The 72,089-nt window shown below is 45.6% G+C and overlaps 1 protein-coding gene across 1 annotated transcript; it reads right to left on the bottom strand.

The window, feature by feature from the left end:
- Nucleotides 1-950: 950 nt before the first annotated feature.
- Nucleotides 951-58,942, bottom strand: LOC146829830 (nicotinamide N-methyltransferase-like). The gene is made up of 3 exons (XM_085608511.1): nucleotides 58,771-58,942; nucleotides 52,317-52,524; nucleotides 951-1,931 (listed from the first exon to the last, which is right to left on the bottom strand). The coding sequence occupies exons 1-3, from the start codon at nucleotides 58,916-58,918 to the stop codon at nucleotides 1,478-1,480; spliced, it is 810 nt and encodes a 269-aa protein (XP_085464637.1). The 5' UTR covers nucleotides 58,919-58,942; the 3' UTR covers nucleotides 951-1,477.
- Nucleotides 58,943-72,089: the final 13,147 nt, after the last annotated feature.

Consider the following 72,089-nt stretch of genomic DNA (forward strand, 5'->3'; position numbering starts at 1 on the left):
TGAGAGAAGAACCCTCCGTCTGCTGGGGCTCTAGGTGGGATTCCGAGGCCAGGGAGTGCACGCTCCCTTGCAGATCATTCCAATGCATCCTCCTGCGAGTGCCTGTTGTGAGATACAGCATTCACTCTTGTGACAATTCACTCTCACATTTGCCTGGGTAATAGTTGCACAAGGACACCAACAACTGTAGCTCAATCCTTATTATCTCCTCTAGCATAACAGTTCATTTTGTATCCGGAAATATGAGGTTATTTTCCCCAGACATGAGGCAAGCAAAAATATAATTTTACAAATATCAAGATTAGTTGAGGTAACTACAAAAAAACAATAACGAAGAAGGATAAGGTAAGAAATACACTCTAATTTCTGCATCTTCTAAAAGAGAAAGGTAAAATGTCATGGCCTGAAAATAGGTGTGCTTTACAAAGAGGTCTGCAGGTGTGTTCTCTTTGCACATTCATCTCAGGTGATTTTGAAGACTGTTGGATATGGCAAGGGGAAACCAGAACCGCAACATGATCAATCTCCTGCTACACTCTTGCAAGGCTGCAGATCTGAAGGACAGACAGATGTGTGCTGGGTACAGAGGAGACCTGCTGGTCAGATGATAAGGCTGATGGAGTCTTTCCTCTGCGTACATAAATTAGGCAGGAAAACCTCCACAAACAGGGTGAGCAGATTGAAACTTCCATCATAAAGGATGGATGGACATAATGCCAAGATAGAAGTCAGGCCCGCAGATTGCAAATTCTTTGACAATTGTGAGATGTCAATACATTACTGAACAGATGTGGTTCATAGGATGACGTCAGGCACTAAAAAGGTATAGGTGGCTAGGGGGGCAGTGGGTAAAAGGTTTGGCGTTCAGAGGAAGGGAAGGGTGCTGGAAAGAGTACAGTGAGATTGACTGTCCTTGTTTTATTTATTAAAAAATGATTTAACCCTAAAATGAGTGCAATTCGTTTTTTTATAGCTGTATTTAAATATAAAATGCACATTTGGAATTCATAAATAGTAGAAAGAGGGCTATATCCTGTTCTCCAGTGGAAAATATCCACTGGATAGCTGAACCATCTATGTATGGGCAGTAATGGACACACAAACAGACTTAGAACATTGCAGAACAAAATGCTCAAGATTTCAATTGTTTGAGAGAATGGACCATCATTTTATTGTAAGATTGAATCAACCTTTTTAGCTGCAATTCAAATGCAAGATCAATCTTTACTACTACATGACGTTATTGACTCCATTTCACCTAGCAGTAAAGGACAAGGGGATATTGACTGAGATAGAACCTGGCAGAGCCGAGGGAAGGCGGTCCCAGCAAAAGCAATGTCCAGTTGTCAAGCAGTGAGGAGAGGCAGAGAGCAGAGCACCACTGGTTTCAGCAGCAATAGGGTCAACAAAGGCGGTGAAAGAAGACATTTGATGCAGGACAGGTACAAGCTAATCCTTTCAATATTATGTATATAAATTAGGATTTATAAGTACATAAAACCGGTATTTCTTTTCGAGCATGAACAAGTATTAGAGCACTGTAATCTATCACGTCATACAATTGATTAACCGTCCTAGGAAACACCTGCAGCTCCTCAATGACATAGTCAGCATCCCCTAGCACTTTCCTTATAAAACTCTCATCCATACATAGATGGGGAAACATAAAGCTCCCATTCATGTAATAAGTGGTCTCAAGGCATCCTATCATTATTAAATGCCCTCCATTTTTTAACAGTGATGAGACATTTCTTAAAGCACTGCAGAACCCTTCTTCATCTGTCATGAGGACCTCCAAACAATGAGGCAAAATCAGACAGTCAGCTTGAGGCAGGATGGTGGGAGACAAGGGGTTACTTTTGCTGGCGTCAAATTTTAGAACGTGCTTGAATTTTCTTCTTAACAGATTTTGCTTCTCAGCCCCAGCATCTCTGAAAATAAAATACAAACATTTTAGTTTGATTTTATTATTGATTAAAACGTGATCTTTTCTCACAAGTTATGTCAATTTTGGAAAAAACAGTTTGTATGAACATAAACTATATGTTTGCAAAGGGGCTATATGTATATATATATATATATATATATATATATATATATTTGAAGAAAGAACTCGGTAGTATCCCCCACCAAGGTATCCACGGCACCAAGGAAGTCCACAGCACGGCAAGGTCAGTCAATATCGTTTATTCAATCTATTTCACCAAGTGCACAACAACAGGGACGGTCGACGCGTTTCGGCGAATGCCTTCAACTGGACCATAAAGTCCCAACATCTAGACAGTCTTTTTAAAGTGACAAAGTGCAGTAAAAACAAAGAATTCACCTTGTGTGTTTCAGTAGGCTAGAATGTTAACCCACACTCAACAATGGCATACATTAGGCGCCATTTTGCATTTCAATTTCATTTTTTTAATATATTTTTTTATTTTTTATGTGTTTTGTTGTGTATATAAGAGACATTTCCTATTTATAATTTGGATCTTTTAACAGACAACCAGACAGCATTGGCAGATTTGTTGAGTAAAGTACTCATCAAAATTGGAAAACATTTGTATGAAAAACATAGAACATTGTATATGCTGTGATTATCAAAATCGTGCTCATATTCACATTCTGAAAAGATCCTAAAAAAATCCTAAAAGATATACAGGGAATAATTGGATTTGAGTTTAGACTAGTTTTAAGAAATGACCTCAAAACACAAGGGAAATGTCAGTAATATATATATATTTATATATATATTCACTGAAAAAACCATAGGTTTCACACATGTTATAGTTAGCGGAAATTTTACTGATAAAAAACCAATGAAATTGCCCCGTTATAGTTAGTGCTGGCAACTATAACTCACGCGACCGCAATCCTCTGCTGATGCTAATACTGTATTTAGACACTTATTTGCCCATGTCTTCTTCCATACATTTTTAGCTATACATATATTACAAATATTTTTTTTTATAAAGACACATATGTCATCAGCAGAAGATTGCGGTCGCGTGAGTTATAGTTGCCAGCACTAACTATAACGGGGCAATTTCATTGGTTTTTTATCAGTAAAATTTCCGCAAACTATAACATGTGTGAAACCTATGGTTTTTTCAGTGAATTTGCAAGGTTTTTTAAATGCTAATTCCTAACTATAACGTGTGTGAAACCTATGGTTTTTTCAGTGAATTTGTACGGTTTTTTAAATGCTAAGTTATTTTACGCCATTCGAGGCGTGCGCGCCCACTTAACGCAGTTCGTTCCGTGCACGGTTTTTATTAACTTTAATAAGCCCTGTACATTTGCTGGCCTTCGGCCACCAAAAGCACAGGGGGTGGGGTCAATGTGGATAGTGTTTTTTTTATTTCGATTTTATAATTTCATGTTGCCAAAATTTCGTTTTTTTTCGGTAATAATAAGCCCTGCACATTTGGTGGCTTAGGGCCACCAAAAGCACAGGGGATGGGGAAGGTGTGGATAGTGTTTTGTTTTTTTATATTTTTTTACCGTACGCTTACGGTAAGCGTACGGTAAGCGTACTCGCCGAAATTGCCGAAAAAAATATAAAACCGTTTTTGCTCTTGGGGGATGTTTGGGGACTCCCTCAACATGACTATGTGGGAGGGAGTTGTCAAAACAGCCCCGTAACATGTTTTTGGCCATCAACTTTGATAAATAACACTCAGTGCGAGAGACAAAATGGCGGACGCCGCTTCCTGGTTTCGGCCGATTCGAATGTTTACTAAGATCTAAGAGCCAATCAGAATCGCGCTCGCGCACGCCACCGTACGCTTACGGTAAGCGTACGGTAAGCGTACCGTAAGCGGGCTCAGATATATATATTGATTTAAAGGCTATTTTCTCAGAATCTACTGAACAGATTTACACCAAACCTACAAAAGGCACTTCCTTGACCTAGGGACTACCTCTCTGCCAAATTTCTGGTAATTCTGTTCAGCCGTTCGGGCTGTAGCTCGTTCTAAAGGTCCTATGGAAAAATGCATGGGAAAAACGCATTTGGGGACCCCCCTTTTATCTCAGCCCCCGCTTGACGAATCCCCCCGAGACTTTCAGGGTAGGAGCGGAGCGTAGCGCCCCACCTATTTTGAGAAATTCGCGAGGATTCATAGACCGGCGCCAAAGTTATTCAAAATAGAATGTTGCGGATTTCCTATGGAAAAGGGGTCCTAACTATAACTACCTACTGGCGACCGCCAGTAGGTAATATATATATATATATATATATATATATATATATATATATATATATATATATATATATATATATATATATATATATATATATCATCTACTGGCGGTCGCCAGTAGATAGTTATAGTTAGGACCGTGTTTCCATAGGAAATCCGCAACATTCTATTTGGAATAACTTTGGCGACGGTCGACGAATCCTCGCAAAATTTTCAAAACTAATGGGGCGCTACGCTCCGCTCCTACCCTGAAAGTCTCGGGGGGATTCGTCAAGCGGGGGCTGAGAAAAAAGGGGGGTCCCAAAACGCGTTTTCCCCATGCATTTTCCCATAGGACCTTTAGTCCGAGCTACAGCCCGAACGGCTGAACAGAATTACTTGAAATTTGGCAGAGAGGTAGTCCTCAGGTCAAGGATGTGCCTTTTGTAGGTCTGGTGTAAATCTGTTCAGTAGGTCCTGAGAAAATAGCATTTAAATCAATATATATATCTGTAAGCGCGCTCCGTGCGCTTACCGTAAGCTTACCGTACTCGTACGGTGCCGTGCGCGAGCTCAATTCTGATTGGTGGTTACATGACTGTAAACATTCGAATCGGTCGAAATCAGGAAGTGTCGGCCGCCATTTTCTGTCTCTCACACTGAGAAACAAAGGTGGGGAACGTGAAAAGGGGGCAACGAAGAGAGTTGCAGACCCCCTAGTGTTTGTCAGGGGGTCCAAGAAGGACCCAAAAGTACGAAAAAAACATTTAAAAATTTTAAAAAACAAATCGCGGAGTGCGCGTACGGTAAGCTTACCGTACGCGCACGGGAAAAAAAATAAATAAAAAAAAATAAAGAAGTAACAATCACATTTATTAAATAAATTAAAGGACCCACAAGGGAGGAAAAAACAAATGTTACTGCGTAGAAAATGGCAAGGCGCGCACGGCATGGACTGCGCAACGTGAGCGCTCGGTGCGCGAAGCGCACCGAGCGCGCAGGGTGTGCGCACAGTGAAAAACCACAAAAAAAAATAAAAAATAAATACATAACTTAGCATTTAAAAAACCGTACAAATTCACTGAAAAAACCATAGGTTTCACACACGTTATAGTAAGGAATTATCATTTACAAAACCTTGCAAATTCACTTAAAAAACCATAGGTTTCACACATGTTATAGTTAGCTGTACATTTCACTCGTAAAAAAACAATGAAATTCCACGTTATAGTTATATCAGGTAACTATAACTTGCGCGACCGCAATCCACAATGTGTAATTTCAGATGTCATCATTGATGTCATGAGTGATGTCACTGACCATGTCATGAGTGATGTAATATGTGACGTCATCAGCAGTTTATTGTGGGCGCGCAAGTTATAGTTACCTGATCTAACTATAACGTGGAATTTCATTGGTTTTTTACGAGTGAAATGTACAGCTAACTATAACATGTGTGAAACCTATGGTTTTTTAAGTGAATTTGCAAGGTTTTGTAAATGATAACTCCTAAATATAACGTGTGTGAAACCTATGGTTTTTTCAGTGAATATATATATATATATATATTATCTACTGGCGGTCGCCAGTAGATAGTTATAGTTAGGACCGTGTTTCCATAGGAAATCCGCAACATTCTATTTGGAATAACTTTGGCGCCGGTTGACGAATCCTCGTGAAATTTTCCAAATAGGTGGGGCGCTCCGCTCCGCTCCTACCCTGAAAGTCTCGTGGGGATTCGTCAAGCGGGGGCTGAGAAAAAAGGGGGGTCCCAAAACGCGTTTTCCCCATGCAATTTTCCATTGGGACCTTCAGTCCAAGGTAGAGCCCGAACGGCTGAACAGAATTACTTGAAATTTGGCAGAGAGGTAGTCCTCAGGTCAGGGAAGTGCCTTTTGCAGGTCTGGTGTCAATCTGTTCAGTAGTTCCTGAGAAAATCAAAAGTAAAATCATATATATATATGGGCGGAGCCTAACCACACATCTCATCCTGAGATTTGATTGGCTGTCAGCACTTCATCCAAGAAGTGTTGGCAGCCATCTTGGGACCAATATACATGATAGCACCTCATTAAAAAGCATTGCAGTTAATAGAAGGTTTTAAGACTTTAGTTACATTATAAATCATTTGTTGATGGTACCATACTCATTTTAGGAATTGTGGTATGTTCTAAGGTGATTTCACCATGTGAAAAAGCCTTCTGCTGGGATATCATGATTGAGAGAAAAATATTTTCTCATGCTTTTCCCACAGAAGTTTGGAAGGTGATCTATAAGCTAAACTGAGAGCTTATTTTCTGTAAATTCACATTATCTTTCTCAGTCATGTGAGAATGAAGTCTGACATTCTCAGTAAAACATGTACATCCAACAAGGACAGAGACTGTCAGTTGATTCCTTTGTGTTCTACTGCAGCTTCCCAGAGTGTTCCAAAGAACAACTAGAGCGCTAACAGTCCTACTTATGATAAACATATGGCACACCTGAAGCCATCTTGCTTGGATTAAAGTGGTAACTCTTAAAACATTTAATTTAAAAAGGAACAAAATGAGGGGGTTCATTTTTCCATAAAAAGTATGATTAGTGCTGCAGAAAGAAAAATTAGGGCACATTTTGAGTGACTTCTCAAATCCTCTTCTATTTCATTAAAAAATTCTGACATGCAGACTGAAACATTCACTTTCAATACCAGCAGCAGTTTTCCCTGGTGAGCAGTAGCTTTACTACAGTGATCTAATGAGCAAAAAGAGTGCTAACATTCTGAATTTATGGCAAATGTGTGACACATCTGAATGCCTTCTTGATGGAATCAAAGTAAAAAACTGAAAGTATTTCCTACTGAGGAGACTGCAGTAAATGAGGAAATTAGGAAACTTCATAACAAATAAGTCTCCCTAGATGGCCACCAGAGACAAAAGAGCCCAAATGTAGCCCAAATATCACCCAGATGTAGCCCAAGTATTGCCCAATGACAGAATGTCCCAGAGTGTTCTTAAAAACAACTAGAGCGCTTACTGTCTTCATTATGACAAAAGTATGGCACACCTGAAGCCATCTTGATTGGAATAAACTGGTAACACTTAAAACATTTAATTTAAAAAGGAACACAATGAGGGGGTTCATTTTGCCATAGAAATTATGATTAATGCTGAAGAAAGAAAATGAGGGCACATTTTGAGTGACTTCTCAAATCCTCTTCTATTTCATTAAAAAAATCTGACATTTAGACTGAAACATGCACTTTTAATACCAGGAGCAGACTTCCATGGTGAACAGTAGTTTTACTACAGTGATCTAATGAGCAACTAGAGTGCTAACATTCAGAATTTATGGCAAATGTGTGACATATCTGAATACCTTCATGATGGAATCAAAGTAAAAAACTGAAAGCATTTCCTACTGAGGAGACTGCAGTACATGAGGAAATTAGGAAACTTCATAACAAATAAATCTCCCAAGATGGCCACCGGAGACAAAAGAGCCCAAATGTAGCCCAAAATCACCCAGATGTAGCCCACATATGGCCCAATGATTGAAGTGTGCAAAACACTTATTATTTTGTGTTTTTGCAGAGTTATATAGTGCAGACTTGTCAGGTATTGAAGTGCTTTACATGAGCATTGGTTAAATCACACAAGAACAAATTCATTTTATTGTAGACATGGGGAGACTAAGTGATTTGACCAGAATCACAGAATGTCGAGCTGAAGCAGAAACTCCAACCTGGTTCGCCAGTTGCAAAGTCTGCAGTTCTGGAAGTAACACCACATCCTCTCCCTTAAGTGCAACATTTATTCAAGTGGTCAACTGGATAAAAAAACATAAAGATAACAAATAATATAAAAGTGCTTTGTCGCTATTTGAAAACTCAGAAAATATGTCCTTATTTTAGTCTTTTAGAGCACTAACCATAATTTTGATGCCAATAAGACCCTCTCATATATGTAATTTCTAAAGGAAATGCTCTAGGTATTACAGTTTTGATTACATAAAGATGACGTCAGGCGTTCCACACTTTTGTAATAAATATAGAATGTTAGCAATCTAGTTGTTCATTAGGATACTGTTGAGAGGCAGAGGCCAGGGGCACGGACTCTGAAAATGGAAGGCAGGTAGGAGGGTGCAAAGGCAACAATTTAACCACACTGAGCAGGCAGGAAGGGCAGTAGCACCACAACAGACTATGGAGGGCAGTGGAAAGGGGGGCAGGGGCAACAAACCAACAATACAGGACTTGCAAGAGAGGCTGTGGCAATGTAATAGACCATTGTGGGCAGAAGGAAGAGGCAATGGTAGTACAACCATACATGCCAACAGACCCGATTCAGCCAGGAAACGCCCAATGTTTTTAAGCTCAATTGGGCTTTATTTGATCTGTCTCCTGTCTACAATCTCCTCTTTTTCAATGTAACTCAAAGGGGAAAATCAATACCCCAGTTTTTTTTCAAAATCTCCCTCTTACCAAGTTCAAAATGTTCGCAAGTATGGTACATTGGATCATGGAAGGAAATGGGGTAGGGACATGGACTTGGATACCAGAGGACAGGAGGGACATGGAGAGGTGCACCAAACTGACCCTACAGGGAAGCATCAGGGTTTGCAGCAGCACAATACACCACACAGGGCATGCGGGACGGGAGTGCAGTACAACAATCCATAGAAAGCAAGAGGGAGGGGACAGGACCATGCACATGGACAACAGAGAACATAGGGGCAAGCGGCAATGGTAGCTAGCTGACCATAATGGACAGACAGGAGAGAAAGCTGCAGCATAACAGACCATAAAGGGCAGGAGGGACGGATCAGGAGCATTACAATGGAACAGACAAGCCAGGAGGGAGGGAGTAGGGGTCTGCACATGTACACAGAGGGCTGGGGGCAAGGGGGCAGGGCAGGAGCAGCAAGATAGCCATGGAGGTCAGGCAGGATGGGCACTAGAAGCAAGACACACCATGAAGAGCAACACTGAGACTGTGATGGCATACACACAGACCATGGAGGGAAGGTGGGAGGGGGTCAGGGGCAGATAACTGACCACACAGGGAAGGTGGGAGGGGCCATGGCAGCACAGAAGACCATGCATGGCAAGTGGGAGGGTTAGTGGCAGCACAATGGCTATGATGGGCAAGAAGGAGGGTGCAGGGGCATGCACAAAGGACGATGGAGGATAGAAGGGAGGGTCAGGACCAGTGCACAGACAAGAACGTTCAGGGGAAGGGGCCTCAAAACAGACCGCATGGCATGTGGACAGGCAGGGTGGAGGTGGCAGGGACAGGTTACAGTCATCTGACAATGCTAGGCAGGTGGGAGGGGAGTGGCAGCTCAACAGAACACTCAGAGTAGATAGGAGTGGCAGGTCCATGGAACATGGTGGGCAAAAAGGATGGAGCAGGGGCATGCACAAAGACATCGGAGGGCAGGGGGAAGGAGAATAGGGGCAGCAAGCTAAGCACAGAGTTTAAGCAGGAGGTCAATGATGGGGCATAGAATTGGGCAATGGAGGGCAGGAGGAGTGGACTGGTACATCATACTAAATTGAGGGCAGTGGCAGCACATCAGACCATGCATGGCAGGAGGGAGGAGGCTAGTCCATGGATTCACACAACAGAGGATAGGGAGGAGGGGGATGGGGCAGCAAGCTAACTGTTCAGAGAAGGCGGGTATTAGGAACTTTATTGTTTTTAAAACGTGTGTCTGTGCGAACTACTTAAAATATGAACAAGTATGCAGCATAATCTCACTTTTATTCAGGAAGAAGAGGATGTTTGTGACTGTGACTCCGGGCTCACTTGGCAGAAACACCCACTGACCCTCCACCCCCTATCGCAAAATGTAAACACAGGTGAACACAGTGTTATATAGAACATAGTCCTGAGAGCACGATTGAAAATGAAAACTAGATATAGTGTATGGTATAAACTATGCACCAAAAAGTGTGATATAAGATGAAGCGGGCGTGAAATATAATAATCAATACATTGTGCGCAATTACAGATTCATTGGAGAGCGCGAGATAGCACAGGCACTAGCGCGTGCTATGCGATATGCGCCTTGGAGTGTAATATGCACAGGGCAGTGTTGTGTAACCTAACTAGTCTCTAAAGTTGTAATATAAAATATGTGCTGGGGAGTGTAACGTTGCATATGCACTGTGACAAAGATATGGATCCCAGATTGTAATATGTATGGCATAGCACTGTGCGTTATAACATAGGAATCGAGGAAGGCACGTTAGATGGGGCAATATAACCCGTGCGAAGACAAGTGTGGCATGACATATTCACGGGGTGGTGTTACAGTGCACATGGGCTAGAGAGTGTCATAGCATATGCACTAGCTAGTGGAATACAACACCGAGGTGTGTGGCACTCAGCAGGCAATGGTGGGTGTAACACAGCATTGGGCTCTGCCAGGAGCGCGCTATGACTCTCAAGTGATGTTCATCCCCTTTCCAGGGAGTAAAATAAAAAGTATTACACATCCGGCAGTGGATGTGTGTTTTATTAACCGTGAGGGGAGTTTCTTGCATAGTTTTGGTCGAATTTTTGTCAAATCCCCTTTGAATGGCTTGGTGTGCATGTGTATTAAATGTGCCCTTCAATAGCTACCCATGTTTGTATAAATAAACGACAAGGGTGTCTACCGGGATTAGGCACGGTAGGGCATGAGACATGTCAAAGCTTCACTAGTGGTGTAAATACATTCCACCTGGATTCATTGTATGCATAGTCGCCTTTTAATGAATATCACGCAAATCGTCATGGTGATAGGTACGTACGGTTTGTCCAGCATGTCCTAGGTGTGTCTATAAATATATATTTTTTTAAAATAATAAAAAACAGTGGCTGGCCCTGGGGATTGGGGTCAAAAAAATATAATTAGGAGACAGGCCCTGGGGGATGGGGTCATCAGGGCCAATAAATTAGAATAAGAAGGGGAACCACACAACCCCCCTTCTTAAAAAATTAAAATAAATAAAAGACTGGCATCGTGCCGGAGGCCACGCCCCCTCCTTGCAGCACTCTGCAAACGCGCCCCCTGGCGAATTGTAAGTTGGGGAATTAATTCTTCTTCAATACTGAAGGTCCCTGAGGGCCAACTAGCCCAACAGGCATCTCCAGTATGCGCCAGGGAGCTGCGCTGCAGACAGGTGTTCTGAGGCCAAGCCCCTTTTTACACCTCTCTGCAACGCAGCTCTGTGGCGCTTACTGGAGGTACCTAGTGGTCTAGTTTGACCCTAGAGACCCTTAGGATTCAACGGGACTTAATCTCTCAACTTAGAAGAGCCACAGGGCGTGTTTACACAGTGGTGAAGGGAGGGGACGGGGCCAGAGGTGACGTGTGCAAACACGCACTATGGCACGTTTTAAATTGGGGATATAATTTCCCTTCAATACTGAGGGCCCCTGGGGGCTAACTAGCCCACCAAGTGCTTCCAGTAAGCGCCACTGAGCTGCATTGCAGAGAGGTGGTCCAGGCCGTGCCACTTTTTACACCTCTCTGCAACGCAGCTCTGTGGCACTTACTGGAGGTACCTAGTGGGCTAGTTGGACCCTAGGGACCCTCAGGATTCAAATGAACTAAATCTCCCAACTAAAAACGGACACAGGGCCTGTTTACACAGTGGTGAAGGGAGGGGACGGGGCCTGAGTTAACGTGTGCAAAAACGCCCTGTGGCCTGTTTTAAGAGGTAGTTTTAATCCCCCTGCCCTATTATATACTAGGGGGTCATGCTAATCACAGGGGGACCCCAACGCATAATGTTCCCTAGTGTATGTAGGTGTTTTCACTGTATTCTAAGTGTCTTTTAACATAGCACTGGCTCTAGGACTGGTTAGTCAGATTCAGTTACCACCAGTATCCGTCTGAAAAAGTTGAGGGTACAGGATGATTTTGCAACAAGGCTTCTTTCTGCTCTTCTTTTTGTTCTTTCTGCATGTTATCCTTCTTCCTGCACTTTTCTTCGTCTTTGAGGACTTCTGTTGGTTCTTTCTGCACTTCTTTTTTTTCTTTCTTTGCATTTTTTCTTCTTTCTTCACATGTCCTATCTCTGTAGGCATAGTTAGAAATTAGCATTTAAAAAACCTTTGAAATTCACAGAAAAAACCATAGGTTTCAGGCACGTTATAGTTAGGAATTAGCATTTAAAAAACCTCAGAAATTCACTGAAAAAACCATAGGTTTCAGGGGTGTTATAGTTAGCTGGAGTTTTCACTTGTACAAAACCATTGAAATTCCCCCGTTATAGTTAGTTCAGCTAACTATAACTCGCGCGCCCGCAATGCACTGCTGATGACGTCACATATTACATCACTCATGACATGGTCAGTGACATCACTCATGACATCACTGATGACATCTCAAATGACATCACTGATGACATCACTGATGACATCATCCTTGTGATAGAGTGGCAGACCTCCTCTCACCCTAATATAACCTTTGATACGCACATTCAAAAATAGAGACTAAAATTTTCAAAACAATGGACATACCAATACCAGTTACAACAACCTCTTCAGTAATTCTAAGATCCACATACACATCCACTCATTCACCAACAGTCCTATACAGTCACTCATACATGTACTCACTCATCATATGTACTCATACACCTATACATCCTGTTACACAATGCCACTCATCCATAGAGTTACTCACACACATAGTCACTCATGCTAATAAAGAATCAAACAATAATTTACTTGCATATACAGTTATACACACACCACCACACTTACTTCTACGGAAACTTACACATACTTAGTCTTTTAAACAATCACTTATTGAAACACATACTTATTCATACAGGAACTCTTTCAATCTCTCACTCTCACATATACTCACTTATATACACCAATAGTCACATATACTAGTTTAAAACATATGTAGTTACTCATAAAGACACTATTGAGACAGTCATTCACTCACTAACACACCCATACACACACTCATCCACCCATACATTCCTGCACACATGTTGTCTTCAACACATACAAACAGTGAGTCACTCATTCATGCACCTATGCACTACGTAATACCCCCCCACCGAACCATGCAGACACTCAGACTGATACTCAAAAAACCAACTAATAACCTATATAGACACCCATATAGCTACTCACCAACCCATGCAGCCACTTATACACAAAGTGAGAGACTGATACAGATATTTACATATTTAAACATTACTCACTAAGCCATGTATTCACTATGATACACTTAATCAGTCAGTTACACAATCAATTTTTCAAAAACAAATCATCCATTTAGACACTTATATACCCATTTATTCTTCCATCGACCTTGAGATATACATATATAAAACATATTTAATTTTCAGAAAAACACACATTCACTGGATGATGTCATCAGTGATGTCATCAGTGATATCATTTGAGATGTCATCAGTGATGTCATGAGTGATGTCACTGACCATGTCATGAATTATGTAATATGTGACGTCATCAGCAGTGCATTGCGGGCGCGAGAGTTATAGTTAGCTGAACTAACTATAACGGGGGAATTTCAATGGTTTTGTACAAGTGAAAACTCCAGCTAACAATAACACCCCTGAAACCTATGGTTTTTTCAGTGAATTTCTGAGGTTTTTTAAATGCTAATTCCTAACTATAACGTGCCTGAAACCTATGTTTTTTTCTGTGAATATATATATATATAAATATATATATATATATATATATATATATATATATATACACACTAGCCATCAATTTGCACAAATCGCACATTTATAATAATAACTCCACATCCACTTTGAAACTGTCGTATGTTGTGCGACCCTTGACCTTCCTGGTAGGTCGCTCCCCTCCGCTGCAGATCTGCCTGCACCCCCGCTGAGGTGTACTGATCGCCGCCGTAATCAAGGCCCTCCACCACCCGCAGGCTTCCACCTACACCTCATCCCTGGTGGCCAGTGGTGGCCTTAGGTTCGTATCTGCTCTGCTGTGCCATATATCTGTCTGTCCACTCCACTTCTGTGCCCCCCTGCCCCCCGCTCGCCGTTTTGTTCTGTGCCCCCTTTTTGATTCTCTGCCCCGTTTTTCTGACTGCTGTTGCACCCTCTTTTGATTCTGTGCCCCGTTTTTCTGTCTGCTGTTGCCCCCTTTTGAATCTGTGCCCCGTTTTTCTGTCTGCTGTGCCCCCTCTTGATTCTGTGCCCCTCTTGCTGACTTCTGTGCCCTCTTGATCCTTGCCCCTTGCCTGTCTCCTTCCTGCGGTCGCTCCGCTCCGCTTCCCTGCCCCCGTCCCAGCTGCTGCTTCCCCTGCGGCCACGCCCCCTCTGCGCCCATTCGCTTCCCCTGTGTCAGGTTTGCAGACTGTCAGTCGCACACACTAGAGAGCACCACTGACCTGTTGTCTTGATCTCAGCGGGGACGAGGATTGCAGATAATGTCCCCAATTCCCCAGAGTGCAACCCCCGGCAGGGGAATGGAATCTCAACTGCCGGAGACTGGACCCCGGGGAAAGGAAGTACAAAAAGGAGGGGTTGGGAGAAGTAGAATCCCTTCGGAGCAGTGGCTGGGAGGTAGGGTGTTCCTGGGAGGATTGCAACCTGCAGGGACGAGAAAGCGAGAGCCAAGGATGTAGTGATAATCTCGAAATTAGAGAACTGAAGCTTCATGCTCCCTTGCTTATACCCACCCGTTTAGACACAGTAGGTACAGGCATCAAATAGAGAATGAGTCCACTCGTGTTAAACTCCCTGAAATGTCTTGTTGCAACCCGGGAACATACCCTCCGGCGTGGTGAAGGGGTATGCTTACAGAGTTTTGAATCCCACTATATTCAAACAGTGACCTTCTCCCACAATGAACACAAGTCACTGGTAGCGCCTCACATCGTATCACTGATAATGCCTTCCCCACAGAACCTCAGAAAATTATAGGCTTGTACTGCACTCAGTGTCTAGGTTAGTACAATAAGGGGGAGTGTTTCGTCACACTCGAAAGCGTTAGGTCCCGAGGAAGGGAAAGTATTCTGAACACCGGTCCGACTATAACCAAAGGGTTCCTTGTGCCAGTATTAAGCGTACTTGTTCTGGGTGTATCTACATTACACCGGTAAAAAGATAATACAGCCTCACGGATCAGCACGCCCGTGCCCGTATCTGTGATAATAGAAATGAAAGCAGGATGTGGACATGGAGAGGAACTCCCGGGCGTCTCTCCCGGGTTACCTGATCTGTTCCGCGGGTTTCTTCGTCTTCGGGACTTGTCACGTCTCTTCTCTCGCCGTGGCCTTCTGGGGGAAAACGGGTCTCGGCCCGACACTGGAAGAACTGCCGAAATGATTCAAGCTGAAATCCGGCGGGGAACACCATCCGCCATTACTCTCCAGCGAATACGATTGACAAGCACTTTCCGCTTCCAGTGGAAGTGCTTATGTAGCGTTTTCCGGGGATTGCGCCCCAGTGCAAGTAGGGAAGTGTAGTTTCGCCTTTGTTTGCGATGTTGGAGCCTGGAAATGGGCTCTAGCGTTCCACGCTGTCGGGACGATGTGTGCGCTACCGCGTGGGTGATCGCTACAGTACCCCTTCTCAAGGACTGACGACTCGGCGGTCGTCCTGGTTTACCTGGATGTCCCTCATGAAACTGCTCCAACAACTCCGGGCAATGAAGATTTTCTTCTGGTTCCCATGTCCTATCTTCCACCCGAACCCTTTCCAGTCTACTAGATATTGAACCCGTCCCCGCACCAGCCGGGAATCTAGAATCTCCTGTACTTCATACTCTTCCTGCCCATCTATGTCTAGAGGATGCGGTTTCGTCGGTAAACGTGCACTGATTGGGCATGGCTGGAGTAGGGACACATGGAAGACAGGGTGGATTTTCCAGGAACTAGGCAACGACAGTCGCATAGCCACTGGGTTGATGATCTCCTCAATGCTATCTACCTACGTATCTTGGTTTTAATTTATCTACGCCCTTTAAATGTAGATTTTTTGTAGAGAGCCATACTTTGTCCCCAACTTGATACTCAGGTTCTTTATTTCTTTTCCTGTCTGCATAGGTCTTTTGCATTGCTTGGGCTGTTGCTAGACTCTGTTTGACTTCTAGTAAGACGGCCCTAAGGTGTGCACGGTGCTCGTGGATGCTGGGTATGGGGGATTGAGCTGGCCATTCAAACGGGAGCATGTTGGGGTGATACCCATAAGTGCAATAAAACGGAGAGCAGCCTAGTGTGGCATGTGTAGCGTTATTATAGGCAAATTCTGCTAGCCATAACAAGGTGGGCCAGTGTAAGGGGTTTTGCAGTGTAAAGCAGCGTAGGTATTGTTCCAGGGTTTTATTCAGGCATTCAGTTTTTCCATCTGTTTGAGGGTGGTAACTGGAGGAGAGACGTGCTTCGATATGAAGAGTTTTGCAGAGGGATTTCCAGAAGCGTGACGTGAATTGTGTACCCCTATCTGTAATCAAGATATTTGGGATTCCATGGTCACGGACCACATGTTGGAGGAAAACTAAAGCGAGCTCTGATGATGTGGGTAGCCTTCTTAGTTATATGAAATGGCCTATTTTCGTTAAGTGATCAACCAACACTAGTATTACTGTTTTACCTTCACAGGGGGGCATTTCCACTATAAAGTCCATGGATATGGTGTGCCATGGCCGTGGGGGAGTAGGTAAAGATTGCAGGAAGCCCACTGGTTTTGTTTGAATGGCTTTTCCCTGCATACAGATTGCACAGTCCTTGATGTAGTCCTTAACATCCTTCCGCAGTCCGGGCCACCAAAAGGAGCGTTCTACACAGGCAATAGTCTTGTATGTCCTCCTAAAACAGAATCGTGGATCCACATTAAGACTTGTTGTTGCTGGGTTGTGTGTGGTATATACAATGCATGGTAGTGATAGGCTAACCCATCCACTTCTGACCGGTGCTCTGGTTCTTCTTTGATCCAGGCCTGTACGTCCAGGTCCGTTAAGGTTACTCTCACATCTTCTAGAAAGTCCTGTGATGTAAGTAGAGCGATGGCATGTTTGGGTGGTTGGGCTTCTGTGAGTATAAGCGGTGGACTCTGCGGGGTTAAGGAGGTATCGTTCTCCCAGTCACCCATACGAGAAAGGGCATCCGCTTTCCCGTTTTGTGGCCCTGGTCGGTATTTGATGACAAAATGATAATCCGAAAAGAATAAGGTCCATCGCAACTGACGGGGTGTCAACGCCTTAGCAGTTTTCAAAAACAGTAGGTTTCTATGGTCCGTGTAGATTTCTACTGTGTGCAAGGCTCCTAAGAGGTAGTGTCGCCATTCTTCGCAAGCCCTCTTGATGGCCAGCAATTCCTTGTCGGAAATGGTATAATTGATCTCACTTGGTGTGAGTTTCTTGGAATAAAACGCGACAGGGTGGAGCTGTCCGTTTACAGGATGTCATTGTGATAGTACCCCTCCCAGAGCGTGTTGTGATGCGTCTGTTTCGAGAACAAACGGGAGTTGTGGGTCCGGATGGCGCAGGATAGGGGCATGAGTAAATTTATCATTTAACATCTGGAATGAGCGGGCTGCTTCTTCTCCCCACTCGAACGGGACATTTTTCCGCAACAGGTGGGAGATCCTATTAAGGGCGCAGTAGTCGATACACGTCCTCAATTCTTCACAGTCCTTCTTGGGTATAAAAAAAAGGGGAGAGGACGCTGGTTAAGAAGAGTGTCTGATGAATCTGGAAGCTATATTGTCTTCTAGGTATTTCTTTAGGTATAGTGTTTCAGGTTCCGTCAAGGCGTACACTCGGCTGCAAGGGATGTTTGCTCCGGCGATAAGCTCGATCCGACAGTCATACTCCCGATGAGGAGGCAATCTAGTCGCCTTTTGTTTATCAAATATCTCGTGATACTCTCGATATTGAACAGGCAGGGTGATGGTACAACAGTAAAGCTCTTGAGTACAGACTGCAGCTAGGTGCGTGGCTGGCGTTTCCTCGTATTCCGTACCCACTTCTTGTTGTTTACAATGTTCTTGGCAATAGACCGAAGCCATGGTAACTGTGCGATCTGTCCAGCTGATTACGGGGTCGTGTAACGTCAACCAGCGCATACCCAGGATGAGCCGGAACTGGGGAGCATCGATTAGGTCGAATTGGATAAATTCGTGATGATCAGGGCCCACCGCCATCTGAAGAGCCCGAGTCCGGTACTTCACTGGTCCAGAAGAGAGGGCCGTTCCGTCTACCGCTTTTACAAGTTCAGGGATCTCTTTCTTTTCGCAGGGTAGTCCAAGTCGGAGGGCATATTCCTGATCAATATAGTTGCCCGTTGCTCCAGAGTCCAGCAGGGCGTCCACTTCTAACACATCCCGGGAAGTGAGCCATAGAGACACTCCGATATTCAGATGAGCCACAGCAGGTTGCAGGGTATTTGCTAATACGGAGGAGGTCGTCACACGTGAAATACCCAACTCAGAGACCTCATCCTGACTTGGGCTTATTAGTTTTCCGCCGGCTCATCTCGTCTTGATGTGGCTTGTACCCGGGAAATAGAAGACCGGTTGCTTACCGGAGTCCGGGCCCGGCATTTTCTAATGAAGTGCCCTCCTTTGCCGCAATAGAGACACAACTTCATTCTTTGGCGTTTATCTCTTTCTTCGGAAGTAAGAGGGAATCTGATTCCTCACAACTGCATCGACTCTGGTCCCTTGACTGTTTTTGGTTGTTCTCCCACCAAGTCTTTTGGTCTAGTGTAAGAAAACCTAGTCTCGCCTCGGCTCTTGTCACCTTTTCTCTCCAGGAGGCGATGGTCCAGATGTACGGTTAGGTCTATTAGTTCTTCACATGTTTGCGGCAGTTGCACCACTTGGGCAAAAACATCTTTGAGTTCTCCTCTCAACCCTTGATAGAAAAAGGGTGATCCTTTTTTCACGGGGCCACTCCGTTTCCACTACCAACCGATTGAAGGTGGTAATGTACGTCAGCAGATCTTGGGATCCCTGTCGCAAGGTGAGTAGCTCCCGATCCAATGACAGCATGTGGGACTTTCGATCGAACAATTTCCTTAAGGCGAGGCAAAAATCCGGAAAATGGTGCAAGACCGGATCGTTTCTTTCCATTAAGGGGATGGTCCAACTTGCGGCGTTACCCCCATGTAAGACATCATGAATGCCGTCTTTGCGGCTTCTCCTTGGAACACGGCTGGTTTGCATAAAAAATGCAGTCTGCATTGGTTCAGGAAGGTTTAGAACTTCTTGGGGTCCCCATAAAAGCGCTCTTGGGGATCTAAAGGGATACCTGTGTTTTGTAATACGTGGACCGTAGGTACCGTGTCTGTGGTTGTGGGGGGATATGTGGTGGCCGTGAAAAACCCCCCTCCGGTGTTACTTGAGGTGTAGCAGACCCAGGAGGAGGTAGAGTAGCTGGCCTTATGTACGAACCTTCCCCCTGACCCCCACGCGAAAGACCCGCCACCTCCCTACGTAACAAGCTCACCTCTCTCTGTACGTTCTGATTCTCTAACCGGGTGGTCTGCACCTCCTTCCAACAACAAGGTCAGCACCACATTAGTATCCATCGTCCAGGCTGGGCGCAAACGTGGACTTGTCAATCTGTCAGGTTTGCAGACTGTCAGTCGCACACACTAGAGAGCACCACTGACCTGTTGTCTTGATCTCAGCAGGGACGAGGATTGCAGATAATGTCCCCAATTCCCCAGAGTGCAACCCCCGGCAGGGGACTGGAATCTCAACTGCCGGAGACTGGACCCCGGGGAATGGAAGAACAAAAAGGAGGGGTTTGGAGAAGTAGAATCCCTTCGGAGCAGTGGCTGGGAGGTAGGGTGTTCCTGGGAGGATTGCAACCTGCAGGGACGAGAAAGCGAGAGTCAAGGATGTAGTGATAATCTCGATATTAGAGAACTGAAGCTTCACGCTCCCTTGCTTATACCCACCCGTTTAGACACAGTAGGTACAGGCATCAAATAGAGAATGAGTCCACTCGTGTTAAACTCCCTGAAATGTCTCGTTGCAACCCGGGAACATACCCTCCGGCGTGGTGAAGGGGTATGCTTACAGAGTTTCGAATCCCACTATATTCAAACAGTGACCTTCTCCCACAATGAACACATGTCACTGGTAGCGCCTCACATCGGATCACTGATAATGCCTTCCCCACAGAACCTCAGAAAATTATAGGCTTGTACTGCACTCAGTGTCTAGGTTAGTACAATAAGGGGGAGTGTTTCGTCACACTCGAAAGCGTTAGGTCCCGAGGAAGGGAAAGTATTCTGAACACCGGTCCCACTATAACCAAAGGGTTCCTTGTGCCAGTATTAAGCGTACTTGTTCTGGGTGTATCTACATTACACCGGTAAAAAGATAATACAGCCTCACGGATCAGCACGCCCGTGCCCGTCTCTGTGATACTAGAAATGAAAGCAGGATGCGGATATGGAGAGGAACTCCCGGGCGTCTCTCCCGGGTTACCTGATCTTTTCCACTGGTTTCTTCGTCTTAGGGACTTGTCAAGTCTCTTATCTCGCCGTGGCCTTCTGGGGGAATACGGGTCTCGGCCCGACACTGGAAGAACTGCCGAAATGCTTCAAGCTGAAATCCGGCGGGGAACACCATCTGCCATAACTCTCCAGCGTATACGATTGACAAGCACTTTCCGCTTCCAGCGGAAGTGCTTATGTAGCGTTTTCCAGGGATTGCTGCCCAGTGCAAGTAGGGAAGTGTAGTTTCACCTTTGTTTGCGATGTTGGAGCCTGGAAATGGGCTCTAGCGTTCCACGCTGTCGGGACGATGTGTGCTCTACCGCGTGGGTGATCGCTACACCCTGCAACACACCTCCCGCCTCCCAGCTGCTCCTCCCTCCCCACCTCCCCATATATGGCGGCCGCTGCGCGGTGAGGAGAGCGACCCTTGACCTTCCTGGTAGGTCGCTCCTCCCCGCTGCAGCTCCGCCTGCACCCCCGCTGAGGTGTACTGATCGCCGCCGAAGTCGAGGCCCTCCACCACCCGCAGGCTTCCACCTGTGCCTCATCCCTGGTGGCCAGTGGTGGCCTTAGGTTCGTATCCGCTCTGCTGTGCCATATCTCTGTCTGTCCACTCCTCTACTGTGCCCCCCTGCCCCCGCTCGCCGTTTTGTTCTGTGCCCCCTTTTTTGATTCTGTTCCCCGTTTTTCTGACTGCTGTTGCCCCCTTTTTTGATTCTGTGTCCCGTTTCTCTGTCTGCTGTTGCCCCCTTTTTTGATTCTGTGCCCCGTTTCTCTGACTGCTTTTGACCCCTCTTTTGATTCTGTGCCCTGTTTTTCTGTCTGCTGTTGCCCCCTTTTTTAATTTTGTGCCCCGTTTTTCTGTCTGCTGTTGCCCCCTTTTTAGATTCTGTGCCCCTTTTTTCTGACTGCTGTTGCCCCCTCTTTAGATTCTGTGCCCCGTTTTTCTGTCTGCTGTTGCCCCCTTTTGATTCCGTGCCCCATTTTTCTGTATGCTGTGCCCCCTCTTGATTCTGGGCCCCTCTTGCTGAATTCTGTGCTCTCTTGATCCTTGCCCCTTGCCTATCTCCTTCCCGCGGTCACTCCACTCCGCTCCGCTTCCCTGCCCCCATGCCCGCCGCTGCTTCCCCTGTGGCCCGCCCCCTCCGCACCCATTCGCTGCCCTGCAACACACCTCCCGCCTCCCAGCTGCTCCTCCCTGCCCCACCTTCCCAGATATGGCGGCCGGTGTGCGACTGCGCCTAAGGCAAGCCCATCTGCGCCCATCCACACCTGGACCACGCCCAGCGCCAGAACCCCTGCCCCCCGCACCAGCCACAAAGACCGCCTCCGCTACGACGCCAACACCCTTGTCGTTCTCAACCCAGGAAGGGCCCACACCTGCTGCAAGGCTGCCCCGAAGCACACCCACGGTCCCTTCACCTGCCTGAACTGCAGCTTCTCCTGCCTCGAAGGTGCCGAGACACCCGCCACGACGGAACCCAACCAGCTTAGATACATTCTGATCAACACCCGCTCCGCATGCAAACACACCGTCGAGCTCTGGACCTACTCGACACCGCATCCCCGGACGTCGCCTTCCTGACCGAGACCTGGATGAACGAAGCCTCCTGGCCAGACATCGCCATAGGCATCCGCAAAGGGTACAAGATCACCCGCAGAGACAGCACCAACGGGGCCGGAGGAGGAATCGCCATCTTCCACAAATTTATTCTGTGCCCTGTTTTTCTGTCTGCTGTTGCCCCCTTTTTTAATTTTGTGCCCCGTTTTTCTGTCTGCTGTTGCCCCCTTTTTTGATTCTGTGCCCCATTTTTCTGACTGCTGTTACCCCCTCTTTTGATTCTGTGCCCCGTTTTTCTGTCTGCTGTTGCCCCCTTTTGATTCTGTGCCTCATTTTTCTGTCTGCTGTGCCCCCTCTTGATTCTGGGACCCTCTTGCTGACTTCTGTGCTCTCTTGATCCCTGCCCCTTGCCTGTCTCCTTCCCGCGGTCACTCCGCTCCGCTCCGCTTCTCTGCCCCCGTCCCCGCCGCTGCTTCCCCTGTGGCCCCGCCCCCTCTGCACCCATTCGCTGCCCCTGCAACACACCTCCCACCTCCCAGCTGCTCCTCCCTCCTCCCCCTTTCCATATATGGTGGCCGCTGAGAGGCCGCGCAGCTGGCGCGCCGCTGGCGCACCTAAGGCAAGCCCGTCTCCGCACGTCCGCACCTGGACCGCACCCAGCGCCAGAACCCCTGCCCCCCGCACTAGCCACGAAGACCGCCTTCGCGACGACACCAACACCCTCGTCGCTCTCAACCCAGGAAGGACCCACACCTGCTGCAAGGCCGCCCCGAAGCGCACCCACGGTCCCTTCAGTTGCTTGAACTGCAGCTTCTCCTGCCTCGAAGGTGCCGAGACACTTGCCACTACGGAACCCAACCAGGTTAGATACATTCTGATCAACACCCGCTCCGCATGCAAACATGCCATTGAGCTCTGCGACCTACTCGACACCGCATCCCCGGACGCCAACACCCTCGTCGCTCTCAACCCAGGAAGGACCCACACCTGCTGCAAGGCCACCCCGAAGTGCACCCACGGTCCCTTCACCTGCCTGAACTGCAGCTTCTCCTGCCTCGAAGGTGCCGAGATACCCGCCACGACGAAACCCAACCAGCTTAGATACATTCTGATCAACACCCGCTCCGCATGCAAACACGCCGTCGAGCTCTGGGACCTACTCAACACCGCATCCCCGGACGTCGCCTTCCTGACCGAGACCTGGATGAACGAAGCCTCCTCGCCAGACATCACCATAGCCATCCCCAACGGGTACAAGATCACCCGCAGAGACAGCACCAACGGGGCCGGAGGAGGAATCGCCATCTTCCACAAATTGTTTCTGTGCCCTGTTTTTCTGTCTGCTGTTGCCCCCTTTTTTAATTTTGTGCCCCGTTTTTCTGTCTGCTGTTGCCCCCTCTTTTGATTCTGTGCCCCGTTTTTCTGACTGCTGTTACCCCCTCTTTTGATTCTGTGCCCCGTTTTTCTGTCTGCTGTTGCCCCCTTTTGATTCTGTGCCCCGTTTTTCCGTCTGCTGTGCCCCCTCTTGATTCTGGACCCCTCTTGCTGACTTCTGTGCTCTCTTGATCCTTGCCCCTTGCCTGTCTCCTTCCCACGGTTACTCCACTCCGCTCCGCTTCCCTGCCCCCGTCCCCGCCGCCGCTTCCCCTGTGACCCCGCCCCCTCTGCACCCATTCGCTGCCCTTGCATCACACCTCCCACCTCCCAGCTGCTCCTCCCTCCCCCACCTTTCCATATATGGTGGCCGCTGAGAGGCCGTGCAGCTGGCGCGCCGCTGGCGCGCCTAAGGCAAGCCCGTCTCCGCACGTCCGCACCTGGACCGCACCCAGCGCCAGAACCCCTGCCCCCCGCACCAGCCACGAAGACCGCCTCCGCGACGACACCAACACCCTCGTCGCTCTCAACCCAGGAAGGACCCACACCTGCTGCAAGGCCGCCCCGAAGCGCACCCACGGTCCCTTCACTTGCTTGAACTGCAGCTTCTCCTGCCACGAAGGTGCCGATACACCTGCCACAACGGAACCCAACCAGGTTAGATACATTCTGATCAACACCCGCTCCGCATGCAAACATGCCATCGAGCTCTGGGACCTACTCGACACCGCATCCCCGGACGCCAACACCCTCGTCGCTCTCAACCCAGGAAGGACCCACACCTACTGCAAGGCCGCCCCAAAGCGCACCCACGGTCCCTTCACCTGCCTGAACTGCAGCTTCTCCTGCCTCGAAGGTGCCGAGATACCCGCCACGACGAAACCCAACCAGCTTAGATACATTCTGATCAACACCCGCTCCGCATGCAAACACGCCGTCGTGCTCTGGGACCTACTCAACACCGCATCCCCGGACGTCGCCTTCCTGACCGAGACCTGGATGAACGAAGCCTCCTCGCCAGACATCGCCATAGCCATCCCCAACAGGTACAAGAACTCCCGCAGAGATCGCACCAACGGGGCCGAAGGAGGAATCGCCATCTTCCACAAATTGATTTTGTACCCTATTTTTCTGTCTGCTGTTGCCCCCTTTTTTGATTATGTGCCCCGTTTTTCTGACTGCTGTTGCCCCCTCTTTTGATTCTGTGCCCCGTTTTTCTGTCTGCTGTTGCCCCCTTTTTTGATTTTGTGCCCCGATTTTCTGTCTGCTGTGCCCCCTCTTGCTTCTGGGCCCCTCTTGCTGACTTCTGTGCTCTCTTGATCCTTGCCCCTTGCCTGTCTCCTTCCCGTGGTCACTCCACTCCGCTCCGCTTCCCTGCCCCCGTCCCCGCCGCTGCTTCCCCTGTGGCCCCGCCCCCTCCGCACCCATTCGCTGCCCCTGCAACACACCTCCCGCCTCCCAGCTGCTCCTCCCTCCCCCACCTTCCCATACATGGTGGCCGTTGTGCGGCCACGCAGCAGGCGGCCGCTGTGCGGCCACGCATCAGGCGTGCCGCTGGCGTGCCTAAGGCAAGTCCATCCGCATCTGGACCACGCCCAGCGCCAGAACCCCTGCCCCCCGCACCAGTCACAAAGACCACCTCCGCTACGACACCAACACCCTCATCGCTCTCAACCCAGGAAGGACCCACACCTGCTGCAAGGCCGCCCTGAAGCGCCCCCACGGTCCCTTCACTTGCCTGAACTGCAGCTTCTCCTGCCTCAAAGGTGCAGAGACACCCGCCACGACGGAGCCCAACCAGCTTAGATACATTCTGATCAACACCCGCTTAGCATGCAAACACGCCGTCGAGCTCTGGGACCTACTCGACACCGCATCCCCGGACATCGCCTTCCTGACCGAGACCTGGATGAACGAAGCCTCTTTGCCAGACATCGCCATAGCCATCCCAAACGGGTACAAGATCACCCACAGAGACCGCACCAATGGGGTCGGAGGAGGAATCGCCATCTTCCACAAAAACACCATCAGGGTTTCAACAAACACCAACGACACACTCAGCATCGCCGAACACATGCCCTTCCAGATCCACACAGACCCCAAGACCACCCTAAGAGGCACCCTCGTCTACAGACCCCGGCCTCAATTCTGCGACTCCACCGCCGACCTCATCAGCACACACGCGCTGACCTCCACCAACTACATCCTCCTCGGAGACCTGAACTATCATCTGGAGAACAACAACGACAACAATTCCTCCACCCTGATTGACAACCTCGCCAACCTTGGACTAAAACAGCTTGTCACGACGCCGACCCACATCGCCGGTCACACACTTGATGCCATCTTCTCCTCAAGCCCCCATGTCACCTTCAGCCATGCCTCCGAACTCCCCTGGACAGACCACCGCTGCATCCACTTCTCCTTCCGAAAACCCCCCACACACCACCGCACCTGACAGATCCCCCGCCGCAGCTGGGGAAAAGTCAGTGAAGAACAACTACAGACAAGCCTCGCACTCAACCCTCCGACCAACCCCACCAACCCCAATGATGGTGCACTGACCCTCTAACGCTGGATGAACGACTGCGCCAACACCATAGCCCGCTGAAAAATCCCACCAACAGAGACACCAGCAAAAGAGCCAGCTGGTTCACCCCGGAACTCCTCACCTCAAAGCGCACCTGCCGGAAATTGGAGAACATATGGCATAGCGACAAGACGCTGGACAGCTGCGCTGCCCACAAAGATGCCATCCACAACCACCACCACCTCATCAGGACCGCCAAAAGTACCTCCTTCACAGACTGCCTTGACAACAACGCACACACAACAGCAAGGAGCACTTCAACATCGTGAAGGAACTCTCCAACCGCAGCTCCAGCGCCAACGACATTCCGCCATCGCAAGCCCTGTGCGACTCCCTCGCCACCTTCTTTCACTGAAAAATCACCGACATCCATGACAGTTTCAAACACCGGACAACCCCTGCGGGCCTTGTCGCACCGGACCCACCGCACCCCACCCCACCGTCCACGACTCCCTGACAACCTGGGCCAACGTGAGCATCGAGGACACAATCAAGACCATGGGCACAATCCACTCCGGATCCCCGTCCGACCCTCTCCCACACCACATCTTCAACAAAGCCGTCAATTCCATCACACCCCACCTGTGCAAAATCATCAACCTCTCCTTCGAGACCGCTACCTTCCCTGAGAACTGGAAGCACGCAGAGATCAACGCCCTACTGAAGAAACCCAAGGTGGATCCGAGCGACCTCAAGAACTTCCAGCCCATCTCCCTGCTTCCATTCTTAGCAAAGGTCATCGAGAAGATAGTTAACATCCAGCTCACCCGTAACCTCGAAGACAACAACATCCTGGACCCCTCCCAATCAGGATTCTGCAGCAACCACAGCACCGAGACCACCCTCATCGCCGCCACTGATGACATCAGGATCCTTCTAGACAACGGCGAGATGGCCTTCTCCTCCTGGATCTCTCCGCCGCCTTCGACACCGTCTGCCACCACACAGACGCAGGGATCCGGGAGAAGGCCTTGGACTGGACCACCTCCTTCCTCTCCGGCAGAACTCAGAGAGTCCGCCTCCCCCTGTTCCGGTCCGAGGCCTCCGAGATCATCTGTGGCATCCCACAGGGATCCTCTCTCAGTCCCGACGCTGTTCAACGTCTACATGGCACCACTAGCACGCATCGCCCGACAGCACGACCTCAACATAATCTCCTATGCCGACGACACGCAGCTGATCCTCTCCCTCACCAAGGACCCTCTCACTGCCAAATCCAACCTCCACCAGGGAATAAAGGCCACCGCCGACTGGATGAAGGAAAGATGACTTAAGCTGAACTCAGACAAGATGGAGATCCTCATCCTTGGGTCCAAACCCTCAGCATGGGACGACTCCTGGTGGCCCTCATCACTGGGGACCCCCCCGGCCCCTACCGACCATGCACGCAACCTGGGAGTCATCCTCGACTCAAAACTCACCATAACTAAACAAGTCAACGCAGTCTCCTCCACCTGCTTCAACACCCTCCGCATGCTCCACAAGATCTACAGATGGATCCCGACAAACACGAGGAAAACAGTCACCCAGGCCCTAGTCAGCAGCAGACTCGACTACGGAAACGCCCTCTACGTCTAAGCTCATCAGAAGACTACAAAGAATCCAGAACGCCTCTGCACGCCTGATCCTCGATGTCCCGTGCCGCAACCACATCACCCCCCACCTGAGGAACATGCACTGGCTCCCCATCGACAGAAGGATCTCCTTCAAGCTCCTGATCCACGCACACAAGGCACTCCACAAAACCGGCCCAGCCTACCTCAACAGTCGACTCTCCTTCTACGTACCCAACAGGATACTCCGCTCCACTGACCACGCCCTGGCCACGGTCCCACGCATCCGTAGAACCACTTCCGGAGGCAGGTTCTTCTCCCACTGCGCCACCAAGACCTAGAAAACCCTCCCCCTCTACCTACGACAAACTGAAGACCTGCTGACCTTCAGGAGACAACTCAAGACCTGGCTTTTCGACCAGTTGCAGCAGCACCCCCCCAGCGCCTTGAAACCCTTACGGGTAAGTAGTGCGCTTTACAAATTAGCTGATTGATTGATCGTGCTGAGGAATAAAGTGAATGTTTCAAGATTAAAGCATTTGAAAAACACCCTTTAAAATAATTTCAAACATATAATACTGTAGGAGGTTCTGTCCCTATAGTGCACGTGACTCTCACCCATATGGGGTTTTTATGACACAGACATTAAACGAAATTGTGACTGGTCCAGTCTTGATAGCAAATGCTCCATGGAGACAGAGACAAACACATACACATGAACCACATACATTTGTGCACATACACAAGCATTCTGAATGATGTTTGTGATTACTAATACATTATTTTCCAGGCTTCCTGTGATCAATATATCAGTTTATAACTGCATTACTGCCCTCCTCCACCATTTCTTTTAGATTGTATTTAGACACCTGGACAATACATCTGAGTGCTATGCTCAGAGAATTCTCACCTCCCTTTCAACTTGTTGCACAGCTTCAAGAGATTCCCAGTCACCACCTTAAGAACTGCCACTTCCCCCTCTTGATCACAGTAATCAATATACAATTTTTCAGTGATCAATATATTTTCCAAACTCTTCTCTCTTGTAGAACTTGGACTCTACCTGCCTACTTGCAGTCTGGAAGTTGGAGTGACAAAATTCCCTTATAGAGAATTATCGCAATGTAGTCGTAACATTTACCACATATTTGTATGTATTATTTGTAGGTAGGATTTCCAGAGGCGGTAATGCCTCTGATATTTGTCCGTTAATAGCTTTGATCCAATTTGATGAATTTCTTCAAAACTTTGCATGCCCATTGCTTTTACTACGTCAACAGAGGATACAAGGTTTTGTGGTGATTGGTCAACGGGGTGTAAATAGAAAGGAGTGACCCAAAGCGAGTTTTTACTCTTTTGCATTTTACATAGAAATGTGTATTGTGGATACCAGTTAAAAATGGCTGAACGGATTTGGATGAAATTTAACAAGCTTTTATATTATGTTTTTCAGATTAACCTTTTGGGTAGAGGAGGTAACTAGGGTAAGTATTTTAAAACTCATAATCAGTGTTTCCAGTAAGTTGCGCGCGCGTGCGTCTGTTTGCCCCGAGCACGCAGTCTTGTGTGTGGAGCGCACACCCACAGCACATCCCGAGAGAACATTCACGCCGCAGCTTTTACAACTCAGAGGGGAAAAAAATGTCCTGGTTGCAGGGGTTCACTAGCTGCATTTCCTTCTTAATGAAGCGTGGCTGGTGCCTGTGTGAAAATATTCAATAATTGCAGCACCGTCATGCGCTGCAATTAACATAAATATTTTCACAATGGCCCACAATCATCCCGCAGCCTCGCTCCTTCAAGAGAAGAAATGTAGTAAGTCCAAAAGCACCACGTTCAGTCTCAATATCTCTGCTAGTCAGTCCAGAGCCTATTATTTCTGCTCATGGGGCTTATGTGTGGCTGCTCAAAGCTGGTCTGGTTCCTATTACCGTGCCCGTGTCCTGCCTATCATCAGACATTCCAAGCACATCCTTCTGTGCTGCATAAGAGACAACCTAGAGGTATTTCGGAGACTGGTCATTACTTTGCCATCTTGAGGGCAAGCTACAGAATGGGACTCTTGTTCTAAAAAACGCAGTGTTGCTCAGTTGTTAAAGGAGGTAGGAAATTCAAATGCAAGTGTTGTTGAGGTAATTAACACCCAATCGAACAGTGACCTTGTGAAATATAATGCAATCACCTCACAAAAGTCTGCATCAGAACTGCTACATGACACATCTACGAAGGACTTCACATCCCAGCCAGCGGCCTCATCAGAACCACCGCTGTGCGACGTACCATCAACACAGGCTTCTCACTGCATGCCCCTTGTCGATGGTGTCCTCGACAACAATGCCGGACTCCTCATCACAATCCCTGCAATGTCCTTGAAACCAGCCGGTATGTTACACATCTCCGATGCGGGACTTCCCATCACAAGCCCCTCGTTGGCTGCATCCTTGATGACGATGCAGGACCTTGCTTTGCAGCATTGCAGCTTGCAGGAACCGCTGCTGAGTGACGCATCTCCACATCAGAACCTCACATCTCCTCCACTACACGACTGATCCTTGGCGTGGGATCTTGTAACGCTTTACAACCACGCTTTAAGGTACTCTTGTTCAGCGGGTCTAACTGGGTCCCTGTATCTGACAAGTGCTGCGTCGCGGTTGGCCTGAACCTGTGACTTTTTCCCAGTCTGACGTGCCTAGAAATCTATATTTGGCGCTTAGTGCTTATAGACACTGTTTTTACTTAAATCTTTAAACTTGCATATCTCTGGTACTACCGATTAGATATTTGTCATGTTGGTGTCAAATAATTTTTACGGTTTACTGCTTTTTGCCATGATACCAGAGGGTTAAGCACAGGTTAATTTGGGATTTGCTTGTTGTTCATCCTGACAGAATGTGGTTGCTGTTTGAGTAGGGTTTCACCCCACTCAACCACAACCCAATTTCCAACAAACAGGGAGTAGTACACTCTGAATCCAGCCACAGGTCCAGGAGTTTGAGGACAGCACTTGTAGGCCAGGCCCACTGATCCCTGTATGGTATGCACACATGCGCATACCCATGTCACCCTTGAGCATGCCTTGTCTTCTTTAAAGCACACACACAAGATCTTCCGATGGATCCCGACCGAAACCAGGAAGACGGTCACCCAGGCCCTCGTCACCAGCCGACTGGACTACGGAAACACCCTCTACGCCGGAACCACAGCCAAGCTACAGAAAAGTCTCCAACGCATCCAGAACGCCTCTGCCCGACTCATCCTGGACATCCCCCGACGCAGCCACATCTCCGGCCACCTGAGGGACCTGCACTGGCTCCCCGTCAACAAGAGGATCACGTTCAGACTCCTCACCCACGCACACAAGTCTCTCCACGACCTGGGCCCCAAGTACCTCAACGACCGCCTGACCTTCTACATGCCCACCCGCCAGCTATGGTCTACTAGCCTCGCCCTCGCCGCCGTACCACGCATCCGAAGAGCCACCGCCGGAGGCAGATCCTTCTCCTACCTGGCGGCCAAGACATGGAACTCCCTCCCCATCCACCTTCGGCTGACCCAGGACCACCTGGCCTTCAGGAGACAGCTCAAGACCTGGCTGTTCGAGCAGTAGCGGACCCCTTCCCCCAAGCGCCTTGAGACCCTTCCGGGTGAGTAGCGCGCTATACAAGTAATATGATTGATTGATTGATTGATCGATTGACACACAGCACATCACTGAGAGACAAGTATTCATGTTAATCACAGATCCCTGTAGAACCACTACGGGCGCTGCAAGCAGCCATCTCCGCCCAGCCGCTCTCTATTAAGAATGGGCTTGAAGCAAGCCTAAAAGCTTTCACAATCACAAATATAGATTAGTGATTGATAAAACCCACGTGATATTTCAGGCTTGCTGCACACCTTTTGTTAATAGAGCACTGCAGATTGTGTGCCTTTTTGAAAGTGTTAATGTTAAATGCAACCCCGTGCATTAGTATGTCGGGCTCTGCAATTAACATGAAACTTTCAAAAAGACACGCAATCTGATGCCCTCCAATAACTAAAGGAATGCAGCTAGCCTAAACATATTCCGTGTGCTTTTACAATTACTCATATATGTTACTTATTCTGAAAGCACACGTCCTGCTTCTGCAATTAACATGTATACTTTCAAAATGCACACAATCTGCCGGCAGCCACGCTCCATTAACAAAAAAAATGCAGCAAGCACAGGGCTTTAAGTGAGCTGGGTCCTGCCGATGCTGGGTTTTTAAAAGCTGGTGCTGAGACAGGTCCCTATCAGGCTCTTCATTTTTGCTCTCACCCTCAGGGTCAAAAGAATTCTCAATTATGCAGCAGTGGAACTGCTCAAAGCCTTTGGTGTAACTTCAGAGGACTTTTTATAGTTTTTTCACAGTCTGATCATTTCAGAACTGATGCATTTCAATATTATATTCAACACAGCCATAGTTTTGCCTATTTATCTTATGCAACTAACAACCTTTGACAAAGCCAATAGTCCTGTCTTGTTGTAGGTATAATGTTACTTGTTGTGGCATATATCTGAATGCAATGAAAGAAACAGCAAAATTCAAGTAGGGCGGCACACTATGCTAAGCACAGATTTTTAGCTTACGTGTTTTTAAGCCACGCCCTTAATTACATTAGGCACGCCCCTTTCAGAGAACCCCTGTGTTTTTTCATCCCACTTAAAGCCCTGAGCAAGCCTGAAACACCACATGTGCTTTCAGAATCACTAACAAATAATAGTGACTCTGAAAGCACACATGGTGGACTTCTATGTACATTCCCCCTGCGTATACAGGAAACCATCTCCAGAGCTGATAAGTGAACTCATGATTATCAGTTTTAAAGAGTGGAGTAACCCCCGTCTTGCCCTGATGACCTTGAATAATTCTTAAACAGATTATTAAGAATAGCATTTTCCTTACATTTATTTTTAATCTGTGTAATGTGTGAGAGTGTATTACAGACATTTTATGACAAATGTGTTTTGTTTCATTAAACATTCATAAAAAATGTTTCTTTTACATCGAAACAGGATCTCAGAAATGAGAAATGGGAGGATGTCGCAGTGAATATTTGAAGTTGTATTAGTGAGTTTCTACTGTGTTACAATATTGGAAAATTACATCACTATTCCTGAATATTAACTAAAAACACATTTGGAATTTGAACCCGTGTGTCTGTGCACTGTTTGTGATCTGGCCAAAAGGACTCAAGGAAGCTGAAACTGGATCATAAATTCAAAGCTGATCCGCACAGAGGCTCCCAAAATGTGTTTGGCTGAGGGCCCTTAAAGTCCTTAAGATGTCCCTGAGCCGCCGCTGTGTAGTTAGTTTCGAGAGCAGAGGTTCACTGGTGCTGTGGAATGAGGCCGGTTGCCGGGTTTCCTAATATATGTTAGTGTAGATTTGTCGTGGTCGAAGATGCTCTGCACTGCGCTTTCTCATTTCGAACATGACACAACCATTGAACGCCAGTCACCAATATGAAGGCTACCCCCCTGGCTGGACTGGCCTTAGCAGGCATCAGGCATTTGCCTGGGAGGCTGAAAGGGTGGGGGTCAGTTTTGGAGCAGTGGGGGCCAGTTTTGTTACTGGGGCAGTTTTGCAGCAATGCTGCAATATCGGCTCTCAGTAACAAAAGCGCCAGTGCTGGGGACCAGTTTTAAGCAGTCCTGCTTGACACTCCCCCTCCGCCACCCCACCCCTGGGGGGTGGGAGCCGGTGCAGCGAAATTGCCAGTGATACTTTGGGTTCCCAGTCCGGCCCTGCCTGCCCAATTAAACAGGCTTCTTCCGTTCCAGTACCTAGGTCAGTTATCTGCACAATCAAGCAGGAACCCCGAGGCAGAACCCCTGTCACTTCACCCACACACGCGATCAGGTTCTTGGCACACAGTGCTGTGGGTGGAGCGCACAGAGACCTCACACTGCCTCACACAGAGGAAAACAATTAGAGCGAAAATTGCTCAAAAGTCATTTTAACTTAGAGATATCTGTGGCAATGGTAATTTTTGGGGTGTGTTCTGAGTTAGGGGCTTAGATATAGGTAAGTATTAGGTTTTATATTTTCTCCCTACCTATACTTTTATTAAAGTGGTAATAGGTAAGGAAAATTATATAAAGTTTCTATATATCTTCTGATTATTTCTGAAAAATTCACAGAGATCTACGTATGATGTACCAAAAAATGTAATATGTAGAACAAAAAAAAAACAATGTAATGCACTAATAAAGTGTACTACAATTTTCAAAATATTCAATCCTTTCAAAAATATATTGGCCAGAGTTCTGCTGAAATACCAAGATATTTCTGCACTACTTACAACTATTAAAAAAGTTAGTTTAAAAAACACAGTACCACATACGTACTTGAGCTATTCTCCGAATTTTTTTTTTTTTAAATTGCAGACAAAAAATACATTTCCCTGCCTATTACCACTTTAATAAAGTGAATATAGGTAGGGAACAACAAAATGACTTACTCCTACTGATATTTGAAGGCCTAACCCAAAACACCGATAAGGTGTCATAAAGCGATAATATACTTTTATTTGATTTCCTAAATTCATAAAAGGATGGAACATACCACCATAAGATGTACAATGTAACATGAGTGTACTGAATCAAAAACTTTAATAAAACAATTTTGTATTTATGCCCCACACATAGTCTAATTCATTCCCAAGGCCAAGAATATGTTATGATGTATTTCGACCACAAGATTTATATAATTAGTTGTAGACATGATTGTTCCTCTTATTTCGAGTAAAGTGCTTGTGCTAACAGGGAAAAAGGAAAGAGAGAAAGTGCAAGATAAAATTCTAGAAGGGACTCAGCCCGACTACTTGATGGAGTGCCGGTCATCTGTCCCTCTTTCCGAGTTCTTTGATCATAGAGTCCTTGTTTCCAAGCTGCTAGTTTCAAGAATGGACATATCTATGCTTCCAGCTTCAAGTAAAGTGCTTGTGCTTAAGAGTGGGAGGGGAGTGAAGGAAAGTGCAATATAGAAGTTCTGGAAAGGATTCTGCCCAACTTCATGATCAAATACCAGTCATTTATTCTTCTTTCCAAGGTTCTTTTGACCTTGAATCCTTGTTTTTGATTTCTTGTGCTGCCCAATTCAAGAATGTAATAGTCTTACAAGACAGTTGGACAGAGGAGCCACTCAAGCATTTTATTAGTCCCTATTTAAGTTTCCCTTAAGGCTGGTCATAAGAGGATTTTCCTTTCATTGTGTAAAGCTGGGCAGATGCATAGTATGTGTGAAAGAGACTCTGCTCCCTTACCACAGAGGTGGCAATCTGAAGTTGACCAGATCCGTGGCCATTTTGGAGTGAGATCTTTTGTCGTGAAGGACCCCAGTCTTAGGAAAGTTAGTTTCCGCTTGTAGTGATCTCAGGAGCCTTCTTGCAGATATGGTTGCGGTTTCAACTGTTTCTAGGTTGGCATCTCCATCCATGCATGTCTTTTGCCGGCCAATAGAGCTTTATCTGTTTGCAATGATGTTTGTTTGATCTCTTTATTGGTCATTTTTTGGAATGCGGAGTATGGCATTAGCATGTGCCAGCTTCCTCAAGGTTGAATGTTAAAAGAGCTTGTTTTAAAATTAGAACTATGGACAGGTGCTGCCTTGATTGTTTTTCAACCTCCTCCCAGCAGTGGTGGGCCAGCATGTTCTCTTCGGCTGCCCTCATTCTCCAGTAGTACTTGACCATGGCTCCTTGTCTGGCTGGTATCTGATTTTTTAATCCGTATTCCAGACATATCTGTGCCTGAGAGATATGACGTGGGATAATGAACAGTTTCTTGAATAGTCTCGACTGGGCTAAATTTAGGGTTGAGGAGTCCTTAGTGTTTAACAATTCAGAGATGTACATAATAGATGGCAAAGATTTGGCTGCTACAACCTTTAGTAGATGGTTTGTTGTGCTGTTGATTAGGTTTTTCTGCAGAGTTTTAAAGGCAAATAATAATGGTTTTATTTTAGTTTGCCCATGGTCTTGATGTTGTTTGTAGCTTAGTTGACAGTCTATAAGGACCCCCAAATATTTATATGTATCCACCTGCAAGAGGATGCTGGAATGTATCCTCCAGATGAAATTCGGGCATTTTTTATGGGTGCTAGAAAAGCATGAGACATTAGATTTTTTTAGATTAATTATCAGTTGTTCTTTTGAAATATATAGCGCTAGTTGTGCGATAAGTCACTGCAATCCCAGTGGAGTTTGGGAGAACAGCACAATATCGTCCGCGTATTGCAGGCTCACTATTGTTGTCTTTCCCAATTTAGGTGGGTCGCCCTGAATAAGACGGAGGTTGCTCTCTAGGTCGGTGGTGTAGATGTTGAATAAGCTGGGCGCCAGAACACATCCCTGCATTAGCCGTTGGTTGTCAGAAATTTCTTTGGTAAGCTCCGGCCGTCCCCTTTTTTTATTTGGACCCAAGTTTGCGAGTATAAGCTGAAGATAGCTCCCAATAATTTAGAAGGGGCTCCTCAAGATTTCATTTTGGCCCATAGCTTAGGTCGTGGCACTTTGTTAGGGTGCCCATGCCAGCCCGGAACCCGGTCTGTGTTTTGGGGATCCGATTTATGCTGCAGGACCAGGACTCCAGGTCTGCCAATAAATTTGATGCATAGGTCTATGCCTCTCCATCTTTGAGGGCTATCAGTCTATAGTTGTTAGGGTCTGAACGTGTCCCTGATTTGTGTAATGGCTGAAGAATACTGTCCCTCCAAGAGTACGGTATAATACCGGTCTATAAGCTGTGTGAAAACAGAGGAGTTAAGTGGCTGGACCAAAATGAACGGGGCGTTTGGTAGGCCTGAAAGCTGCTGGGCTGTCCAATGAGCCATTTAATATGTGCATGCAGAGGTTGTGCAATTGTCCTGCACATTTCTTTCCCATGCTGTCTTGTCTGCTTGTATTACCCGATCTCGGCTGTACAAAGCTCGCTAGGTTTCTCTCCTGGCCTTCAATTAAGTTCATGTTGAAGTCCCCGGTTATTATTATGTTTTCATTTGGGTAAGTGCCTTTCAACATTTGGATTGTGGTGATTAATTGCTTAATTCTTTGCCCCTTCTGCATTCCAGCTGGATGGATGTAGATGTTCAGAATTAGCAGGCACATTGAGGGCCGAAAATCTAGTTTGGTGCATTGCATCCATGGTGAATCAAGGTCGATGATTTGAGCTCTCCAAAGGAAGTCGGTAGAAATGAAGGTTGATAAGCCACCTTTGCCCTTCCATGCTGTGCCTCCTTTTTTGCTGGAATGAAGTATTCTTTATAACCAATTAATGGAGAGTTGTTTATCTGCCAAGCTTCTTGGAAAAGGAGTATGTCATGCTGATTGATGAATTCTACGACGTTGGCTTCTTATAGCTTTATGCTTAAACCATTTACATTCCAGGAGCAGATCCTGCAACCCCACGCTTTCTCTGGAGATGAGCTTAGTCTATTTCATGCTGCTTCCCAATGCTTTGGTTCTGATGTCACTTGGAGGTGCCCCTCAAGATTCACTGCCTCTTGTTGAGCTATAGTTATTGTAATTTGTCTGCGTAAATGACCTTCTTCTACCTTAGAGCTGGTCAGGTCCGGGCCATTAGCTCCTTTTAGGATGCCCTGTTTTTGTATTTGTTTTTGTAACAGGCTGGGATACCCGGGGTGGGGCTCCACCTTTTTAGCTCTATGCCCCAATTAGAGAACTCTTCCAAGTGCTGCAATATCTGATCTGTGATGTTATGGTTGATCCAAGTTACTATTGTGGAATCGTGGCCTGTTTGGTTGGGATTTGATTTGAACTCTATTCTGTCCAGGTCGCAAGATTTTATATGATTCAGGGATGGTAGTGCTTCCAATAGTTTTAATATAGACCCTCTATTCAAGATGTTGTGTAACCCCCTCAAACTGTATTCCAGAATTAACTCTATTCATGTGCTTATATTTAGCCTTGGAGAGTCTGTATGTTGCTTTTTTGAGCACTTGCTTGATGTAACCACTGATGCCCAGGTTGCGTCTTTGTCCGCTGGAGCTTGAATTAGGTGATTGAGTGCACTTTTTCCTCTGGAACTCAGGAATTTGCGGCCAGCATTGCCTTGTTTCTGCCCATTAACTGATCCCTTTCTTTTCCTCCTGTGGTCTTGCTTCTCTCCTCTGGGTCCACTTTTCTACTAGTGATTACCTCTTGTGAAGTGAGGAAACCCTTGCTTTCTGTGTTACCCAGGGCAGTAAGTGTGTTTTTTTGTATGTCTAGGATGGGGGAATTGAAGGATTATTGCCCTGCCTGAGCTTAGAATGTGCTGTACATTTTCCTTGCTTGTTGGTTCCCACTGGTTCATTGCTTTGGGCTTTCTGGAATTATTACCTCCTTTGAGGTAGAGTTTTGAGGTGCCCATACCCCGATCACAGGCCTGGTGTTATTTCCTGTGTTGTCCTTCTCCGTCGATTCCTTATCTTTTGCATTGGACATTATTTTTTTGGGGTGCATTACGTTCGGCCCACAATTGTTTGATTTGGTTTTTATTGCTTTCCTCAGGCATTTTCTTTCCCTCTTTGTGAGGGAGATTGCAAGGATGGATTGTTTGGGGCTTGAGTGTACCTATTGTTGAGATGCATGGTTAATTAACGTCACTTCTTCTGCTCCGAAGTGGGCTTGACCGGTCAGATCATCTGGCCTCCTTGGATCATCTGTAATAGGAGCACATAGAGGTTCTGGGGATTTCAATCTATCCTTGTCTCTTGGGCTGTTACTCGCCCTGCCAATTCCTTGGTCTTCTTGGTTGTCTGTTTCCAGCTTAGGATCTTTGTTGGGCTCTGTGGGAGGTTCCCTGACAGCCCTTAGCATCTGTGACATCATTGTTGGTACCGTTGCCAGTTTATCAATTATTTGGGGGCAGTGGCAAGTATGAAATGTGGTATCCATGTCAAGCTTAACCTTCTTTATCATGTCATTCAGTTCTTGCAAATTAGCTTCTATCCCCTGTACATGGATGGCTAGGATGTTTAAAAGTTCAACTTGAGTGTCGAGTTTATCTGAATGATATGTCATTGCATTTCCAATCGTTTCCATAGTGTTTAGTAGTTGGGGCCAAAAAGAAGCCATTGGGGGATTCAACGTTGCTTCCATTTGTATTGGATTTGATTGAATTGATTCCGAATGCTCCCTTTGATCATTATGCTCACATAGTGGCTCATTTCGTAATAGAGCATTAACTGCTGTTGCCCCTGCCCTTGCAGGACTGGGCATGGTGGTTTCTTGTGACGGGCACCTGCTTGGTTTGATATGGAATGAGTCGTTAATCTTCCATACATTGGGGGTTTTGGGAATATCAAGTTCTATTTGTAAGGCGAGTTGGTCGTAATTTTCACCCGAGCCCCCTTGTTACAATAAGTAAGGGTCTGTCATTAAGTAGGGAAAATAGGCCATTGCAAACTGACTTGGAGTTTGGTCCTGATGGTCCTATTGGTGGTGATAGAAGACGTCTCCTTCTGTTTCTTTCATAAGCATTTGCGGTGATTCCAAATGTGTTTGTTGGATGGAGAGGGAGTCCCAACTTGTTTCTGCCACCCTATGAAAAAGAGCCTCTGCTTGCTGGAGATGTTGAGCTTGATGGACTGAAAAAGGATCCAGAGCTTTAGATAGTAGTGGCTTGCCTTGGACTTCTGATCCAGGAGGACAGATATCAATGCTCCCTAAGCTTGTTTTTTGTCTTCATTTTTGTTATTGTTAGTGTTTGTGCTGCATACCACACTGCCTTTGCTTTGAGTACCTGATATATTTTTGATCTGTCTCAGTTCCTTGGGGTCCTTGGGTTCATTGCATTCCGTGTGGTCCCTGCGGCTCCCGGATGAGAGTCTGCGACATACTTTTCGAAAGTCTGTTATCAGCGCCCTCTTACTGGCTTTAGTGCTAGAGCCGGAGCCAGTACCAGTGCCAGTGCCATTTACGGTTATGGGTGTGTCATCTTCATTTACTCCCTCTTTGGTTTTAACTGATCTACCCACTGTTTCTACAGCACTGGCATCTTCGGCTAAGTAGGGGGCAGGGCTCAACTTCCCTTGCTTTGTGATGTTTAGATGGAGTTTTAAGTTTGTTTTAATTTCTCTTTCTGGGTCGGGCGCAGACTTGGTCTTTACCTCCATCTTTATTTCAGTTTCAGACTTGGTCGCCAGCCTTGTCCTTGGTGAGACGCTTATGGCGTCAATGTCGGTGTCCATGTCCTTGTCCCGTGACCCCCCCTCTTCTCTTCCTTATTCTTCAGTGTGGTTTCTAAGATTTCTCTGGGGTTTTGTAAAAAGAATATGGCTGCCTTTGATTTTGTAAAGGTTGCCGTTAGCCATTCATATTCAGGGGTGGGTGGAAGTCACTGAGCTTCACTCTTTAGGATTCCATGGAGTTACATAAGAACTCTGCAGTTCCACAAATGGGTGGAAATATGCATGTCACACTGTTTGTGATGCAATTCAGTGCCCGTTGCGTGAACACAGCTGAAAAATCAGCACAAATGGCAGCATGTGGTGTGCACAAGTGCACAGCCATTCGAGTTGATTTTGCTCCCGCTGGAGTAGAAAATCCACTCAAGCACCAGAAAATCTACTCAAAAAGCAGCCCTCTGAGTGCAATTGCTGTGACTGCCCATGATAGGGGACACCCGATCTCACTCACAAATCAGCAGCACCCTCACACACAACATCTACACCTCTTTCATGTCTGCCACTTTTTCCTATGAATGGAAACAGTCAGAAATCAATGCCATCCTCAAGAACTCCACCATAGACCTGAATCAAATTAGCAGCATTCGATCTATGTCTCTGCTCCCCTATCTATCCAAAGACATTTCTAAGGCTATTAACAAGCAACTCACAACCCACCTTGAACTTCACTATCTTCTAAACAACACTGAATCAGGAATCAGAAAGAACCACAGCACCAAAACCACACTCATTGTGGCCACTGACAACATTCAAAGCATGGAGAGGAGAAACAGCAGCCCTCATCCCTCTCGACTTCTCTGTGGCCTTTTGCGCTGTTTACCATACACCCACATCATGATAAGACTCCAAAAACTTGGCACAAAGGAACTGCTCTCAGAGGGATCTAATACTTCCTCACATAAAGCAACCAAAGTGTCAGACTGCCACCCTTCACAGCAGAGACTGAGATATTGATATGCGGAGTCCCACAGGGATCATCTCTCAGTCCCACCCATTTCAACATATACATGACACCACTGGCCAACATCATCAGATCACAAGTTATCACTGTTACCGCCTACACTGATGACACCCAACTCACCACCAGGACCAAATTCATCAACTGCATGACCATGGCAGCAGGCTAATGGTGATCCAACTTCGTGCAACTCTTTAGCAACTTCACATTGTGGCCGTCGGAGCTAGGAAACACTCCCACACCCACAGACCACAATAGAAATCTTAGTCTCATCCTAGTTGGCAAGCTCAATATAATGGAAAGTCAATGCAGTGTGAACCTCCTGTTTCCACATCTTATACAAGCTGTGAAAGGTTTTCAAATGGTGGCATCAGAACACCAGAAGGATGTCATGCAAGCACTCATCCCCAGCAGGCTGGACTATGGCAACACTCGCTATGCTGAAATCCCCAAACAAATCCTACACAGAATTCAGAACACCACTGCAAGACTCATACTCGACCTTCTATGCTGCACGCACATTACACCACATCTCAAGAAGTTTCACTGGTTCCTCATTCACAAACAAAAACTCACATATACAAAGCACCAGCACAGGACCAGAACATACACTTTCCTCAACCAACCAGACATATACGTTATGCTTGCCTCTCCCTAACACACATTTCCCACATCCAAAGAATATAAAAACTGCTCATTCTCCTACATTGCATCCAAGACATTAAACAACCTCCCTCAAAAACGTCAGAGCCTCCTTCTTACATCTTGAGTTCAGCAGGAAGTTGAATATCTGCCTCTTTGTATACGCACCTTGGGGACCTTGCACCTACACAACTACCCTACCGCTTAGATACCCTTTCAGATGATTAGTGTGCTATGCAAATCGATATAACATAGCATAGCACTGATAATATCACGGCAACATTTGCAGTGAAGTTATAGATGAGAAAACCATGTGTATAGTTACCGTAGGGCATGAGTTTTATTTACTTTATTTATTTACTTTATATAACTGTGACTGTATAACATACACTTGATATACTATAACTGTATAACATACCAACTGCACTCAAATAGTTGCCATGTAAAGGCTGAACATCATTTAATTCCTTATCCTAATGATTAAAAGTTTACCCTTAAGCCACTTCACCATAACCTTTTATGATTAAACCCTTGCATACATGCTTCCTAATCTTAACCTATCACTTATAACCAAATACCTTTAACCCCTTATGCTCACCCAATCCTAATCCTAATATAAAATGGTTAGCCATATAATATTGAATATGTATTTCTTCCTTATATATTACTTATAATGACATGAACAATTATTAGATTGTGTAAATTGGAAGAACAAAAGGAAAGGACATAAAAATAAAATGGATACAAACACATATTATGCTCTTATTACTTTACATCATTATAAGAACATACTTTCTGAACTTGTTTGATGAGAAATGTGCGACATGTGCCATGGTTTCAACTAATTTCTGCCATGAATATGAAAGCAGCATGTTGGAGATCTAAGGGGTGCAGGAGTAATTGTGATGCCACATAATGTGGTCCCAATTTAGTTTATTTAATTTTAAATATGACCCGCATTTATACACCAGCCTCTAGTTCCATCCTCTATGTGCACAGTTCTATATACATGTATATGCACAGGACATCAAGGGCCAGATTTATCAAGGTTGTGCATCATCCCCTGTGCCACACATGAGAGATTTATCAAGTCATGCAAGGCTACCTTGCATGTGCCTGCAAATCGCTGCCTTGAGTTACTCTGCTCCAGGGAGGCGTTCCATGAATGGATCGTGGGTGCTCACATGCATTCCCCCCTGGATTTTGGCACAAGAAAAATAGTATTCCTCCTAGTTTTTTACTTTACACATAGAAATAGGAAAAATGTCTCTGAGGATTGTTTTTGTGAAGGAAGGCACGGAAACAATCCTGCCTACAGTGCAGGCACCTTTGCGCCAACACTGAAGGGTGCCTGATGTGGCACTAGGAAAATTGGCCCTCAGTAAAGAACCTCACTAAGCCGTCTTCAGGAAAGCAATCAACACTTTGGCCGGATTTAGATTCCAATGGACAGCCCATTTTCCTACCAGGGAGATGGAGTAAATATGTCTATCACCCTGGTGGAGGTACCGCTCTACAGATTCATAAATGCCTACTAAGCTGGTGGTCATTTATAACGCATTGGCAGAGACCACAGTCACAACAGTTTCTGTCAAAGTCTTTTAATCTTTGGTACAGGGCACTGGCAACATGATCAAATAGTTTTCTCTTTATTTAAAAATAAAAGATTATGGTGGGATTACTTTTTAAATAAAAAAAACTCACCTCCTTCATGGGAGTCATTTCCCATGGGGTTTGAGTGAATTATTTATTTTGTGTGCCTGGCAGTGACAGGCTATGAAAAGGAACAAGGGAGGTCGGAAGGGACCAAGGGTAGCAGTATATTATTAGAGACAGCGGTCCCTATTTTGGAGGATTTTAGTCTATAACGACAAAACTGAAATCAGCATTGGGTGTATTGTTGTCCCAATGGACCTATTACAGTTATTTATTCATTTGATAAACAAGAACAAACATACAATAAAGTGAGCAACAAGTGAAAGGGTTCTGGAAATAAACATTTACTTACCTCAGGCATATAGTGGTAAGGTGACTTTTCAGTGATAAAGATTACAGTAGTCACAATAGAAAACACATCTTGTACTCCACAATAATATATATATCTTTTTGTAGACGGAGTTAAGATGTTGTTGACGACGTTTCAGTCCCCAACAGCGGTTATGGGATCATCATCAGGACTGGTCAATCTAAATGCCTAAGAGGTAGCAGTTTGTGTAAAGTAATGGTGTTACTCTTTTGTGGATGGGTGAATATCCCTATCTAAACCCCTATATAACCCTTCCTTAACTCCTCTATACTTCTTCCTTAACCCCTCCCCTTCCGCAGTTAGTATTCCCCATTGCAGCAATTCCTCCCTGTGCCTCCCTGTGCCTCTCATATTTGCAAGTAAAATGTATACTTATCTATAGCAGGGGTGAAGATCTCTGCACAAAGAAAGATATGGGAGGCACAGGTGGAACCACTACATATAGGTGTGTGAACAGCAGTTTGTATTATGATAGTAGTATTATTGTAGTAGAACTAAACATCTTACTAATGCATTTTGTGAATAGGCCCCTGAATATTTAATTTGGTTTGGTATCTTAAAATGCTGCCCTTGATTCGATATGGCTGCTACTGTACAATGACAGGTGAAACATATACTGACCGGTTCCATTTTTACTGTTCTCTTTGAAAGTCAGTCAGTCAAGAACAGCTTTATTCGGTTCATCTGAACCATAAAAGTTTAAAATAGGATTTGGACAATGGACTTAACTAGTGCAACCAATAAATTAAAAGAATAATTAATAGAATACCACAAAAAAAAATCTTTACATACAATAATAACATTAAAACTACATAGTAGTGTATGGATCATACAAATTCATAAAAGTTCTTGATCTATAATAGTCAATTTCAGGCAGCGTACTATAAGAACCAATCATTATGCAGCATTTTCTGATAGCCAAAGAAACTTTGTTTAATTGGCTACCATAATACAAATGTCAGCTGCAGCCAGTGAGTGCAACAAATTAAAACCATCAACATATGTGCAAAAAAGAGATTTTTCCTTCATAATGGAAATACAATTGTTCTCCTCTGCATTTCATACAAAGTGCAAAATAAGATGAAGTGCATAGTGCTTTGGCCCGTTAAGTTGTCACCCGGACAAGGTACAAACTTATCAGCCCACCCACTTTGGCATGGAAATGCCAATAAAAAGTGCACAGTGCATAATATCGGTACATGATCAGTTATAAACAAGTTAAAGAGTGTAGGTGCTAAAACACATCCTTGTTTACGCCCTTTGTCTGTTAATATGCGTCTCGACAGGAATGATCCATCGCCCAGTTTAATCTGAACCCAAGTGTCGGTATGCAGGCTTATCAGCACGTTTAAAAGGCACTGGGGGAGCTCCCAGCGATGCAGTTTGGACCATAGTCGGTTACGATTAGCGTGATCAAAGGCTGCTTTATAATCGATAAAACATAGATGCAGGGGCCTCCTTGCAGTCTCAGCCTTATCAAAAAGCATTGCCATTGTTATTATGTTTGTAGTGGTCCCCATCTCTTTCGCAAATCTAGTCTGGTTTCATGGGATTGCGGATTTCTCTTTCGTCCATGCCTGAAGCTCCTCTAGTAGCGTTCCAGCAAATTTTTTTTGCCTCGTTGTCCATTAAAGCCATTAGCCGATAGTTCTGTGGAGTTGACCTTTCCCCTGACTTGTAAATTGGTGAAATAATCGATCCTCTCCAAGAGTCTGGCAAGATGTTTGTCATCCTTATTTCCCTGAACAGTGGTTCTAGCGCTTCAGCCAAAACAGTTGACTCTTGCTTGTAGAGTACCGGTGGTATTCCATTTGGGCCGAGTGCCCCTTCTCCTGCCCTTTCCTATTTGCCTTTTAATTTTATGATCTTAATTTGGCTCGTTGGTGAATCCTCAGTTAAGAAGTCTTCTTCCGATTTCCCAAGTGTGGTCTGGTTACTTGTTGCACACACCATTCTGATGGTATGACCTTCTGCTACATCCCAAGAATTATTTCCCCTTTACGCAAAACTCCCAGAGATCCCATCATGGTTAGGATTAATAAATTGGTTTATGGCTCTCCAAAAACTCACACTGTTATTTTGTTTAATGTCGGCATGTAGTTTTGCCCAGAGGTCGTTCTATGCTTCTCTGTTTTTTCGATAGTGCCTTGTTCTTTCACAGTAAGTTTAATTGTATTGTATCATGTGGCTTACGTCAAAGCTGTCTCAATGAGCAATAGATGGAGTTCTTAGTAAGCTTGATTTCTTTCTTAGTGGTTTGTGATATGGTCTTCACTCCGCCAAATCTCTGCTGGGTTTGAGGTTTGATCTTAGTAGCATTAACTGCCATAGTTTGAGTGAAATGTTCCCATTTCCTGACTTCATCTTGTCAAGCCCTCAAATCAAAGTGTTATTTTGCCGTTTCCATTATTCTGCAATCTGTGGCAGTCCTGAGTTTGATTCTTTTAAGGTCAATGGTGAAATCTGATCCTTGAGGAGCCCGGCACCGCATGAACATAGGAACAATTGTTCTGAGCTCGATTTCTTGTGGCCGGTGATTGCTATCTCCTTTGTCGCCCAACTGAAATGAGATAATTTGGTGGAACACTTCTAGGGAGACAAAAGTATAGTCCAGTATTGAGTTTGTTCTTGTTGAGCTGTGTGTTGTTACAGAAGGATTGTCGCCTCTTGATCTGCCGTTTAGTGCTCTTAAGTTTAGATGTTCCAGTTCCTCCAGGGCCAACTGTGCAGCCTTAGTTTATTTGCATGGATGAAGTTTCCCTTGCATTGGGATGTTCCAAATTGTATTTTGTAAGGACACTTCTTTATCCAAGGAGGAACCTATTAGATTTAAGTTTAGGTCCCCTGTAAGAATAAGGTCAGCTGTAGGCCCTTCTCTAATACACGTTTCTACAAATTTACACATTGCTTTTACTAGCTTGCTTTTCTGTTTTGGTTGAATGTAAACATGTATTAATATAATGTTGGTGTCCATTGCATGTGTTGATGTTGGGGAGAATAAGTTTACCGGTGATGTAGGACCAAATTCATGGAAGATAAGATTGATTGTACGTACAACATATATACCAGACCTCCCTCGAGGTGCCTGTATTTTGCCCCTGTTAGTGCACTTATATAGAAACGCAGGAATAATTGCATATGAGGAGGATCAACCAGCCAGGTCTCTTGTAGCGCCACTATATCAAACGCCCTGATATGGGTGACTAAGTCCAGATCTATTAATTTATTTGCCAATCCATTCACATTCCATGAGCATATTCGCATGGACCCTTTCGTGCCGGACCTTTGCAGGGGACATGGAAGTTGTCAATATTTGTTATTTTTATTTATTGTTCTCGAGATCCATCTCATATCAGAATCCCAATTCTGCAGTGTAATGGGATCATAATATGTTTCAGGCTCTGCTGGAGGGAGCTCTCTGTTCATTTTACGCTGCCCCATGGCTCCTTTCAGCACCCATGTAGTAGGCCTGTTTGCGGTCACCTCATTTTTCCTTGTGTGCTTTGGCATTAACAGGTCGGGCTATCCTGGCTTGATGTATGGGATAATAGTTATCCCCCAGGGCTTGAAAATGACGCTTTCTAGAACTTTATGCAATTGTACAATTGTAGATGAACTCCATGTTGCTCTCGTTTTTTCTCCTGCCATGGAGTCCTTGCATTTGATGAATTCTATCGAGTCTAGGTCAGTTGTCTTGATCTCAGTTAAGGATGGAATGTGGGATAGCAGAAATAGTATATTGCCTCGATTCATGATATCATACCTTCCTTTAGAGGTATATTCTGGTACAAACCATATGGAACTAGTTTCCTTCCACTTATCCCTTTAGAGTCAGTTTTTTGCTTTGTATATGGAAGGGCAGCATTATTTTGACATCCTCCTATTTATCGCAGGTTCCCTTCTGCTCTTTTCAGTTGTGCCTTTTGTTCAGCTTCCGTTATTCGTCCTGCAGATTCTGTCTGATTTTATTCCCAACTAATTTGGTTTGGCTCTGGGAGTGCCTCACGATACTGTCCCCAGGGATATTCAATATTTGTAAAGGAAGATGTTTGTGTGTCAATCATATCCTTATGGGGAAAATGACTGGTCCTTGAATTCTCAATTTCCCTATGAACCATGACTCTGTTGAAAAAATGTCTCATCCTCTGGTTCAGTACATTTGATTTGCTGGTTCTCCAAGCTCACCATGTTTGCCTTACTTCCCTCAGTGACTTGACCATTTGTACTTGGATTTTGAGGCATTCCAGATGGCATGTCATCTTGTTTCAAGTCTTGCAATTGGATTCCCATTGTAATTTCTACTTCAATATTTTTGAGTCGAATTATAGGGCGGTCTCTTTCCGAAAGATGCTATGTAGATTCTATATCCACTGCTTCCCCAGATTACTCTATCTTTCTAACTTCTTGGATCCTGATTGACTTTTGACTTAATCACACCTTTCTCTTTGTACTTTTTATATTTGATATTTCTGGTGTGGATGAACTTTGATAATTTATTTCTTTTTGGGTTGAGGTTGTCATGAATTTGTTTTTGATTGCGACCTTTCCATTTTTGTGCGCATCTTTGTTTTGCATTCATTTTGTTTTCCCCTTTATTCTCTCCTGGGATATCCAGCGCTTTATGTTTTTTTGCTGTTCATGTTTTCTCCATTGTTTTGTGTTAGTTTAAACGTGGTCAATAGGTTCTCTTCCTTAGTGATTTCATTTGGATGACTTGTCATGACTTTATAATTGCCATTCAAGGATTGTTCAGCTGATAGCTCAGTACGGCCGCTATTTGAATACTTTTTGATTTTTGAACATAAGTTGCTCAACATTGTCAGGAGAGTCGCTAGTTTATCAACAATCGTACTGCATCCACAGGTTTGACTATTATCTAGGACATAGTTCTGGATGCTTTGCAGAGAGGTGTTCAATGTGCCTAGCTTGCTGTCAATTGCAACCACAAAGACTGCCAAGATATTCATTAAGGTTAGTTGTGTATCCATTTTATCAGATTGGTATTGCAGGGCCTCAACCAGAAGATGCACTGTTTTTAGCAGGCTTTCCCATTATCTGATTGGTGCGTGTCTTCGTGTTGATCTCCATATTTGCTCTTTATGCATTCCAGCAGGTTTGTTTTTATTTGAATCCCCTCCCCTGCATTATGTGACGTGTATCCCATTTGCACCTCTGTTTTTATATCTGTCGGGATGTTATTCCTGTTGTTATCCTGTGAGTAGGTTTAGAAGAGAGACTCACATTCCTCCTTATCGAGGTATGAGAAATTGTCCAAGACTTAACTATCTTCCATTTCACTGAGTTGGGATATCGCGGGTTATATTGTGTTGGTGGTGTTGCAAGCAATATTTTGTGCTCTGAGCCCAGGATTTAGGATTTTGGGTTCACCCACTGTTGTTTTTGTTTTTTCTATTTTATCTGCAGGCATGTATGTTCTTTTCCTTGCCTGCGGGTTTACTTTGGGGCTGTTCAGAAATTGTTAATGCCTCTGTTATAACACAATTTCCTCCTTTGACTTTGTTTCATAGTATACTCCTAGGTGATGGAGCATTTGAGATGTCTATTACATCAAGATTGTAAACGCCTATTCCTTCTGTAGTGACTTTCCGTTTTTCCCTAGTCCCATTCTGTGAGTTCGACTCCTGGTTTATCTCCGTATCTTCATCATTGGGTTTTTTTCCCCAAGGTCTGAGGTGTCCGGGAGGCGTAGATAGTTTGATACTGTAGGATTGTGGTTAAACTGACAAGACTGGCTGGACTGATTAGACCAGAAATCACTGCCCTACTACTTTGATCTTTGTTTCCTTCTCTCTCTCCACTTTCTATTTGGTGTAGGGGCTGGAGGGGACTCAAAAGGCCCATTGTTGGTGTAGGGCCTGAGAGAAGTGTGTCCCCCGCATTTTTGCTGTGACTGGCTTTTAATTTTTGGGGGGTTTTCTGGCTTTATGGCTTTGCAGTTCGCTCGCACCCCTTTTTTATATTTGTATATTTATTTAAAAAAGTGTAAGTCCTTTAAGTTCATTAAGTAATCCTCCAAATGGTGACACCAGTCCCCCGTGTCCAACGGCTAACAGCCAATGCTCAAGACTGCAGGCCGCGAATAGCAGTCAACAGCAGGAGGCAGCAGGAGTCAGCAGGCAGCAAGGCTTCAATAGCAAATGTATCACCGCCTGTCAAAATGATGCCACCCGCCCTCTGCCCTCTGTGCGTCACTCTGCATCTTTGCTCCCCTTTCCTCCAGGGGTGTTTTGCAGAAGCCAGAAAGTCCCTGGAGTGAACCCCCAACTTTGACCCCCCCAGAAAATAACAGTCACTGGCTCATCTTATCGCAGGCTTGACTTGCTTTGTAGCTCTAGCAGCTTTTGTAGCAGCTCCCATTTCCTGGTTCCTGGTTCTGAGCTGGGTTGGGGATTGTGGGTGAGTCCAGGTCCCAAGCGGGAACACACCAGATGCCCTGCAATACACACCCAGGCCTAGCTGAACCGCTTCTGCTATGAACTGGGCTCGCACTGGGCAACTGGTAGCTACTACCACCGCCGCTTGGGCACCCCTCCCCCCATGATCCCCTCTTCTCTTCCCTGCCTTGCCTTGTCTGTTATTGTGGCCTCAGCAGGGTCTGTGGATGCCGACAGGTGTCAGGAGTATCAAGAGCCCAGGTACCGGGTAGCAGCCTGGTGGGGGAAAGGTGTTGCTGTGAGAGAGGGGGTACACCAGCTAACCAAGCTGACCACGCTAAAACGTAGCAGCCGATGCCTGGGCAGTGGTAAGGACAGTCCAGGCAAAGGCAGCGCCGGCAGAGCAAGAGTCTCTGACAAAAACTGATGCCGCCCCCTGCTGGTGCTGCTCTATGTTAATTGAGCTTATGCTCAGCTCACATTGCTGGGTTGTGCTGATGCTGAGACTGATGCTCAGGTTTATTTAGTGCTTGTTTGGTGCTTTTTGCCTCGACGGGAGGTGCCTAAAATTGGGCTGGGCACTCCCAAGGGGGCACAAGCTCTGTCCAAGCTCTAGCGAGCAGTGTTGCACGAGCCTAAGTGAAGCCTGGACTCACCCCTGTCTCATTGCCAATCTCGCTGCCAATCCGTTGTCCAAGCCGCAAAGATGCTGCAGGCTCCACAACGGCCCCACAATTGCCTCTCAATGGCCTCACAAACGGCAGTGGCACAGTCTCTTGCGGGCTCTCGCGGGCTCCGGTCCTCCACTCACAATGACCAAATAAGCTCACCTATGGCCCCCTATGGGGGCATTTAATTTTGCTTTCCTGCCACTTCCCTGCCTCTCCTTGCAGCCATAGCAACCCCAACAACCGGAAGTCAGGCACCAGTGTGTAGGCTTGTCGGTCTGAGATCCAGTCAACCTTTGCGATTGACACAGTTTTTTCTCCTCGGGTGCCATATCTTATGGCGACCGTAGTGTTAAGGTGAAACCTCTGGAGAAGGGATACTAGTGCATCCTCTACACCCATACCTCTGATCATGGCCCAGAATGTATCCCGGATAACTGTGTTGAAGGCACTGGACAAATCCATGAAGGACAAGTGGATTGAACCCTTCCTGGCCTTCAAATCTGACTTAAAAACATTAATCAACAGTGGTGCCCACATTTTAGGGTTGCTTGCAAAAAGCTCAAAGGGCACACCATCTGGGCCTGGCGCTTTCAAGCAAATCCCCTGTGCCATCACTTCCTTCACCTTGGCTACTGTGATAAAGAAACTAACTTGGGTGGCTACAGTGAGATCTTGAGGCCAATCCATTGGAGAATGTTCTACCTTTTTACCTAATCAATTTAAGGTACCAGAAAAGTGAGACACCCAATTATGTGTCAAAAAAAGTCTATCTGCCTCACTTCTTCAGTAAAAAACAAGTATTTCAACTCTCCAGATCTTCACATGCTTCTCATCTCAACTTTTCTTTCCTCAATCATAAGTTTATGTTTGTCAAAATGTTGACATTTCTTCTTTTATATTTGCTGATAAGCTGAGAGAATGTTGTACAAACTGATAGGTCACAAATAGTGGTCGGGGGTTGGATACCAAGTTCTCTTGAACTAGCTGCAATAAAACCTTTGTACTAATATAGTTACATTGCAGAATTGTTAGTTACATCGGGTATGTAAAAAGCCGCCTAATGTTTAGTAAGTAGGTAGGGCACATTTTGTGACTCCCAGTGACTGGCTCCAAACACAAGGATGACCGTTTATGGGGTACAAAATACCACCATCCCTTTAGTTGAATTCCAAAATGGGGTTTGTTTTTCAAAGCTCTGCTACTGTTGTAAACAAAAACCCATTTGGGAATATCATTTACAGGAGCAGGCACACCTATACAATTCCTCAATGGGTAACTTGTTAAACTTATATTACCACAATTGCAGTCACAAACCAGTGATACATCTCGTTGAGAATCATAAGAAAAAGAGGAGATGCCCAATCACGACTTCTCCTATTTGTCATTCAGAATGAGTTGGTAAACATCTGTGCGATCTAATACGTGTTTACCGAATTGCAAACCACTTTGCACACCATTTGATGTGATGCATTTCAAGAAAAAGTGAGAGACAGTTCATGCTTGCTCACTTACAGGTTCAAAGATGGAAAACTGTTTTATGAGTGCCCTCAAAATTTCTAGTATCAACAATAGAAAAATGGCAAGAACCTGCTGCTCACCGCTGGAAAATTTCAACTGATTACAAGAAAGTAATCCTGAAGCCCTTGGTGCTAGGACTGCTGGCAAGGTAAACATAGGTAGGCATTTGAAATACATCATCAGGTGCAGAATACATACCTTTTGCCCTGAAGCTCACAAAGTGCCTTTTCTACATGACTCCAGTCCGAAGCTCCGGGCTCATTTCTCCACCACTTCTCAATCACTGCAACACATTGATCAGTTGAGCCACCAAGAATGATGTCTGAAAAGTAGTCACAGGCTGGAAAGGTCCATTGGACGTAAGGACCACAGGACAGCTCAATCAGGAGCTCCCCTTTGACAGCACCTGGTAAGAAAAATATACAGAAATGGATTATTGATTATGTTTTTGAAGTAATTAAACTAAATCAACCTCTGCACACCCCTGGGTAGCTCGGCACAGAGCAGTAAGGCTTAACTTTAGAGGCAACGTGTAACATACCTGGTGTGACAACTAGAGCTTAATTAAATGAACAAAACACTACCACAATGTCAAAAATCCAATACGTTGACCTTGGGTTATTAATTATTAAAGAATAAACTGAAATGTATTGGTCAGAAACATAAACTGCACAACAGGGCTATTTGGCCACGATTGAACGGGACAAATACAAAAGTTCAGGGCAACCATGATGGAGCCTTGGCCAGATACTGGGACCAGGCTTGGCCAACTGCAAACTACCTTAGTTGTGTCATTGACGGAGGTGAGATGCGAGAAGCAAAAGCTTGATGTGTCATCGTCAATCCTCAGGATGAAGGTGACACACTCTTTCTGTATCAGCACAGCACAATGTGGATGTTGTATATGTATCACTTGAAGTCAGGCCAAAAAACGTACTGGACTCATATCCATATCTGTTGTGGGTCTCTACATGTGCAATCCCATTCTTAGACAAAACAACTATATTTCACAAGTCAAAATTAAAGGTACACATGGCTTTTAATAATGATATCAATGTATGCAATGACACATATTTCAGTCGAGCAAAGAGCAGCAGATCATAAAGTCTGCTCCTAACCCGTTGTCTGAGAGTACAGTTTTATACATATGTATGCACTTTGTGCACACACACTACAGGCACCTGTTGCAAAGGTGCATAAACTGAATAGGTTACACATAGTAGTATAAGATGTAGAGATGCACCACAACAATAACACAAAGCATGGATATGATTCTTGTCATTATTTTATTTTATTGTGTTTGCAGAGCATACTATGTATGCAATGAAGACAGGCAACACATTTCATCCATGTAAATGGACTTCTTCAGGGAATATATGATTGCGAATGAGAGAGATTTGTCAAATGGAAGCATCGCAATATCGGTCCTAGACAAAACCCACAGCAGTGTACTTCCTCAATGTTTCAAATTCATGAGTACCAAAGGTTATCTATCCCTGTCGTCCCATTTGAGCAGCATGTATAAGCTAAAATATTAGATTCCCAAGTAGAGAGACGACCACAGTTGGAGAATAGGGAAAGGAGCCAATACGGGCATTCAGATTGGTACCAGTACTGCCAGCGTCCGTCTGCGTCTGTCTGCTTCACCCAAGTGAATGGAGCGTCAAGACGTGGAAATAAATACAATGATACATGTGTGATCAAAAATGAAATCAGAACACACAATACAACCTCTTCATCAACACAGAGTCAGAAATACGTGATCAGGCAGACTCAGTGACCTAGGCCTAGGCCTGAGGCAACTGATTGACATATCATGGGTGTGGTGACACGTAACGAGCAGAAAAAAATGCATGAGCAGGAAAAACCCAGGCGAATACCACAGATAGGCAGCAACAACACCATGGTCCAGGGAGATTGCTCCCTAAGAAAGCGCACATGGACAAAGGGTTGTGCATTCCCAAAACAACATAAAGTTAGATTTTACATGAAGTTAGGAACACTCAGCCAATAAGGACACAGCACACACAGCACATGCAGTAATCATGCGCTCCCCATGCCAGATATCTGGACATGTTACCCACTGGCCCTCATTGTGTCCATGCAAGGTTGAAACCCACCTGCAATTGTTATCAGGTGGGAGTAATTTATCATAAAAAAGGATCTATGAATTGTTTTATGATGCCCAAAGAAATGCATATAATTGCACTGAAATTGATTGTACTTGACAAGGGAACTATTATTTTACATGCATGATGCACTTATTCAATTGAACTTTATTTTAATGCTGTATTAAGTGTTGGATTATTTCATAGAATAAAATATTGTATGGAATGTATGTTTTATGGAAAGAAATCAGTTACTACTACTACTACTAGTAATACACACAAGGCCTGATTTGTGTGGCCTTGGATGGCTTTATAACAACATGTTAAGGATGGCAGATGATTGATCTCTGTTACATAAGTTGTCAGGCAGGCATACATTCAATAGGTAGTCTATGCCCATTTACATGCATACATCCATGATGTATAACGACCTCTCCAACTTCTTCCATGAAAATACCACCAAGATCTGCAGCAACTTTAAACCCGAGTCACCTCTGTCAATCGTTCCAGCCTGCTAAGCTCATCAAACAATGATTGCCAACTGATAACCCTCTATCTATCAATTACACTGCAGCAATATGAAGACAGTTCACTCAGGGGCTCCCACCATATCTACAACCTGGGAAGAGCCACGATAAATGCTGCATTCACTTCCATCATCAACACCTGGAACAAAATAGCCCCTTCCCAGATAGCTGTAAACTTGACGAAATCATTGCCCTCTTCAAAAACACCTATAGCCAACCCTGCAGTACTCAGCAACTACCGACCATTCTCTCTGTTCCCTTGTCTAGCCGAAGTCACAATTAGGACCCCTTAGAATGCAAAAACCTCCTGGATGACTCACAATTATGATTCTGAAACAGCCACAGCACCGAAACAGTGCTCATCATTGCCACCGATGACATACGCACCATCCTGGACCATGGACAGACTTCTGACCTCTTCCTCCTTGCCCTCTCTGCTGCTCTGCTGCTTTCTACACTGTCTCCCACTACACACTCCTCACCAGGCTACACACTGCTGGAATATTAGGCCCAGCACTCAAAAGGATAGCTTACTTCCTCTCCAGAAGAACATGACAAGTCAGGGTCTCACGTTCACATCAGAAACCAAGGACCTCATCTGCAGAGTCACACAGAGATGTTGGTAAATCATTGAATGTGTCAAAAACCATGGCAGTTGCATTAGAATACCCTAAGTGCCCCTTCCTTTCACATATGAAGCTGGACCCATGTAGATAGAGTACCCGGGTTTTACATCGGCCAAGGGAGGGGGGATACATGCTCCCTTCCCCTTAAATGTGTTGCTGGGCCCTGGGGGTGAGTAAATAGCTTTAAAAAAAAACTTGGAAATTCACTAAAAAGCAAAGATTACAGTGACGTTATAGTAAGAGGGCAATGCTTCTCAGGGGAGGCATAATGAGGAGAAATAGTTTTATTTATTGTTGTTACTCTTTCCATGTGTGCTGCATTCCGAGTAATTTGCCTCATTGCTTTGTGCAGCACAAGGACAGAAGCAGAAATTCTTTTGAATATGGCACATTGCTGCCCTTTCCCTATTATGCAGAGCTGCAAGCATTTTATTTACCAAATGTAACCCTAAGCGGCGAAGTGACCCTTGCTCACTATGCACCTGGAACCAACCTGTACCCAACTGATGAGGCCCAATCAGGCTCAAACCTTTCTTCCGTTTCTCATGTTCCATTTCAGAGAGGGCATGTCTTTGCAATTTGGGATGGACTTTTCATATTGAAGCAGTACGAAGACTAATTTGCATATTGCTAGGACTGGACTGATGATGGCCAAAAGAACAATGGGTCAGAATACTACCCTGAGGGATTGCTTGTGGTTAGACAAACTGCAGGAATTCCTCTCATCATTCTTTGTGTCTTTGTGTGTCTGCTGTCTTTATGGTGCCTTCAACCATTGCTCAATGTCCACAGGTCCCATGCATGCCAGAACATGCAGAGCATCACACACAGTGAGTCACCGGAGCATAACAAAAACAAACAAAAAAATACTTAGCCGTGTATCCAGGGATTGTTTCCACTGGGTACGAAGTCAATATTTGTTTTTCTAGCCCCACCACCTGGTTTTACTTGGCAGTGGGAAACTGAAAAAAAGGCCTCAGACAGTATGCTCTAAATAGGGTGGGCTGTGTAAGGTGCTTTCTAAGACAGCCCCTATTCCATCGGGCAATGACCAGTAGCTTTCCATCAATAGAGGGTTTCGACAGAAAGCTGGTGGCACTCCCTATACTAAATACTAAATTCGGTAGAGAGACAAACAGTTTGTTGGAAAGGTACTCCTTCTAGTCAAATATTTTAAATTATCATTATTTTTCTGAAGTATAGAAGACAAAAATATCCTACATAAAGTTAAAATATTGTGTGGCAGATTTACAAGGAACTGACACATCTGTAGTGATAGGTCAATGTTTCCGCACCAGCCTGTGACACCCTTGCACCACCATAGATGCGTCGTATTTATAATACGGTGCACCATGGCAAAAGGATTGACAGATGCATCAGAAATTCTGACACATCTACTGGCCCAAAAGTCATGCATTGCTTGAGTCATGTCGCAAGCACGATGCAACTCCAGTAATGCATGTTGAGGTCAATACTTATTGTACTGCGTCACTCTGCTTGAAGCAGAAATAAGGTTTTGATGCTGTGGTGTCCTTGAAGTGGAACAATGAAATCTTGTAGATTTCACTGCATGACTTTCACAAGGCTTTCCTGTGTGGGAACACCCACCCTACATACATTATTCCTGACGCAGGTATAATGTGACGCAGGGCTTTACAACATGACACATCTCCCTAGATGAGTCACGTTGGAAATTGGCCACTTGTTTACACCGTCGCTGAATCACATAAGTGAATTAAAGACGGTGCAAAAGTGTTGCAAAGGGCTTGTAAATATGCCTCTGTATTTTGTATATTGTATTATTACTTATGACAAGTTACGTATAGAATTAATTTAAAGTGATTCAATTATACTTTACTTTACATTATTCAATTATAAAATGTTAAAATAATTCATAATAAAAAAAAACATGTTGTTTTAGATAATTTTTTAAACATTAAAAAATATGTTTTATGTTTTTCATTATTTAAAATAATGTAGTTAAATTTTAACTCTGCGATTTATTTTAAGACACTAAGGGCCCGATTCACAGAACTAACTTAAGACAAAATCCTAAACTTACTACCATTTTGGTATTCACAGAAGGCACTTACTCATTTTGGCATTCACAGAAGGCACTTACTCATTTCAGTATTCACAGACTTTAGGGGTCCTAACTTTAGGACTCCTAAATGCCTTCTGTGAATACCGAAAGTCTTAAAGTTAGGATTTTTCTCAGTTTAGGAGTAGTAAAGTTAGGACTCCTAACTTTAGGACTCCTACATGCCTTCTGTCCTAACTTTACTACTCCTAAACTGCGAAAAATCCTAACTTTAAGACTTTCGGTATTCACAGAAGGCATTTAGGAGTCCTAAAGTTAGGACTCCTAACTTCTGGTGCTCCTAGGGTGGCAGGACCACTAGGGTTGTAATGTGGCAGTCATAAAACTGTGCCACCACAAGTCTGGCAGTCCAAGGACTGCCAGACTCGTGATTAGGCCCTAAATGCCTGGGTGACTTTACACTCCTATTTTGTTAATACCCGCAGAAGTAAAAACCCATTGTGCATTCTACTAGTAGTAGATTTACCTTTGTGAATAACGCCGGAGTAAACCAATACAATACAAAATGTGAATATGCGGCAATAGGAAAGCACTGCTGACTACATAAATGTGGGAGACAGAAGTACCTCTGCAGCTCTTGAACGTGCACTATTCATGCTCATGGCAAACTAATGGTAAAGAGGGGCTACATTTTATGCCTGATGTGAATTTAAGCCTAGTTTATGTAATCTAGGCTAGAATATATGAAACTGTGCACATATGCTCATAATTGCATTATCATGAAATACTGAGATGCATAAGATTCATTAAAATAACCAGGGAAATATATTTGCTTATTTCATTCATGAGGCATCAGAATGTTAGTATCATTAATATTTTAAGGTCCCATCTAGTGCATTTTTAATATTGGGTTGTAGAAACAGCTTCCTGTATTTTATTTTGATTCTCCAGTCTCAAAATTTACATTATTTGTGCAACATGAGTGAAAATAAATGACACTCTTGACATTCATCTTGCTTTTCAATAAACAATGAACAAAAATCTATGGATGAATGGTAAATACGTATATAAATTACAATGTACTTTTCATTATCAATGTGTTTTTTGCCCCAAGCACAAAAATGTAATTTGATCTTTCTGTCATTTGTCTATTGATCCTTTTGACTTCAGTAGCTACATCAATTTGCATTTACATATATTGATCAATCTTGTCTTTGAATAACCAGAACCGATTAAACAACTGAGGCACCAAAAGCAAGAATTCAATGCATAAACATAGATTACATATTTGTCTATCGCAATATTTCTCCCCACCTTCAGCTGGGATGACAGGAGATATTAAAAACAGACCTGAGGTGAAGATTTTGTTGAACAAAGGAAATATCCGTGTTAACACATCATCGACAAAGGCAGAATCCTTTCCCAAATATTCAGTCACAAACGCAGTCGCATCCAAGTGTCGATCATGGAGCTCTTGCAGCTCAGAAATTGATGCCATTTTCAATAATGTGAAGTTTCAAAATCTACGCCTTCTGTGTGTGCACCTATTTTTATAATAAAGTAATCTAAATTGCAAATTATTGAGGAACATAAAACGGTTTGATTTGCGTTTGCTCCAAACCTCATTCAAACTTCTGTTAGTCTTTGCTGTCAGCTGAGTCAAGATTATACATATTTAGCATACTGTTTGCAAAGCATAATGTTATCAGGTGTGCCACATGTCCCATCATCTTAACTGAAACAGATACAGCAATGTTATTTCTGCCAATAAAATGAATAGAATTTTTATAAAAGTCCTTCAAAAACATGCTCTTGATATTCATTCTTTGAACACTCTTGGTTTTGGGCTTTTTCTTTTTAGTTTTTTTTGTCAATGAAATTATGAGTGTCACAAAAATACTCAAAACTTGAAGCAGAACCATATGAGTGCTATTAGATTCACTCCAAATCTGATCAATGTTCCAATGTAGGGAATCACCACTTTGTGAACATGTCTTTTAAAAATGGGGTTACTATTTGAGAGGAGGTACTCATAGCAAAACACAAAAAACACTTTAGTTATATCAAAACAACATTCTGAGAGAATCTCCACTAAACCCTTGGTGGCTATAGCACAAGTAGCCAACAGACTTCAAGGAAATGTGAGCTATGCTGAAGCAGCACAAAACTAGGAAAACCATCTAGGTCAACTTGTTTCCTTCTTAACAAGGTCCATTAGGGTCCTTCAAACTTTATGTAACATCATCAAGATGTGCTGGATAAACTGATTTTGTCAGCAATCTGCTCTCAGTGGGACCAACCTGGATTATGCTCCACTGGAGAGTGCTTCACCAGGCAGAAAGATGTATCCCCTTCCCTGGTTCAAGGTTTTACCATTGGACTTAGTCCCTATTTGGAAGCTGCTATCCTCCAGCAAGGCAAGGCTGAGCAAGGCTCCACAATGCTGCATGCCTTTGACAAGATGTCCCACTGACTCTCTTTTGATCGGAGCGCTTGGATCCCTTGGACCACTGCCTCCACTTAAAAAATGTTTTTTCAACCATTATCAAAGGGGAAAGGGGTCTCTAAGTGACACCTTCACATTTGCAAATGGATTCCTAACAGATTTCAATTAGCTGTAAATTGCAAATGTTTTGTGACAGTATTTCAGTCACAAGACATTTGTATGTACCATTCCACTTTGTATTCAAAATGCCCCTTGCTAAGCATTTGTGTGACTGGGAATAGACCGATTGTGTGAATTGGGCCGTTTGCAACTCCACAAATGGTTTGTGCAAGTAGCCCTAAGTCAATCCTTATTAGTGATTAAATGACCACAACACTGTAAAGAAGACTAGTTATAAATTATGTCAGCAGATCAAAGTTCTTAATTGCTTGGGTCCAAAGGGCATAACAGTTACATCCTCAGCCATGGCGCTCACATGCTGAGGACGTACTCATTAGGACCTGTCCCAGCCCAGGGGGGAAGTGCTGGAGATCCCCCTGTGGGCCTCCCATGTACAAGCTCCCACAATGGGAAATGAGGTAATATTTTACTAAGGAGATTGAGGGGAAGGGTGGGTGGTAGGAGATTTGTACTGGGGCAGTGATCACACACAGAAATGTGAGGAAAATGTTATTTTATTAACTAAATTTGAGGTTTGCAGGGGATTCTGGGTAGAATAACATTGGGGGATTCATGCAAGCAACACATCCCTTGACTCTGAGGGGTGTATAGTTTTCAGAAATGTCTGGGTTTGGTATGTTTCTTTAGATGGTTACCGAGTCCGGGACCAAAAACACAGGTCGTTTTGAGATTGATCTTTTTGATGCCTCCACAATGCGTTTTGGTCCCTTCCCTGTTGTGGGCACTTGGCTCACCCACACAAGTGAGGCCGAATTTTTATCGGGAGACATGTTGGCAAAACTTGATTTTATTTACCTAAATTTGAGGTTTGCAGGAGATTCTGTGAAAGTAAACTTTGGGGGATCCACACTAGCCACACCTCCCTGGACTCCCCCAGGTGTCTAGGTTTCAGAAATATCTGGGTTTGGTTGATATCCCCATATTCCCACCAAGCCTGGGACCAATAATGCTGGTGACCTTCTTGCAAAAAAGGGCCTTTGTGATAGCTAATTTTGATGTCTCCGCAATATGTTTTTGGCCGTTCCCGGTCATGCACACTAGGCCTACCCACACAAGCAAGGTACTCTGTTTATCGGGTGACTTTGGGAAATGCAGGGAGCATGGAAGTTTCTGGCTACCTGCAGTTTCTAGAACTTTATATCACAGAAATGAAGAAAAAAAAGTTGTTGTTTTTTTACAAAATTCCAGGATTGTAAGGGATTTTGGGTAACAAAACCAGTGAAAGTCACACAAGTCACCCTATCGTGGATTTCCCTGGGTGTCTAGTTTTCAAACATGTACAGATTTACTAGTTTTAGCTTTATGCCAGCTAAGCTTAGGGCCCAAAATAAACAGCATGGCACACTGTAAAAAGAAAGGTACATTATTCAGTGGAAAAATGTGATGTGTCCATGTTGTGATTTGTGACGCTTACTGTGGCAGGCACTGGGGCTCCCTACAGAAGTAAGGTACTATTTTTATCAGGAGACTTGGGGGAACGCTGGGTGGGTGGAAGTTTGCAGATCCACACAGATTACTGAACTTTCCATCACAGAAATGTGAGGAAAATGTGTTTTAGACAACTTTTAAGGTTTCCAAGTGATTCTGGGTAACATAACTTGGCGAGAGCCACACAAGTCACCCCATCCTGGATTTCCTTGGTGTCTAGCTTTCAAAATGTACAGATTTTCTAGGTTTCCCTTAATGCTGGCTGAGCTACTGCCCAAAATCCTAAGCTAGGCACATTTGAAAAAAAGGGTCAGTTTTCGGTAGAAAAATATGATGTGTCCACATTGCATTTTGGCCCATTTACTTTTGTGGGCAAAAGGCCTACCAACACAAGTGAGGTACCTTTTTTGTGGAGTTTAAGGTGAATACCGAATAGTTGAAAAAGTGTTGTTACCAATTGTCATTCTATGCATTTCTGCTTTCCAAATATAAGACAGTGTTTAAAAAAAAGTAATTTAGAAAAATGCCCTCTAATTAACATGCTACTATGGATACCCACAAATCCAGAGATGTGCAAACTCTGTATCTTGTTTCCATTTTGGAAATACATAGTAATTTACTGAAAATAATTGCTGTACACCTGATGCACAATAATATAACATAGCAAGGTGCAGCTAAGTTATTGTCTCTAGGTTCCTCGGGTTCTTGGTGTACCTATAAGCTTCACATATCCCCGGACCAGAAGGGTCCCGTACCATTATATTGCTTTCAAAGGTGAAAATGTATGCACAAATGGCTCTTTGTTTCAACTCAATTTCAATATTTAATTTATTCCAACAGTTTTTTTTCTATAGGAAAACCTTAAAGGATCTACACAAGTGACACCTTGCTGAGTTCAGAATTGTGTCTACCTTTTAGATTTGTATAGCTTTCCAGTATCAATTATTGGTTTCACACCCAATTCTACCACTAACTGGAAGAAGGTTGCAAGCACAGAAAATAGAATATGTCCCAGTTAAATGTCAAAACTGTGTAGAAAATGTTGGTTTTGTGACAAAAGTCTTCCTGTTCCTGAAAGCTTGGAAGATGTTTACTTTAGCACCAGCACCCTATGCTGATACCATTTGCAGGACAAAAAAACAGACTCTTCTGCAGCATTTTTTTTCCCAATTTTGCCATAAAAACAAAATGTAGCTGTATTTCAGCTAATTTCCCGGTCCTCTCCTGGAGAATATGTGAACACTGGGTACCTTCAGAATTCTCAGGATGTTGGAAAACAAGGGTGTAAATTTGGCATGAATACCTTATGTAAACTAAACGTTATGGGGGCCTAAGTGCAAACTACCCCAAATAGTCATAAAAAGGCTCAGCACTGGGTGGGGAAAAGACCTAGCAGTGAAGGTGTTAAACTAACATGGTACAAAAGTACATCATGGAGAAAGATTGTTGCACAGATTTGGTCTCTCACTCGCATGAGTTTAGTGTGTGACAGAATTGTCCCACTCCTGCATACAAAATAGCAGTTGAGTCATTATGCACGCTACTCAAGCCGAATCACATCCAAGGAAAGATGTCAAACATCATCAGTTAATATTAGGAAATACCATGGTAGTGGAAAGGGAAAATTGAGACCTAAAGAAGTTTTTAACAGCAAGAGTATTAGGCTCAGGTCTCAGGTGGGTCCATCACCTATAAGGGGTCCAAGGATCCTCTTTGTGGTTAAAATGTAGGAACTGGACCTCGACAGTCCCAGCACAGTGGCGGAAAAAGCACTATTTGATTTCAATAAATGCTTGACTGTTTCACAGAAACTGAATCTTTAAAGCAACATCCAAATAAAATGCGCCACTACTGGATAAGTGAAGGAAACACCAGCATCCTCTGGCCAGACCCCCAAGATTTGTGAACAGGTCAGGGAGAAAATTATGGACAAGGAATAATTTGTTTTTGTGCCTATTCAGGCTGTTAAAGGTACCAGAACTCTTCTTCTACCACCTCTTGCTGATTGCAAAAACACGAGATTTGTGTCAATAGATATCATAAAACCACATCATATGCCGGTTTTACAAAGTAGGCCATGGGGGATCCTGAGTAGTTACCTGTCTCTACTCACTACATACAGCAAGTCCCATTGAAGTTTTTGAAGCTTCTACTTCCCAGTTGGGAATATCAAAAAATGAAGTATCTCTTCTACCTGCTACACCTACAACAACTATACAAACAACTTGTAAGGAAACACAGATTTCTATTCGGAAACCCAACTCTTACGCATCTGCATATATGCGTTAGTTTCCTTGCGCCAGTGCCAAATGTCCTTGCGCTACCATGGATGCGCTGTATTAACAGGTGTGTTAGAAATTCTGACGCATCTGTTGGCACAAAAGTGATGCAATGCTGGAGTTCCTCATGAAAGTGAAGCAACTCCAGCAATGTGCCACAACAGACGGGTGAGTCCCATTCAAAAAGCTGTGCGTCATTCCTTATGCCTGATCTGAACAAGTGTCGGGATTTTGAAGCAGTGAAGGTTTTGAGCGATGCAGTGAAATCTGGTAGATTTCACTGAGTCAGTTCTACATGGCGTTTTGCATGGGAAAGCCCACCCTGCGTACATTTTACCTGAGGCAGGTATAATGTGATGCAGGGCTTTGCAATGTGATGCATCTCCATAAATTGGCCGCATTTTTTATGCCATTGCTGCGTCACACAAGTGATGCAACAGCGGCACAAAAGTGCCGCAAGGGTCTTCAAAATCTGCCCCTTAATATCGAGCATGTTACTCTTCAGAATATGTATCATGTGTGGCTCAGATTCTGCAAGATATTGATTTTTACTAATAGAACTCCTCTAGAGTTAGAAAACAAACTAGCTGTGCTTTACAGGTATACACATTCATAGGAGCCTATCTCTCTGTGAGAAAGCATTTTCTTTTTTTTAATAACTTTATTATAATTTGTATGCAATTTAATAAGAATACTACTGACAGATGGGATAAGAAGTCATCAATACAAGGTGTATGATCAACCTTAGGCATGGAGGTACTGCATTGATTGGCGAATCCCGCAGCAGGGTTGATCAAGAGAAATCGTTCATGAATATCAGCAGTGACAAACCGACTAATACATAGGACCATTCTGCCAAAAGGTCTGTTTGCAAACACAGGGCAGGAAAGCAATTCTTATGAGCCTGAACCAGCCTTCGCATGAGATAGTGTAAGGGCTCCCTGTTCCACATCTAAATCGATCTTGTAGTACTTTAGCCACGGGGACCAAATTTTCCTAAATTTACGTGGGCAGCCCCTCGCCATATAAACCACTTTTTCCGCACCCATGTATAAATCCATATTGGATTTCCATTCTGTAAGTGTAGGAAGGTGTTGTGCACCCCAGTACCTGGCTATGTCCTGTTTCGCAACCACCAACCCCAGATTAACGAGTAAGATCCCATATCGTGGAAGATCGACATCAGTGGGAATACCCAAAAGCAGGAATTTCACATCCATCTCAATTGTTGCCCCAAGTATTTTATTTAGTTTGCCCACTATTTTATGCCAGTAGGGCTGGATGTGGGCGCATTCCCAAAGGGTGTGAATGTATGTACCATGTTCCTTGTGGCATCTGAGGCATGCAGGGTCCTCCACCCTCCTCATCCTGTGCAATCGTTCCCTATCATAATAGACCCTAAGCAGGATCTTATATTGGATGAGCCACAATCTTAATCTGATCGCCACCTCACGTGGATGCATGAGGGCCGCTTCCCAGTCTATATCCTCAAGGGGTCCTGTGGTGAGTTCCCACTTCGCACGAATTGGGCCGAGATTATCTGGCATATTGTTGAGCTGTGTTTTGTATGTCAGCGAAATCGCCTGCATCTGGATCTCCTCCTGAAGGAGTCTGCCGTCAAGGGGAGCGAATTCCGGCAGCGCCCCGTTGTCCAACCCCTCCGCTTGCAGCGCATGACGAAGCCTAAGGTACGCATAGGCTTGGGAATTATGCATTTGGTATTTGGATTGAAGGAATGAAAAGGAGGCCAGGGAGCCTCACTCCAGGAGGTCTCCTATTTTGGAAATGCCAATGAGGTCCCATTGTTTGAAACCCTTCAGCTTTCTGATCTCACGCAGATGAGCTCCCTCCCATAATGGGGTATCCCGTATAGGTTTCCCTTCCCATCTTATCAACTTCTCAGCAAGTTTCCAGGCCTCTATCACCCGATGGTAGTGGGAAGGAGTCACGCCGTGCCCGCACACCCATATAGGTAGTGTAGGTGGGAGCTGTTGGACTTGGCCCTTCTGGCAGGTTCACCCCTGAACTTTTTTTGCTTTTTACTGGTGACTTGGTGTGGTGATTTTTTTGGTTTCTGCGCACTTTCCCTGTGTCCCAGGGTAAAGTGCGTGCGTGCTCTGAGTGCATGTGGTGAGATAGGCCTGCCCTCCCATAGGAATGCATGGGGAATGTATGTGTCCCTAGTAGTCCCTGATGCGTGGGGTGTGCAGGCCCGAGTTTGGTATGTGCGGACTCGTGGGAGTGAATGCTGCGCGATGATGTGTGCGGCGTGCATGTACCTAGTGTGGAAGTGCCACTTCTAGAAGTGGGCACTTCTGTGTGCAGTGTGTCTGTCGCGTGATTGGCTGGTCATGTCATGTGACGGGCTAGGGATTCCCCAGAGTCAGGATGAGTCACCCAGTGGTGAATGGGGAGATCAGCAGCTAGATGGGTGGGAGGAGTACACCTGGGTCCTGAATAGGACAGGGTTTTCCACACACAATGCTGGCCCCGCCCCCTGCGGTGCGACTGACGACCCTAGCCCTGCCAATGAATAGAGTGAGGGGCTGAGCACATCAAGGGTGATCCCCAACCAGCTGCGACTGGTTTTCCCCCTCACCCTGAACCCAGAACAAAGGGGTTTGCTGTATAAAAATGGGGCTGTGTCCCCACAGAAACTGTTCTCTGCCAGGATCTTACCTGAGGGGGGGCTGCTGCTGCTGCTGGACCAGAGGACCGCCACCTGGACTACCTCCCTGCCTGGAGGCCCAGTGAGCTGGCTCTGGGTCCAGCCTTGCCCCCCCCCTGCCCTGCTGCATGCAGGGAAGAACTTTGTTGGACTTTGTGGTGCTTTTTGGGCTGGAGCGCTGGGAGTGCTCTATCTGTGTCCCTAGGCGCTTGGAAGCGCTTTTATTTTCCTTTAGCGCTCAGGAGCGCTTTATTTCTAACAGCCGGTGCCCGCCCGGCGTTTGCCCCGTCTATACAGATTCTGAATTCCTCTGGCAGGTGCCCACCCTGCCAGGGACATTGCCGGGGTCGTTGGCGGGTGCCCACCCCGCTTATTTGTCATAATTTCACGGCGGGTGCCCACCCCGCCGTATATTTCACATCGCGAGGGAGCCTACCCCTCTTATTGCCAAGTTTGGAAATCACCGCCGCGGCCGGGCTCACAGGAAGTCAGGTGGCCGAGGGCGGGCCTCCGGGACACCCAGAACCGGAAGTAGGAGGGCGGGAGCCTACACCGCCTCCCACCGAGGACTCGCGTTTGGTTGCAAGCCCCGGAGCCGGCAGGAGCCTACCCTGCGCCCCGGGGTACTGAGGAGAGAAGCGCCGTCCGGACAGGGGAGAGAAGCGTCGCCCTCCTGAGTCCCCAAGCGGGACTCCACCCTAACGCGGCCGGTGACTGAGACCGGCACCTCCTTCCCGGTGAGTGGGGCTCTGGCCGGGAGGGCGTACGAAGCAGCCGAGGAGGTTGCTGAGCGCGGGGGCTCTCCCACGAGGCACCCAGTGTTTGATAAGAGCCCAGGGAGGCTCTAAGCGAACAGGGTCATTTGGGTTGAAGAGTCCCCCGTGTGGGACTCCAACGTCGGGGGCATTTCTTTCACACCCAGAGCGGCCCCGGAAGACAGCGGGCCGCTCCCACGCCTACGGGGGCACTTCTTCCGTGTTTCGAGTGGCCCCAGATGGCAGCGGGCCACTCCCACCTTGCCCCCATTGTTTCTCGAGCCTAGAAGGCTCTAGGAGGCATTTCCTGGTTCACGAGCCCACGAGGCTCCACGGGGGCAGAAGTTGTGTAGAGCACAAAGGCTCCGACGACGGGGGCATTTCTTTGATGATCTTGAGTCCCTGAGCAGGACTCCAACAACGCCGTGGTTGTTTGATTGAGGCCCACAAGGCAGCCCCATTGTCATAGCTCAGGGAGGGCTCCAAAGGCACAGTAGTGCCCTCACTCAGTTTGTCCAGCTGCCCAGCACTTAGTGGGCAGCTGCAACGTTTAGGTTGTGGCCTCGGTGTTCTGGCTTGCGCAGCCTGCGCCGGCGTGCCCTGACTTTTCTGGACGCAGGGCGTCCTTGCCCCTACTAGGCCAGTTGGCCCAGGGACTGCCACAGTAGTGGCTAATGTGAGTTTTGGCGCCATTGTACCTTTTCTGCACCTCTGAATGTGTTTATGCGTCATGTGCTGTGCTTTACACCTCTGAATGTTATGCATCATGTGTTTATGTGCTTAGACCCCTACAGGTATTGTGATACTTAGGTGGTTGTTTTCTCCTAGTACAGGTGGTGCTAGTGAGGTCCTGATTCCCTGCGCAATATTGTCCTAAGGTGGTTAGGGTTGCGTAGGTGGTACTTACCTGATACCAGTAAGTACTGGTTGTGTGCTATACATATTATTTTTGTGCTACAGTGATTTTATATATTTTATGTGCTAAATATCTAAAAGTGCTAATTCCTGACAGTGGTCCAGGTGGCCCTGTCTTGTACATAATCCCTTGTAAATTCTGCCCGTGCCTGCTGGCACATTGTAGAGTATGTGTTTTTATCTAATGTGTTGTGTATAATACAAAGGCTATTTTTATAGAATACCTTGTGTGGAGTTTCCTTTGTGGTGGGCCTTGGGTGTTGTTGCTGGGTGCGCGCGCAAACGCTTTACACATCGCCTCAGGGATAAGCCTGTCTGCTCGTGCCAAGGTACCAAGGGGGTGAGCAGGGGTTATCTTTGGCGTGTAACTCCCCAGCCCTGACTAGAGTGGTGGTTTCTGCCTGGCTTTGGCGCAAGCCTCAGCCAACCAGAAATTCCATTTCTAACAGGAGCGTTCATGGAATTGAAGCTGTTCCAGTCGATATGCCGGATGATCTCTTGGTGCATGAATCCACTCATTAATAACGATAAGGTGAGCCGCCCTGTCTTAGGCTCTGATATCTTGCATGGCTTCCATTGAAGGGTCCGCAGAGCTATTCGTGGGTGAGCTCCATCCCAGAGGAGGAGGCGCAACTCACTATCAAGAGAAGCAAAAATCGTATCAGGTAGTTTGTGATAAGTGTTCTGAAGAACATAAAGAAGCTGAGGGAGAGTCACCATTTTATACATGGCGGCTCTGCCCATGACAGTGAGATGTAATTTCCTCCATCATTTCCCATCTGCTTGAAAAGTCAGCAACACTCATCGTATATTGCGTTCCACGCGAAGGGCGGTATCTGTGGTAATATATAGGCCCAAAAAAGAAAGCCCTCCTCGGCCAGCCGTAGGCAGCTGGGATAAGTGTAAGATGCGGGACCTCCGCTTACTGGATAGAGGGTGGACTTAGTCCAGTTAATCTTGTAGCCAGCGTAGCTGCCATATTCCTCAAAGATCTGGAGAAGACGGGGCAGGGTGTCAGCAGGCCGCGTGACATAGAGCAGAATATCGTCTGCATATAACCATATGCGTTCCTTCTCCAGCGAACCGGGAGCACCAAGGAAGCCCCCTAAGTCAGGTCTGGAATGAACCACACATGCTAGGGGTTCCAGTATGAGGGCAAATAATAAAGGAGAGAGGGACAGCCTTGTCTGGTGCCGCGTTGTATTGGCCAACTGGCAGAGAGAGTGCCATTGACCCGTACTCGCGCCTCAGGTGCATTATACAACACCAGCCACCCTAGAAAACCCGGGCCGAAGCCCATTGTTTCCAGAGTATGCCACATGAAGGGCCAGTGGATCATGTCAAACGCTTTCTCCACATCAAGCGAGAGAAGAAAATGGGGAGTGTCACAACCCCTTACTGTATCCATGCAATTAGCTAGACGGCACAAATTGAGACAGGTAGCATGTTTGGGCATAAAGCCAGATTGGTCTTGGTGCACCAATGAAAGAATCGCGCTTAGCAGGCGACGTGCGAGAATTGTGGCCAAGATTTTTGTTTCAATATTAAGGAGTGATATGGGGCGATAGGACCCGCAGTCCTCTGGTGGTTTCCCAGCTTTATGTATGACCACCTCTGTGGCTAGACGAAGGTCTTGGGGGAGACATCCTTGTTCTTTTGATTCCACGAACAGCTTTAGGAGATGGGTTGCCAGCTGTGTGGTGTTCAATTAAAAGAATTCACTCGGCAGGCCGTTAGGACCCGGAGTCTTGCCTGCTTTCTGATGACCTATGGCCTCAGTAACCTCCGCCAGTGTCAGGTCACCTTCTAGGCTATCTCGTTCGTCGGGTGTAAGGGCAGGCATGTCAATATTCTGAAGGTAATGGCGTATCTGGGAGTCCTCCGCATGAATGCGGGCTCTATAAAGAGCCATGTAGTGGCGCTCAAAAGAGACCGCGACATCTTCCAGAGCAGTATAAATAGTCTCCTGGTCCCTTATTGGCCCTACCCACCGTGACTCATATTCCTTCCGCCCCAGCCACGCCAGCAGTTTCCCCGCCCGATCTCCCATTTCATACAGGCGATGTTGGGTTGCTAGTTGGCATTTTTTAACCTCATTAGTCGCAAGCGCTAAGTATTCGCGCCTGGTTATTTCAAGCCAGAGCAAATCCTCCTCTGTCATTGCGGTCTGACTTTTCTCTTCCAAGTCCAGGAGGGCATGTTCTAGCTCTTCAAGCTCTTGAATCACACGTTTCTTCTTGTGTGCCAGTATATTTTGAGCCCTTTCACGCAATACAGCCTTATAGGCCTCCCACAGAGTAATGGCAGACGGGACAGAACCTTCGTTTTTAATTAAATATAGCTGGGAGTCAACACGAAGCTCTTCAGCTACAGTGTCGTCCCGTAGTTCCCATGCACCACCTATTTTCATGAGCAAGAGGGAGTGGTCCGAAATCCCCCTAGCCAAGTAGTCAATGCTGGCCACCCATTGCATCTCCCCCGCCGGAGCGAGAAGGTAGTCCAGGCGGGAGAACACACTATGGGCTCCGGAAAAATAAAAGTATGTCCACCGGAGCGGGTGGTGGCGTCGCCACAGGTCAGTTAGGCCCTGTGACTCTAGAAAAACAGCCAAAGGTGTGATATCCGGGGTGCCCTTTTGGGCTAAGGAGCGATCCAGGAGGGGATTCACTACATCGTTGAAGTCTCCTCCAAGGATGTGTATGGCGGGCCGGAGTGCAAGAGGAGGCCAGTCAATTTGTCGAACGTGCATTGTTGGAGGAGAGGCGGTGCAGAGATACTAGCTAGAAAATAAGTCCTATAGTTCCAAACCCCCCTGACCGCAGCATATGTTCCCTCAGTGTCCACCCACGTCTGCATAGCATGAAAAGGTGGGGACTTCCTAACAAGGATCGCCACCCCACGGGAGCCCTTGGTAAATCCTGCGTGTGCCAGAGTAGTGTAACACCCCCGTCCCAGAAAGGAGCATGTAGTACCCAAAAGGTGCGTATCCTGTAGGAATACTATATCAGGCCTATGTCTTTTGAGATATTTGGTTACCAAACCCCGTCTCACCTTGTTACCCAAACCATTGACAATCCATGTCATTACTGTATATTCATCTTCCGGCAAGGTAGTACGATAGCAAAATCTGTCCTAGAATCAGCGTTCGATAGAAATACTCCCCCCTCCTACCTCCCCCGCTCTGCACATCAGTGTGAGCACTTGGTTGAATCAAACAAACGCCTTTCCCATCAAATAATCTCCAAAGTACAAGCAAAACAAGAAAACAGCCCCCCCACCTTACTCTCTTCTGACGTTCTCCCCATCCCCCCATTCGCCAACATGACAACTTTGGAGCGAATCATCCGTTAAGAGGTCTGTTATCCCCACGCCCCTCCCTACCAATTAACTACCCAATATCAAAAACCCCCCACACACAAACACGTCAATCACTTTCCCAGTGCAATGGTAAACCAGTGGAAAACCACTGGAGCTCAGGAAAGTCCTACTGTCCGACAGCGGCCAGCAGGCCCCACTTCTCAAGTATTTTCGCCTTCCACACAAGGGTGTCTGGGCTGGTCATCTGGAACCCGGGGGGTTTGATCCGCCGCCTCCAGTCCCAGGATACTGTTCAGGAGCGGATGGGCACTGGGTGTCCCATCAGAGTAATCTCCCTCAGACAAGTCGGTGTGGCCCATATCCTCCAGGCCCTGCTGAGGATCAGCTGACTTTGAGCGGCGCGTCTCTTCCCCAGAATCCGATACGAGCATGTCTGTGCCTCCGGGACGCAGGGTCCTGCCCGGTGTTGCCCCAGCTGATGACTTGGGCCGCAGATCCCGTCTCCGACGCCTTTCCCTGAGCCTGTCTTAGGACCGTATCTGTCGTTTGAGTGGGGACGTGGCGGAGCCTGACAGCGGTGGTCTTCGTAGTTGCGGTCGTTCCTCCACCGAGGACCATGCCTCCTCCGGAGTTTGGAAAAACAGCGTATTATTCTGGAAAATGACCTTCAGTTTAGCTGG

The sequence above is a fragment of the Triturus cristatus genome, chromosome 5_2 (genome assembly GCF_964204655.1).
Source record: "Triturus cristatus chromosome 5_2, aTriCri1.1, whole genome shotgun sequence".
Taxonomy (NCBI): Eukaryota; Metazoa; Chordata; class Amphibia; order Caudata; family Salamandridae; genus Triturus; species Triturus cristatus.

Bases quoted from the DNA above. Each gene is read 5' to 3' on its own strand.
- LOC146829830 (XM_085608511.1), bottom strand. From the start codon at position 58,918: ATGGCATCAATTTCTGAGCTGCAAGAGCTCCATGATCGACACTTGGAT. The intron at 52,525-58,770 runs GTCTGTTTTTAA...TTTTCTTACCAG, and splicing joins CAACAAAATCTTCACCTCAG to GTGCTGTCAAAGGGGAGCTC. The intron at 1,932-52,316 runs GTATGTATTCTG...TTTTATTTTCAG, and splicing joins TGTGAGCTTCAGGGCAAAAG to AGATGCTGGGGCTGAGAAGC.